At 44.3% G+C, this 68,085-nt stretch overlaps 1 protein-coding gene across 4 annotated transcripts; it reads left to right on the top strand.

Moving 5' to 3' along the window:
- Window positions 1–27,887: 27,887 nt before the first annotated feature.
- PAFAH2 (platelet activating factor acetylhydrolase 2) lies at window positions 27,888–61,728 on the top strand. Of its 4 annotated transcripts, none has more exons than XM_003415404.4 (11): window positions 27,888–28,483; window positions 31,456–31,596; window positions 32,581–32,734; window positions 33,541–33,637; window positions 37,955–38,023; window positions 38,398–38,539; window positions 40,251–40,364; window positions 44,942–45,033; window positions 46,620–46,790; window positions 48,605–48,756; window positions 55,811–59,449. In XM_003415404.4, the coding sequence occupies exons 2-11, from the start codon at window positions 31,507–31,509 to the stop codon at window positions 55,903–55,905; spliced, it is 1,176 nt and encodes a 391-aa protein (XP_003415452.1). In that variant the 5' UTR covers window positions 27,888–28,483; window positions 31,456–31,506; the 3' UTR covers window positions 55,906–59,449. The 4 variants fall into 4 exon arrangements, 2 of the variants coding, with proteins under 2 accessions (XP_003415452.1, XP_023410151.1); XR_010321329.1 differs by lacking the exon at window positions 27,888–28,483 and adding an exon at window positions 61,526–61,728 and having other exon boundaries at window positions 29,060–31,596; window positions 55,811–56,372; XR_010321328.1 differs by lacking the exon at window positions 27,888–28,483 and having other exon boundaries at window positions 29,060–31,596; window positions 55,811–56,372; window positions 57,149–59,451.
- The last annotated feature ends 6,357 nt before the right edge of the window (window positions 61,729–68,085 follow it).

Raw genomic sequence — 68,085 nt, 5'->3', positions numbered from 1 at the left:
TGCTTCCTGTAGGATGGGTTTCTGCTGTCGGAGAAATTCAAGCATCCCTAACCCAGCCCCTGACACACAGGACACTCACTATCCATCTCTCAAACTAAAGACTGGGCTTTCAGCCCTGGCCCCTCCTCTGGTGCCTGTATCCCTGTTGCAGGAGTCTAAGGGTGGGGTCCGGGGCAACAGAACCGAATAAGCCAAGCAAAGTGCATTCCAAACCCCGCTCCTGAAATCATTCTGCCCATCCTCCTGCTGGCCTCATCTGAATCAGACCCTCTCTGAAGGCTCTGGAAACCACGCCCAGCCTCCCCCAAGCTTCTGGACCCTCCCCGCCACCCAGGACAGCCCATATCCTGACACTTCTACCTCAGCTCAGGGTGCCAATGGGTTAATCAATGGAGCCAGTTTGGCAAATGTTTTCCTAGCAGGCACACTGCTGTGAACCCTCGTAATTAGCAGCCTGTTTTCCCAAGCCAAGGCAAGAAGATTTATTTCTCCTTCCCTCCCCAGGGATGCCACTCGGCAGAGTAAACACAGCTTTCTGTTGGCTTTTTGAGCAGATGCTCATCAAAGGGGTGGGAGCTGGGGGCAGGAATCAGGCCTAGGCGGAGGCAGGCCCAGAGGTGGGCTTCGAGGAGGAAATGAAAGGGGGTCAGTCTCATCCCTCTCTGAGTCTTGGCCCCAACTTGGGAGCCTGGCCCCAGGCTGACATTCCTTAATTTGTGATAATTATTGCTATGATTGATAGTGTGTCTGCAAGGAAGGGCTGGGCACCTTACATACATTGCTTCTTTTAATGCTCATAAGTACCAGAGGGCTATGTGCTCTTATCTCTGCTTCCAGATTAGGGAAGGGAGATGCAGAGAGGTGAAATTACTTGTCTAGGGTGTTTTCAATCGCCTCATATGCATATCATGAAGACGGCACAGGACCAGACGATGTTTTATTCTTTTATACATAAGGTCGCCATGAGTCAGAGTCTCTTCAGTGGCAATTAACAACAACAAGAGAAATTATAGGGGATAATATCTTCAGAATTAGAGACAGACGTACGTGTCCAACAACATATGTACCTGGCACATAGTAGGCACTCAACAAATGGACTGATTTCTCTTTTATGAGAGAAAGTAGAAAGCCCAGCAGATGTAGCATCAGACAGACCAGGGTTTGGGTTCCTGCTCTATCACCCACTAGCTGGGTAGCCCTGTTGTCGTCGTTAGATGCCGTTGAGTCAGTTCTAACTCTTAGTGACCCTATATACAACAGAACGAAACACTGCCTGGTCCTGTGCCATCCTTACAATCATTGGTATGCTTGAGCCCATTGTTGCAGCCACTGTGTCAATCTATCTCATTGAGGGTCTTCCTCTTTCCCTCTGAACCTCTACTTTACCAGGCATGATGTCCTTCTCCAGGAACTGGTCCCTCCTGATAACTTGCCCAAAGTATGTTAGATGAAGTTTCGCCATTCTTGCTTCTAAGGAGCAGTCTGGCTATACTTCTTCCAAGACGGATCTGTTCATTCTTTCAGCAGTCCATGGTATATTCAATATTCTTCACCAACACCACAATTCAAAGGAGTGAATTCTTTTTCAGTCTTCTTTATTCATCGTCCCATCTCCAAACAGACCCTGAAACCAGCTGTCTCAGTTTGCTAGTGCTGCTGTAATGGAAATACAAGTGAGTGGATTTCCAGAACAGAAATTTGTTATCTTTCAATTTTGGAGGCTAAAAGTCCAAATCAGGGTCTCAGCTATGTTGATTCCTTCTGTGAGCCTCTCCTAGTTCTCATGTCTGTTGGTGATCTTTGGTTCCTTGGCTTGCAGATGATCTTCACACGTCTCTCTTTCCCTGTGTGTCTCTGAGTCATTTCTTTTTCCTTTCTTTTTGTTTCATTGTGGTGAAAATATACACACCAAAACTTTCACCAACTGAACGATTTCTACATGTAAAATTCAGTGATGTTAATTATGTTCTTCATATTGTACAAGCATTATCACCGTCCTTTTAAAATGGAATCCTGGTGGTGCAGTGGTTAAGAGCTCGGCTGCTAATCAAAAGGTTGGCAGTTTGAATCTACCAGCCTGTCCTTGGAAATCCTATGGCAAAGTTCTACTCTGTCCTACAGGGTCACTATGAGTCAGAATCGACTCAACAGCAAGGGGTTTGGTGGTTTATTTTGTTTTGTTTTTCTTAACATAATAATTTGGCTTCACTGTTCAGTTTTTTCAGGAGTAGACTGCCAGGTCCTTTTTCCTGGCCTGTCTTAGTCTTCAAGATCCACTGAAACCTGTCCACCAAGAGTGACCCTGGTGGCAAAGCTTCCAGTATCATAGCAATGCTCAAGCCACCACAGTATGACCAACTGACAGACATGTGGTGCTGAACTATATGAATAAGAATGCAATATCAGGATTGGAGGGAGACTCATTAACAACCTGCGTTATGCAGATGACACAACCGTGCTTGCTGAAAGTGAAGAGGATCTGAAGCACTTACTCATGAAGATCAAAGACCACAGCCTTCAGTAGAGATTACACCTCAACATAAAGAAAACAAAAATCCTCACAATTGGACCAATAAACAACATCATGACAAATGGAGAAAACACTGAAGTTGTCAAGGATTTCATTTTACTTGGATCCACAATCAACACCTGTCGAAACAGCAGTCAAGAAATCAAAAGACGCATTACATTGGGCATATCTGCTGCAAAAGACCTCTTTACAGTATTAAAAAGCAAACATGTCAACTTGAGGACAAAGGTGAGCCTGACCTAAGTGACGGTATTTTCAATTGCCTCATGCACATATGAAAGCTGAACAATGAATAAGGAAGACCAAAGAATTGATGCCTTTGAATTGTGGTGTTGGCAAAGAATAGTGAATATACCTTGCACTGCCAGAAGAATGAACAAATCTGTCTTGGAAGAAGTACAGCCAGAATACTTCTTAGAAGCAAGGATGGCAAAACTTCATCTCACATACTTTGGACATGTTAATAGGAGGGAGCAGTCCCTGGAGAAGGACATCAAGTTTGGTAAAGTAGAGGGTCAGTGAAAAAGAGGAAGACCCTCAAGGAGATGGATTGACACAGTGGCTGCAATAATGGGCTCAAACATACCAACAATTATGAGGATGGTGCAAAACCAGGCAGTGTTTTGTTCTGTTGTACATAGGGTCACTATGAGTTGGAACCAGGAGAACCTGACAACAACATTAACATAAACTCAATGCCTAAGCAAAAATTTCCCTCTGCTCTGTCTTAGGCTGGGTTCTCTAGAGAAGGAAAACCAGTGAAGTGTATATATATATATATTTATAAAGTGTTTATATATGTATATATACATATAAAGAGAGAGAGAGTTATATCAAGGAAATGGCTTAAGCAGTTGTAGAGGCTGAGATGTCCCAAGTGAGTGGGTCAGGATAGAGGCTTCTCCTGATTCAGATAGCCACATGGACTGGCAAACCCAAGACTGACAGGTCAGAGAGCAGGGCTCTTGCTCACAGCCTGTGAAGATTGATGAATCCCAAGATAATCAGGCAAGACTGCTGGTAATCTGCTAGCTCAAGTCCCAAGAACTGGAGGTCAGAGGAACAGGAGTGAGCTGTAGGATCCAGTGTGAGCCAAAAGCCCCTGAGCTCTGCCAGAATGTCTGTCTAGTTATAGTCGATGCAGGCTACACATCCAAGGAAACTCTTTTTCAACCAATCGGCTACTCACGGCAGATCCCATCACAGGCATGATCACATATTAAATCTTAACAGGGAAGTGATCATAAAATTATACGACTGCTAAAACAACTGAAAATCACACCCCAGCCAAGTTGACACACAATCTTAACTACCACAATCTACCCCTTGTCAACCTGGCACCTGTACACATCTCCTTAAACCATACGTAATCGCAGAATAAAGACAATTTTAAAGTCATACTTGCACCTAACATGATACAACACAAACACAGCCAAAAATGCACTATCCCTGTTTACATCTTATATAAGTGAAGAAAACAAAAAATATTTGATGCACACATATGAAGCAGAAATACTCATAAAAATTACAGTTCTCATTTCTGCAACTGGTCATGTGGTCATAGCTGGTGTTTAGAACTACCTTCTGCCACCGCCCATTTTGTATTCCCTTTGCCCTCAGCAAGCACCTCAGCTGGTTGTGGTTCTTTGTCTGGTAGAGTGACCCAAACCTTCATTCCTGAGGGGTCTGGGCCATTAGTAATCATGTCAGAATTGCGTTGTTGTAGTTTTCCATTGACTTTAATCACAAGGCATGGCAGTACTAAGAGATGCCCTAAGGGATCGCCTGCATTCCAGACATACTCTTCTTTACCTTCATTATGTAATATCAACACGATTTTCTCATGGTAATTAGAATCAGTCCACACCAGCCAGTAAGGTAACTCCCCTCTTTGCCTGTTGATCCTGAGGCATAAGGACCCCAAAGTGGCCAAGTGACATTCTTAGCTTCCAGTTCAATGGAATCAGTGATGTGTCTCCAGGTGGGAGCATTCCTTCCTTTGGAACTAAGACCTCTAGACCTGCAGAGCATAAGGTCATGGGGACAGGAAGCAAAAATCTTGCGAGTGGGTTACTAGGGGTAATAGTGAGTGGTGCCACTCCCATTCCCACCCCTGGATTTCTGGGCCCATGAATCCTGGCTATGGGAGAAACAGCATCAGATACTGGATGCTGGTTTAGGTCCTCCTGGAGAACATTGCCCCAGCACTGCAAAGTATGGCCAGCTAGCTTGTATTGTAATTGTGTCTTTAGAAGGCCATTCCATCATTCTATCAAGTCAGCTGCTTCAGGATTATGGGGAACATGGTAAGACCAGTGAATTCCATGAGCCTGGGCCCATCGTCACACATCATTTGCTGAGAAGTGAGTCCCTTGGTCTGAGGTGATGCTGTGTGGTATTCTGCAAGCCCATGGAGGGTAATTTTGGCAGAAGCATTGTGTGAAGGGAAAGCAAATCCACATCCAGAGTAAGTGTCTATTCCAGTAAGAACAAAATGCTGTCCTTTCCATGATGAAAGTGGTCAAATGTAATCAACTTGCCACCAGGTTGCTGGCTGATCACCTTGAGGAATGGTGCCATATTGGGGATTAAGTGTTGGTCTCTGCTGCCGGCAGATTGGGCACTCAGCAGTCGCTTTAGCCAAGTCAGCCTTGGTGAGTGAAAGTCCATGTTGCTGAGTTCGTGCATAATCTCCATCTCTGCCACCATGGCCACTTTTTTCATTGAGCAATGACAAGAGTAGCTGGAGAAAAAGGATGAACGGTTTCCACAAACGGGTCATCCCACCCAATTAATTGTTAAAATTCTCCTCTGCTGAGGCCACACTTTGGTGAGCATTCACATGAGACACAAACATCTTCACTTCTTTGGTCCATTCAGAGAGGTCTATCCACATACCTCTTTCCCATACCTCCTTGTCTCTAATTTTCCAATCATGTTCCTTCCAAGTCCCTGACCATCCAGCCAAACCATTGGCCACAGTCCATGAATCAGTATACAGTCACACATCTGGCCATTTCTCTTTCCAAGCAACATGAAAAACCAGGTGCACTGCTGAAATTTTGCCCATTGGGAGGATTTCCCTTCACCATTGTCCTTCAGGGAGGTCCCAGAAACGGGCTATAGTGTTGCCACTGCCACTGTGCCTGCATATCACACAGAGCCATCTGTAAACCAGGCACGAATTTTCTCTTCCTCAGTCAACTGATCATAAGGAACTCCCCATAAGGACATAGGTGCAGATTGGGAGATGGAAGGTAAGAGGACAGAAGTGGAGACCATGGGCATTTGGGCCACTTCCTCGTGCAACTTACTTGTGCGTTCATGCCCTGCTCAGGCTTGATCTCATATATACCACTTCTATTTAATGATGGAGTGCTGCTGTGCACGTCCAACTTTATGAATTTATGGGTCAGACAGCACCCAGTTCATGATGGGCAGCTCAGGCTGCATGGTAACTTGGTGTCCCAAGGTTAATTGTTCAGTCTCTGCTAAGGCCCAGTAACAAGCTATCTTAGTCATCTAGTGCTGCTACAACAGAAATACAACAAATGGATGGCTTTAATAAACAGAAGTTTATTCTCTCACAGTCTAGTAGACTAGAAGTCTGAATTCAGGGCGCCAGCTCCAGGGGAAGACTTTCTCTCCCTGTCAGCTCTGGAGGAAGGTCCTTGTCACCAATCTTCTCCTGGTCTAGGAGCTTCTCCGTGTAGGAACCCCAGGTCCAAAGGATGCACTTTCCTCCTGGTGCTGCTTTCTTGGTGGTACGAGGTCCCCCTGTCTCTCTACAACCTTCTCTTTTTTATATCTCAAAAGAAATTGGCTTAAGACCCAATCTAATCTTGTAGATTGAGTGCTTCCTCATTAACATAACTGCCATTAATTCCATCTCATTAACGTCATAGAAATAGAATTTACAACACATAGGAAAATCACCTCAGATGGCAAAATGGTGGACAAGCACACAATAGTGGGAATCATGACCTAGCCAAGTTGACAGACATTTTTGGGTGACGCAATTCTATCTATGACACAAGCAAAAGCTATTTTTCAGAAGGAGAGTAGTTATCTGCAGAGGATAGGAGGGCTTTACTCCAAAAAACTAAGGGTCTACGCTGTGATTCACCAATAAAGGCCTGCTAAACACCGCAAACAGCATCTCTATCTGCCACTGACACTTCAAGCACCATTGGATCAGCCAGATCATATGGCCCAAGGGAGACAGCGGCTTGCACAGCAGCCTAAATCTATTGCAGAGCCTTCTCTTGTTCTGGGCCCCACTCAAAGCTAGGAGCTTTTCAAGTCACTTGATAAATAGGCCAGAGTAGCACAACCAGATGAGGAATATGTTGCCACCAAAATCCAAAGAAGCCCACTAGGCGTTGTGCCTCCTTTTTAGTTGTGGGAGGGGCCAGATGCAATAACTTATCCTTCACTTTAGAAGGAATATCTAAACATTCCGCACACCACTGGACCCCTAGAAATTTCACTGAGGTGGAAGGCGCCTGAATTTTTGTGAGATTAATTTCCTACCCTCTACCACACAAATGTTTTACCAATAAGTCCAGAGTCATCGATACGTCTTCCTTACTACGTCTCATCAGCATAATGTTATCAGTGTAATGGACCAGTGTGACGTCTTGTGGAAGGGAAAGGCGATCAAGGTCCCTGCAGACTAAATTGTGACATAGGGCCGGAGAGTTGGTGTAGCTCTGGGATGGGCAACTGAAGGTGTATTGTTGGCCTTGCCAGCTGAAGCCAAACTGCTTTTGGTGGTCCTTCGAAACACGTATGGGGAAAAAGGTATTAGCCAGATCAATGGCTACATACCAGGTGCCAGGAAATGTATTAATTTGCTCAAGGAATGAAACCACATCAGGAACAGCAGCTGCAATTGGAGTCACCACCTGGTTAAGTTTTTAATAATCCACCATCATTCTTCAAGATTCATCTGTTTTATACGTAGGCCAAATAGGCGAGTTGAATGGGGATGCTGTGGAAATCACCACCCTTGCACCCTTCAAGTCCTTGATGGTCGCAGTAATCGCCACAATACTTCCAAGAATGTGGTATTGCTTTTGGTTTACTATTTTCCTAGATAGGGGCAGTTCTAATGGCTTCCACTTGGCGTTTCCTACCATAATAACCCTTTACTCCATTTGTCAGAGATCCAGTGTGGGGGTTCTTGCAGTTGCTGAGTATATCTATTCCAATTATGCATGCTAGAACTCGGGAAATCGCTACAGGATGGGTTCAGGAACCCACTGGACCTACTGTGAGACGGACATGAGCTAAGACTCCATAAATAACCTGACCTCCATACGCCCCCACTCTGACTGGTAGGCCACAGTGATGTTTTGGGTCTCCTGGAATTAGTGTCAGTTCAGAGTCAGTATCCAGTAATCCCTGAAAAGTCTGATTACTTCCTTTTTCCAAATGAACAGCCACTCTTGTAAAAGGCCATAGATCCCTTTGGGGAAGGCTGGGAGAAAGATTAACAGTATAAGGTTTTGGTAGTGTATTGGAGTCCTTCCTCAAGGTGATCCAGCCTCCCCCTTCATTCAAAGGGTTGTGGGTCTTTAAACTCACTCAAGTCTTTGAATTGCTTGAGGGACCATGACTGTCTATTCTGGTGATTCGAGTTAGACTGCTGGTCACTTGACCTAGAATATATCTGCTTGTACAGATCAAGTAAATATTTAGTAGATTTCAAATCTATTTCACTCCTACGAACACCATGACTAAGTAGTCAATGCCATAAGCCCATATGAGTCAGACTATTCTGATTACTGCTTTCACTCTGCTGTCCATTACGTTAACCATGCCCACCCTGTCTTTATCGATTGAGTGCCACCGCTTGGCCCCTACCACCACAGGGTCCAATCAACCCCACTGTTTTGTTGTTGTTGTTAGGTGCCGTTGAGTCGGTTCCGACTCATACCGACCCTATACACAACAGAACGAAATGCTGCCTGGTCCTGCGCCATCCTTACAATCGTTGTTATGCTTGAGCTCATTGTTGCAGCCACTCTGTCAATCCACCTTGTTGAGGGTCTCCCTCTTTTCCGCTGACCCTGTACTCTGCGAAGCATGATGTCCTTCTCCAGGGACTGATCCCTCCTGACAACATGTCCAAAGTATGTAAGACGCAGTCTCGCCATCCTTGCCTCTAAGGAGCATTCTGGCTGTACTTCTTCCAAGACAGATTTGTTCGTTCTTTTGGCAGTCCATGGTATGTTCAATATTCTTTGCCAACACAATTCAAAGGCATCAACTCTTCTTCGGTCTTCCTTATTCATTGTCCAGCTTTCACATACATATGATGTGATTGAAAATACCATGGCTTGGGTCAGGCGCACCTTGGTCTTTAGGGTGACATCTTTGCTCTTCAACACTTTGAAGAGGTCCTTTGCAGCAGATTTGACCAATGCAATGTGTCTTTTGATTTCTTGACTGCTGCTTCCATGGCTGTTTATGGTGGATCCAAGTAAAATGAAATCCTTGACAACCTTCAATCTTTTCTCTGTTTATCATGATGTTGCTCATTGGTCCAGTTGTGAGGATTTTTGTTTATGTTGAGGTGCAGTCCATACTGAAGTCTGTGGTCTTTGATCTTCATTAGTAAGTGCTTCAAGTCCTCTTCACTTTCAGCAAGCAAGGTTGTGTTATCTGCATAACGCAGGTTGTTAATGAGTCGTCCTCGAATCCTGATGTCCTGTTCTTCTTCACATAGTCTAGCTTCTCGGATTATTTGTGCAGCATACAGATTAAATAGGTATGGTGAAAGAACACAACCCTGATGCACACCTTTCCTGACTTTAAACCAACCAGTATCCCCTTGTTCTGTCCAAACAACTGCCTCTTGATCTATGTAAAGATTCCTCATGAGCGCAATTAAGTGTTCTGGAATTCTCACTCTTCGCAGCGTTATCCATAGTTTATTATGATCCACAGAGTCAAATGCCTTTGCATAGTCAATAAAACACAGGTAAACATCCTTCTGGTATTCTCTGCTTTCAGCCAGGATCCATCTGACATCAGCAATGATATCCCTGGTTCCACGTCCTCTTCTGAAACCGGCCCGAATTTCTGCCAGTTCCCTGTCGATATACTGCTGCAGCTGTTTTTGAATGATCTTCAGCAAAATTTTGCTTGCGTGTGATATTAATGATATTGTTCTAAAATTTCCACATTTGGTTGGATCACCTTTCTTGGGAATAGGCATAAATATGGATCTCTTCCAGTCAGTTAGCCAGGAAGCTGTCTTCTGTATTTCTGGGCATAGGCAAGTGAGCACCTCCAACACTGCATCTGTTTGTTGAAACATCTCAATTGATATTCCATTAATTCCTGGAGCCTTGCTTTTCGCCAATGCCTTCAGAGCAGCTTGGACTTCTTTCTTCAGTACCATCGGTTCCTGATCATATGCCACCTCTTGAAATGGTTGAATATTGACTAATTCTTTTTGGCATAATGACTGTGTATTCCTTCCATCTTCTTTTGATGCTTCCTGCATCATTTAATATTTTCCCCATGGAATCCTTCACTATTGCAACTCGAGGCTTGAATTTTTTCTTCAGTTCTTGCAGCTTGAGAAACGCCGAGCGTGTTCTTCCCTTTTGGTTTTCCATCTCCAGCTCTTTGCACATGTCATTATAGTACTTTGTCTTCTCGAGCCACCCTTTGAAATCTTCTGTTCAGTTCTTTTACTTCATCAATTCTTCCTTTTGCTTTAGCTGCTCGACGATCAGGAGCAAGTTGCAGAGTCTCCTCTGACATCCATCTTGGTCTTTCTTTCCTGTCTTTTCAATGACCTCTTGCTTTCTTCATGGATGATGTCCTTGATGTCATTCCACAACTCATCTGGGCTTCGGTCACTAGTGTTCAATGCGTCAAATCTATTCTTCAGATGGTCTCTAAATTCAGGTGGGATATACTCAAGGTCATATTTTGGCTCTCGTGGACTTGCTCTGATTTTCTTCAGTTTCAGCTTGAACTTGCATATGAGCAATTGATGGTCTGTTCCACAGTCGGCCCCTGGCCTTGTTCTGACTGATGATGTTGAGCTTTTCCATTGTCTCTTTCCACAGATGTAGTCAATTTGATTTCTGTGTGTTCCAGCCGGTGAGATCCACGTGTATAGTCACCATTTATGTTGGTGAAAGAATGTATTTGCAATAAAGAAGTCGTTGATCTTGCAAAATTCTATCATTCGATCTCCAGCATTGTTTCTATTACCAAGGCCATATTTTCCAACTATTGATCCTTCTTCTTTGTTTCCAACTTTTGCATTCCAATCACCAGTAATTATCAATGCATCTTGATTGCATGTTCAATCAATTTCAGACTGTAGCAGCTGATAAAAATCTTCTATTTCTTCATTTTTGGCCCTAGTGGTTGGTGCGTAAATTTGATAATAGTCGTATTAACTGGTCTTCCTTGTAGAAGGTTGCCACTGTCAAATCTAACTTACATAAAATAGCAATCACAGTGGTTTTCAAGGATGCTGGAGCTCCCTTCACAAATTTGTTCCTCACAGTTGTGGTAAAAGGTGTGTCCTCTGGGTACGCCATGCATGGGTCTGTGGGTCTAACCTGATAAATCCACTCTAACATGCCAATTTCCCTAAGCCTTTGGCTATCTTCTTCTACAGTATACCAAGGCAGGTCCGGTTCTTTAACTCGATTTACTGTAGGCCACTGCGTAATCCATGCTCCAGCGACTCAACTAAGGAAGCTATAGATCCCTTCCTAACTCCTCAAGCTTGAAACATTGAATGAAGAATCTATACTTAGTGGGCCCACATCAATAAACTCACACTGATCCATTTTTATGTTCCTTGCACCATTATCCCACACCCTTAATAGCCATTCCCACACATATTCCCCAGGTTTCTGTGTACATATTAGAAAAGTCAAGCAGTTCTTTTGAAGTGTAGCGTACCTCCTTCTGGGTCACACTTTGTATGTACTTCACCTTTTGGGACTCACTGAGACTTAAGTCTAGTTACAGGCCTAGAAGCCAAAATTGGTAGTGGGGAAGTGTTTTGAGAACATTCAGCATTGTCTTGTAAAGCATCTGCCTCACGTGATGCCCCAGACAACAACTCAGACAAGGGCTCTTTAGACACAGCTGGGTTAATCTCAGATGAGAGTGGAAGGGCTAATGGTTTTACTGGGAAGGGTGGTTTAGCAGAGAAACATGGAGTAATCTCTTCAGATGAGAGTGGGGGGCTGGTTCTGTTGGCAGGAGTGATTCAATGGAATTTAAGGGCTCAGTGTCCCCAGCTTCCTGATTATCTGCCATATGTCCCCATCCCATTTCAGGACCCCATTTCTTCCCAACCAACATCCTCACTTTAACTTCAGACACCTCTGGAGGTTGGCAGTTGAGTTGGTGTATAATTCAGCGACTCTTACAGTAAGACTCTGGGTTTGGTTTTCGGCAGTATCAGCTCTGTTACTATGAGAAATAAGGCTTTCTTTTAAAGCACAGGTGGAAGCTTTAAGGTCATTTATGCAGCACTTGAGGTTTGACTTTGAAGCCCTAAGGGCATCTCTTTCTTTCACATTTGTCTAGCAAAAGTAGGACCAACCAACCAGCTTCCTTATACTTCTCATTATGACAAAATTGTAGAAAGATATCACACATGCAATCACCCAGAGCCTTGTCTTTCACCAATACTTGATCTATTGGTGGAGATATTTTGCATATTTGTATTGTCACCTTAGCCATGGATTAGCAGTGCCCTCTTTACTACTGGAAGTAGAGTCATCAACATCTTTAAGACTGACCAGACTTGAGAACCAATTTAGAAAACTGGTCCTTAAAATTTTGTTTCTCTAGAACCACGCTCAGTACTAAATGCCTTAGGCTGGGTTATCTAGAGAAGCAAAGCCAGTAAAGTGTATAAATATATATATATAGAGAGAGAGAGAGAGAGTTTATATCAAAGAAGTAGTTCACACAGTTATAGAGACTGGAACATCCCAAGTATATGGGTCAGGATGGAGGCTTCTCCTGATTCACATAGCTGCAGGGACTGGCAAACCCAAGACTGGCAGGTCAGCAAGCAGGCTGTGAAGTTCAATGAATCCCAAGATCGTCAGGCAAGGCTGCAGGAAAGCTGCTAGCTCAAGTCCCAAGAACCAGAGGTCAGATGAACAGGAGCCAGCTGCAGTATCCAGCACAAGCAAAAAGCCCCTGAGCCCCACCAGAATGTCTGCTTATATTCAATGCAGGTCACATGCTCAAGGAAACTCCCTTTCAGTGACTGGCTACTCATAGCAGATCCCATCATGGAGGTGATCATATATGAACTCTCAATAGGGAAGTGATCAGAATATTATATGACTGTCAAAACACTGAGAATCATAGCCCAGCCAAGTTGACACACAATCTTAACCATCACATACCCTCTCCCATCCCTAGTATCCACTAATAATCCTTGCTTCTATATATTTGTTTATCTGATATAAGTGAGATCATACGGCATTTGTCCTATTTGACTGACTTACTTCACTCAACATAACATTTTCAAGGTTCATGCATCAGGACTTCATTTCTCTTTATGGCTGAGTAATATTCCATTGTATATATATACCACACTTCGTTCACCCATTTATCAGTTGATGGACCTTTAGGTTGTTCCACATTTTGGCTATTGTGAAAAGTGCTGCAATGAACATTGGTGTACCGATTTCTGTTTTCGTTCCTGTTTTCACTACTTTTGAGTATACACCTAAGATTGGGACTGCTGAGTCATATTGTAGTTCTATGTTCAACTTTTTGAGGAACTGCCCAACTTTTTTCACAGTGGCTGTACCATTTTACAATCCCACCAGCAATGGATGAGGGTTCCAATTTCTCCACATCCTCACCAACGCCAGTTATTTGTTTTCTGTTTTTTGATCATTGCCATTCTAATGGGAGTGAGGAGACATCTTCTCATGGCTTTGATTTGCAGCCCCTTCATGACTAATGAGGAGCCCTGGTGGCATAGTGGTTAACAGCTCAGCTGCTAACCAGAAAGTCAGCAGTTCAAATCCACCAGCCACTCCTTGGAAACCCTATGGGGCAGTTTTACTGTCACCTATAGGGTGGCAATGAGTCAGAACCGACTGGACAGCTCCTAACAACAACAACAGCAATGCGTAATGAGGAGCTCGGGCAGTGCAATGGTTAAGTGCTTGGCTGCTAACCTAAAGATCGGCAGTTCAAACCCACCAGTGGCCCCTCGGGAGAAGAGACCTGGCTATCTGCTTTCGTAAAGATTACAGCTTAGGAAAACCTATGGGGCAGATCTACTCTGTCCCATAGGATCGCTATGAGTCGGAATCAACTTGACAGCACATAACAACAATGGTTAATAAAGGAGCCCTAGTGGCACAACAGTTAAGTGCTTGGTTGCTAACCTAAAGGTTGGCAGTTTGAACCCATCCAGCCACTCTGTGGGAGAAAGACCTAGTAATCTGCTCCCGTAAAGATTAAAAAACATTACACACACACACACACACACACAAAAAATCATTGCTGTCGAGTCAATTCCAACTCATAGCGACCCTATAGACCCTATACGACAGAGTAGTACTGCCCCATAGAGTTTCCAGGGTTGTAAATTTTACAGAAGCAGACTGCCACATCTTTCTCCCACAGAGCGGCTGGTGGGTTCAAACTATCAACCTTTTGGTTAGCAGCCAAGCACTTAACCACTGTGCCACCAAGGCTCCCTCTGTAAAGATTAAAAAAAAAAAGGCCTAGAAAACCCTGTGGGGCAGTTCTACTCTATCACATGAGGTTGCTATGAGTTGAAAATCAACTTAGACGGCACCTAACAACAATTTTTTTTTTTTTTTTTAACAACAATAATGGCTAGTAACTGACATCGAGCATCTTTTCATGTGCTTGTTGGCCATTTGAACATCCTCTTTACTAAAATGTCTGTTCAAAACCTTTGCCCATTTTATGATTGGGTTGTCTTTTTGTTGTTGTTGTCTTAGTTATCTAGCGCTGCTATAACAGAAATACCACAAGTGGATGGCTTTGACAAAGAGAAATTTATTTCCTCTTTTCTCCCAAGGAGCTGCTGGTAGGTTCAAACTGCCGACCTTTAGGTTAGCAGCCAAGCACGTAGCCATTGCTCCACCCGAACTCCTCATTAGTCATTACAGTCGTTGTTGTTAGGTGCTGTCAAGTCAGTTCCGACTCACTGCCACACCCTATAAAAAAAAAAAAATTAGGTCAGGCTAAAAGGCCAAATTCAAGCATCAGCTCCAGGGGAAGGCTTTCTCTCTCTGTCGGCTCTTGAAGAAGGTCCTTGTCCTCAATCGTCCCATGGTCAGGAGCTTCTCCGGTACAGGGACCCCAGGTCCAAAGGACCCACTCTACTCCTCATGCCGCCTTCTTGGTGGTATGAGGTCACCAATTCTGCTTGCTTCCCTTTCCTTTTATCTCTTGAGAGATAATAGGTGGTACAGGCCCCACCGGAGGGAAACTCCCTTTACACTGGCTCAGGGATGTGACCTAGGTAAGGGTGGTGTTACAAACCCACCCTAATCTCTTTAACATAAAATTACAGTCACAAAACGGAGGACAACCACACAATACTAGGAATCATGGCCTAACCAAGTTGTCACATATTTTTGGGGGGACACAATTCAATCCATGACAGTTGTAGATGCTTTTTAAAATATATTTTGGATATTAGAACCTTATCAGATACATGGTTCCTGAATATTTCTTCCAATTTGTAGGTTATCTCTTCATTTTACTGATAAAGTCGTTTGATGACCAAATCTGTGTCTTTTTATAACTCAGAAGTGATTAGGTTTAGGACCCACGTACACTGGTAGGACCTCAATGGACTGATTGATTACATTATATTAGACTGCATTATGGAAGGCGGTTATATTACATTGCATTATGTGTAAGATGATAACACTTTGGAAGATAATCTGCTCTACCCAAGGCTGACTGATTTAATCACATGTAAGTACTCCATGACAGCAATTAGACTGTTGTTGTTAGGTGCTGTCAAGTTGGTTCTGACTCATGGCAACCCTACGTACAACAGAAGGAAACTGCCTGGTCCTATGCCATCCTCCCAATCATTGTTATGCTTGAGCTCATTGTTGCAGCCACTGCACCAATCTGTCTCATTGAGGGTCTTCCTCTTTTTCACTGACCCTCTACTTTACCAAGCAGGATGTCCTTCTCCAGGGACTGATCCCTCCTGATAACATGTCCAAAGTATGTGAGACATAATCTCAGCTTCCCTGCTCTAAAGAGCATTCTGGTTGTACATCTTCCAAGACAGATTTGTTCATTCTTTCAGCAGTCTGTGGTACATTCAATATTCTTCACCAACACCACAATCCAAAGGCGTCCATTCTTCTTTAGTCTGCCTTATTCATTGTCCAGCTTTCACATGCATAAAAGGTGACTGAAAACACCACGGCTTGGGGCAGGTACACCTTAGTGTTCAAGATGACTTCTTTGCTTTTCAACACTTTAAGAAGGTCTTTTGAGGCAGACTTGCTCAATGCAATGTGTCTTTTCATTTCTTGACCGTTTCTTCCATGGATGTTGATTGTGGGTCCAAGTAAAATGAAATCCTTGACAACTTCAATCTTTTCTCCATTTATCATGATGTTGCTTACTGGTCCAGCTGTGAGGGTTTTTGTTTTCTTTATGTTGAGGTGTAATTCATACTGAAGGCTGTGGTCTTTGATATTCATCAGCAAGTGCTTCAAGTCCTTTTCACTTTCAGCAAGCAAGGTTGTGTCATCTGCATAATGCAGGTTGTTAATGAGTCTTCCTCCAATCCTGATGCCCTGGTCTCCATAAAGTCCAGCTTCTCGGATTATTTCCTCAGCATACTGATTAAATAGGTTTGGTAAAAGGATACAACTCTAATGCACACCTTTCCTGATTTTAAACCATATAGTATCCCTTTGTTCTATTTGAATGACTGCCTCTTGATCTATGTACGAGTTCTTTATGAGCACAACTAAGTGTTCTGGAATTTCCATTCTTCTCAATGTTATCCATAATTTGTTATGATCCACACAGCCGAATGCCTTTGCATAGTCAATAAAACACACGTAAACAACTTTCTGGTACTCTCTGCTTTCAGCCAGGAGCCATCTGACATCAGCAATGATATCCCTCGTTCCATGTCCCCTTCTGAATCTGGCTTGAATTTCTGGCAGTTTCCTGTCGATATACTACTGCAGCCACTTTTGAATGATTTTCAGCAAAATTTTACTTGTGTGTGATATTAACGATATTGTTTGATAATTTCTGCATTCATTTGGATCACCTTTCTTGGGAATAGGCATAAATATTGCTCTCTTCTAGTCGATTGGCCAGGTAATTGTCTTCCAAATTTATTGGCATAGACAAATGAGCACTTCCAGTGCTGCATCCATTTGTTGAAACGTCTCAGTTGGTATTCAGTCAATTCATGGGGCCTTGTTTTTCACCAATGCCTTCAGTGTAGCTTGGACTTTTCCTTCAGTATCTTTGGTTCTTGATCATATGCTACCTCCTGAAATGGCTGAATGTCAACCAACGCTTTTTGATATAGTGACTCTGTGTATTCCTTCCATCTTCTTTTGATGCTTCCTGCATCATTTAATATTTTCCCAATAAAAACTTTCAATATTGCAACTTCAGGTTTGAATTTTTCTTTCAGTCCTTTCAGATTGAGAAACACCAAGCGTGTTCTTCCCTTTTGATTTTCTACCTCCAGGTCTTTGTATGTGTCATTATAATACTTGATTTTGTCTTTTCGAGCTGCCCTTTGAAATCTTCTGTTCAGCTCTTTTACTTCAACATTTGTTCCTTTCACTTTAGTTTCATTACATTCAAGAGTAAGTTTCAGAGTCTCTTCTGACATCCATTTTGGTCTTTCTTTATTTCCTTTCTTTTTAATGACCTCTTGCTTTCTTTAGTCCACAACTCAACTGGTCTGCGGTCATTAATGTTCAATGCATCAAATCTATTCTTGAAATGGTCTTTAAATTCAGGTGGGATATAGTCAAGGTTGTACTCTGGCTCTCTTGGACTTGTTCTAATTTTCTTCAGTTTCAACTTGAACTTGCATATGAACAATTGATGGTATGTTCGGCAGTCAGCTCCTGGCCTTGTTCTGACTGATGATATTGAACTTTTCTGTCAACCCTTTCCACAGATGCAGTTGATTTGATTCCTATGTATTCCATCTGGCGGAGTCCACATGTGTAGTTGCTGTTTATGTTGTTGAAAAAAGGCGGTTGCAATGAAGAAGTCATTGATCTTGCAGAATTCTATCATGTGATCTCCAGCATTGCTTCTATTACCAAGGCCATATCTTCCAACTATCAATCCTTCTTCTTTGCTTCCAACTTTCACGTTTCAATCACCAGTAATTATCAATGCATTCTGATTGCATGTTCGATCAATTTCAGACTGCAGAAGTTGGTAAAAACCTTCAATTTCTTCATCTTTGGCCTTAGTGGTTGGTGCGTAAATTTGAATAACAGGTTAACTGGTCTTCCTTGTAGGCATAAAGATATTATCCTATCACTGACAGCATTGTACTTTAGGATAGACCTTGAAATGTTCTTTTTGATGGTGAATTCAATGCCATTCCTCTTGAAGTTGTCTTTCCTGGCATAGTAGACCATATGATTGTCTGATTCAAAATGGCCAATATGAGTCCATTTCAGCTCACTAATGCCTGGGATATCACTGTTAGTGTGTTCCATTTCATTTTTGATGATTTCCATTTTTCCTAGATTCATACTTCATACATTCCATGTTCCAGTTATTAATGGATGTTTGCAGCTGTTTCTTCTCACTTTGAGCCATGCCACATCAGCAAATGAAGGTCCTGAAAGCTTGACTCCATCCACGTCATTAAAGTCAACTGTACTTCGAGGAGGCAGCTCTTCCGCAGTTGTATTTTGAGTGCCTTCCAACCTGAGGGGCTCATCTTCTGGCACTGTATCAGACAATGTTCTGCTGCTATTCATAAGGTTTTCACTGGCTAATTCTTTTCAGAAGTAGACCACCAGGTCCTTTTTCCTAGTCTGTTTTAGTCTGGAAGCTCAGCTGAAACCCACCTGCTATGGGTGGCCCTGCTGATACTTGAATACCAGTGGCATAGCTTCCAGCATCACAGTAACACACAAGCCCCCACAATTTGATAAACTGACAAACGAGTGTTTGGCTAAACAACTGGGAACCATAGCCGAGCCAAGTTGACACACAAAATTAACCATTACACCGGCTTTGCTCCCACCTTCCCTGTTCTCACCCTAGTCATCATGTCGTGCCTGTATCATTGTAATAGCCTCTTCCCTGGTTTCTGTGTCCCTCTCGTCTCACTAAAATTCTACTCATAGCAGCCAGAGGATCTTGTTAAAATATAAGCCAACCCCCTCCTTGGTTTGAATCCTTCAGTGGATTTCCATCGCACTCAGAATAAAATCCAGACTTCTTTCCATGGCCTCCAAGGCCCTCTGTGATCTGGCCCCTGCCTGCCCTCTGCAAGGGACCTTGTCTCCTCTATTCGCTGCACTCTAGCTTCTCTACCTTCTTTCTACTCTTCAGACACAGCCATGCCATTTCCAACTTAGGACCTTTTCTCTTGATGTTCCCTCTGCCTAGAACATTCTCCCAGAGTCAGCACGGCGACTTCTTATCAACATCTAGGTCTCAGTTTACATGTCTCTTCTCAGAGAGGCCTGCTCTGAGCACCCATCATCAAGGAATAATAATAGCTAACACTTCTTGGATGTTTTCCATAGCCGGGCACTATTGTATGTAGTTTCCATGCATTCACTATTTGAACCTTCACAACAACCCTATAAAGTACGTATTATTATCATTTTGATTTTGCAGTTGAGGAGACTGAGGGTCAGAAAGTTTAAGTGCCATGAACAAAGTCTCACAGCTAACAGGCAAGAAAGCCAGAACTCAAATCCAGTAGCTTGTTTCCAAAGTTCCCTCTGAACTACTGCACTGTGTTTCCTGGCACAGATTATCTATTATTTTTGTTTTTATCAGAGGCTGAACTTCACCCACCAATTCTGTGTAATTGAATTTGAATTCCTTCAGGCAAGTTACACACTGTCCAGTTTGCTGCAATTGCTCCTGCTCCCTATTGTCTTACACCAGCCCACTTAACCAATTTACCTGACTTGCTTGGATGCTGAAGCCATTTGTGTTTGCAATGCCTGTGCTGAGTGCCTCTTACTCATTCTGCTCACTGTGCCAGCCGTTGTGCTAGGCCCACAGAGGTGAATAAGATGGCATCCTTGCCCTTGAGGAGCCCACACTTATGGAAGGGTCTGGCCTGCACAGATGTCACTTCACTGTATTGTTATATGTGCTGTCATGGGGATGTTCATGAGTGTTAGGGGAGTATTGGAGAGTGTGGAGGGGAATCAGCAAGGGAAGAGTTCCCAGAGAAACCAACATTTTTGCTGGGTTTGAAAGACTGGACAGGAAACAGAGGTGAAAGGCTTTCTGGACAGAGGGAATAGCACAAGCAAGCAGATGGTAGTGGTCATGTGCATGACATGTCTGGGGGCCAGGTGGTCACCGGATGAGAAGGAAGAGTGAATCGGAGTGATTGAGGGAAGCTGATCCAGAACTTGAAGGACTTCTGGTAGGGACTGTGACCTTTGTCGTGGAGGCTACAAGAAGTCCTAAAAGGATTTGAAGCAGGGACTGACACAATATTGCTGGTAAGGCTTACACCTGCCTTCTCCTCTCCCCAAACCTGCTGTTATGGATTGAATTGTGTCCCCCAAAAACACATGTATCAATTTGGCTAGGCCATGATTCCCAGTATTGTGTGATTGTCTACCATTTTTTCATCTGATGTAATTTCCCTATGTGTTATAAATCCTATCTCTATGACGTTGATGAGATGGGATTAGTGGCAGTTATGTTAATGAGGCAGGGCTCAATCTAATAGACTGGATTGTGTCTTGAGCCAATCTCTTTTGAGATATAAAAGAGAGAACTAAGCAGAGAGACGGGGGACCTCATACCACCAAGAAAGCAGCGCTGGGAGCAGAGTGCACCCTTTGTACCTCAGATTCCTGTGTGGAAAACTCCTAGATCAAGGGAAGATTGCTAACAAGGACCTTCTTCCAGAGCTGACAGAGTGAGAAAGCTTTCTCCTGGAGCTGGTACCCTGAATTCAGATTTCTAGCCTATTAGACCGTGAAAGAAGAAATTTCTCTTTGTTAAAGCCATCCACTTGTGGTATTTCTGTTTTAGTAGCACTAGATGACTAAGATGCCTGCTGAGGATGTGGTACCCACCAGGCCAGCTTATGCTGTACAGACTGGTAAGTCTTTACCAGGTATTTGGTGGGCCTGATGATAACAAGGCTGGGAGTCAGGAAAAGAAGATTAGAGGCAGGAATTCGGGCGTATCTTGGCCTCTGGGCATCCCTGACTTGGCCCCACTCCAAATATCATTTTTGATGAGAGATTCTTGGAAGCAGGAAGCTGCTGAAGCAAAGTAAACTCCCAGAGGTTTGGAAGAAACCAGAAAGGAGAAACTCTGGCAGCACCCCGCTTCCAGGTAGGGGTAGGAGGGAGACCCAGCCTCTTCTTTTGCAGGAAGTCTCTTCTGTCTGGTCTCCTTCCTCTGGGCTCCATTGTCCCTGTTCCTGGGGCTCTGGCAACTGCCTTAGGGGACATTCCCTCAGCTTTTACTTAGAGTTGGGCCTGATGGAGGAAGAATGTGACAGCAGCCCCAGAGACCCTTAACTCCTGTCCTTTCCATTCAGCTAAGCATCAAGGCACAGAAGCAGAGCAAGTAGAGCTGTTTCAATCCTGCTTTTGCCAGCCACTAATTATAACCCTGGGTAAATCATCTGGCTTCTATAAGCCTTCGTTTCCTCACCTGCAAAATGGGGATGGTGCTACTGACCTCTCAGAATTATTGTTGCAATTGAATGAGATCAGGTATGCCAAGAATTGGACACTGATGGTTCGAATTTATCAGGTGGAAGGTGGCAAGGATGGAGTTAAAGTGGACACTGGATGGACCACAATAGATTCAACTTGTGTTTTGGCAGAGGACAGCCCTTGCAAAGGTACAGACGGGTGACAGAGCATCGTACAACTGGAGAGTGTTACATCCTCAAGGTAGTTTGCTGTGCCTGGGGCAAGGGGTGGCTGAGTGTGAGGAGATGGGGGAGAAGATAGGAAAGATCAGCCAAGGTCAGGATGTGAAGGACCTTGAACCAGGCTAAAGAGCTTGGACTTCATCCTCAGGCTCTTTGTCATGTGGTGTAGCGGTTGCAATGTTGAGATTGTGATCCATGCAGATCTGGATTCGAATTCCAGTTGTGCCACTTGATTGAGTGACCATGGGAAAGTCACTCAAGATCTGCCTTAGTTCGCATCCACCCAAAAGCAGACTCTGAGGCAAGGACTTATATCCCCTCATCCCAGTGCCATCAAGTCGATTCCGATTCATAGCAACCTTTGGGTGGTGATTTCAGGAAGCAGAAGCAAGGGCATGGAAAAGTGAGACAGGAAGGAGAAAAGGTACATTAATGTGTGGGTTGCTGCTGTGAGCAACTAGGCTCAGTTCTACTGGGGACTCTCCAAGAGACAGTGTGAAATGCATCCAAAATCATCCTACCTGAGTATAATGAGGCTGGGCATTTATGCATCAATTTCCCTGATGGTTGAAGGCTGTCTCTGGGATGCATTGACAACCCTCCCACTCACACCTCCCTGGTTCATAGGTGCCTGAGAAAGCCATCAGGCAAGGAAGCAGAGAGAAGCAGGTCTTGGGGTGGAGGGGCAGCTAGGTGCGCTGGAAGCTGTCTGCCGTCAACGACAGAACTCAGAGGAGGGCCAGGGGATATGAGGTGGGTATCAACAGCATCTGCTATTACCTCTTTGAGCCTCTGTTTTCTCATCTGAAAAATGGAAAGAATATGTCATACATTAAAAAGAGTTAAATGAGCTAAAGTATTTTAAAGTGCCATAAAAGTGGTACATATTAGATAATCAATAAATGGTATAGGGTCGCTATGAATCGAAACTGGCTCAACGGCAATGGTTTGTTTTTTCTTTTTTTTTTGCATGGTTGGTCTCAGAATCATAGGGCGGTGCAAACAACTAAGAAACTTGGCTGCTAACCAAAAGGTTGGCACTTAGAGTTCATCCAGAGGCACCTTGAACGAAAGGCCTTGTAATTTACTTCCAAGAAATCAGCCATCGAAAACCCTATGGACCACAGTTCTACTCTGACACACATGGGATCGTCATGAGTCAGAGTTGACTTGATGGCAACTTGCTTTTTCTGGTTTTCTGGTTGGTCTCAGCTCGAATGTTAAATGAATAATTTCCTTTATAAGAATCAGCACAAAGCAGGTTTCTACAAGGCAGAGGTTAAAGATGTCCCGAATGTCCCGCTTTTCCAAACTGCTGTAGCACTCCATCATCTCTAACATCAACTACCCCCTCCCCTCAGTACTCTTTTGGGTTCAGTAATTCACTGCAATGTCTCATAGAACTCAGGAAACATACTTAAAATTAAGTGGTTTATTAGGGAAGTGTCATGGATTGAAGTATGTCCCCGCAAAAATGAGTGTATCAACTTGGTTAGGTCATGTGCGGTTGTCCTCCATTTTGTGATTGTAATTTTATTTTGAGAGGACTAGGGTGGGATTGTAACACCACCCTTACTCAGGTCACCTCCCTGATCCAAGGTCAACAGAGTTTCCCTGGGGTGTGACCTCCACCACCTTTTATCTCTCAAGAGATAAAAGGAAGCAAGCAGAGAGTTGGGGGACCTCATACCACCAAGAAACCAGCACCAGGAGCAGAGCATGTCCTTTGGACCCAGGGTCCCTGCACCTGAGAAGCTCCTCAACCATGGGAAGATTGAGGACAAGGACCTTCCTCCAGAGCTGACAGAGAGAAAGCTTTCCCCTGGAGCCAACATCTGAATTTGGGCTTGTAACCTACTAGACTGTGAGCAAATAAATTTCTCTTTGTTAAAGCCATCCACTCGTATTTCTGTTATGACAGCACTAGATGACATGACTAAGACCCTGATTTGGACTTTTAGCCTCCAGAACTGTGGGAAAACAAATTTCTGTCCTTTAAAGCCACCAAATTGTTATGACAGCAAAAAAACTAGGTAACTAAGACACATAGTATGTAATTACCTTGTTAATTACAAGGTAATTAGGAAGTAACAGAGGACAACTCAGGATCGGGATTAACTTGGACGTAACAAGAATAACTAAGAACGCAGTTCTTCAGTCAGGGCAGCTTCTTCTTGTCCTCTGCTGCCAGGCCCTGCTGGGGACCTTCTCAGGCAATGTTACAACTCTTAGCTCTGTGAGTTGGCAAGCCCCACCGCAGCCATGTGGTGCCGTTATCACTCTTGCTACTGTTGTGCTGCTGTCTCTCACTGTCTTCTGTGTTACAGCTCCTGCCTTTCTCTCCATGTCTCCCTTTAAGCCTAGCAGGATGGCAAAACTGACCAATCCCCTCATTAGCATTCCTTATACCTTATTTGCATGGTCCCACCCCCCCACAAGGGTACCATGCACTTTATTTACATTATTAGCAAGCTATCCAATCCCCTTGATGGGCCACATGCACCTTATTTGCATAATCCCACTCAGTCATTTGGTAGGAGTTACAAAGACAATGGCTAGAGGGGCCATATTAAGTAATTCACTATACCAGAAATGCCAACTTCTCAGAGAATCCTTCCCTGACCGTCCTATTGAGAGTATCTCATCCCTTTATTTCTCCATCGAAGCATTCAAATGCTCCATCAGAGCATTTAACATAGTGTTATAGATTGAATTGTTTCCCCCCCCACCCCAAATATGTATCGAAGCCTTGGCCCCTGTACCTGTGGATGCCATCCTGTTTGGAAATAAGGGTTTCCTTTTTCAATGTTAATGAGGTCATGCCAGTGCAAGGTAGGTCCCAAACCTAATCACTTCTGACTTATAAAAAGAGCAGAATAGACACAGAGACACACACAGGGAAGACAGACACCATGTGAAAACCCATCTACAAGCAAAAGAATGCCAAGACTATGGTCAGACACCAGAAACTAGGAGAGAGGCCACAGAAGGAATTGCCATGACATGACCAAGACCCTGATTTGGACTTTTAGCTTCCAGAACTGTGGGAAAACAAATTTCTGTCCTTTAAAGCCACCAAATTGTTATGGCAGCAAAAAACTAGGTAACTAAGACACACAGTATGTAATTACCTTGTTATATGTTTATCCTCTGTCTATCCTCACCAGAATAAAAGCACCAGGTGGGCAGGGAATTAACCTGTGGTGGGTGGCTTGTGTGTTGCTATCAGGGATGGATTACTCAATAAGCAAGGTACACATAGGCTTAATTGTGCTTGCTTACTAATCTGTAGTGCACAATTCCATCTGTTTTTCACTACATCAAAGATGTGATGAAACTCATGTGAAATTGTGCACTACAGATTAGTAAGTAAACACAAGCCCATGTGTATCTTGCTTACTTAAGTCAGTTTGTATCGTGCTTACTGGTTAATCCACCCCTGATTGCTATGACACTGGAAGCTATACCACTGGTATTTCAAACACCAGCAGGGTCACCCATGGTGGACAGGTTTCAGCTGAGCTTCCAGACTAAGACAGGCTAAGAAGAAAGGCCCAGTGATCTACTTCCAAAAATCAGCCAATGAAAATGTTACAGATATGTCATCAGGAAACACCAATCATGAGAAAAGAACATCATGTTTGGTAAAGTAGAGGGTCAGTGAAAACAAAGGAAACCCTTAAGGATATGGATTGATGCAATGACCACAATAATGGACTCAAACATACCAGTGGTCATGGCAGAGTACCAAGAAATGTTTCTTTATTATATACAAGGTTGCCATGAGTTGGAACCAACTCAGCAACACCTAGCAACACTCATTACTTTATCTCCAGTGTTGAATACAGTGCCTGGAACATGTCAGATGCTCAGTAAATGATTTTTGAATGGAAGAGTTATTATGGTAACAATAATAGAGGACAGTTTCTGTTATTGACCTTTATTAAGCATATATTTTACCTGTGTAACAGGACACTGTTCCAGTTTAAAATCAGGAAAGGTGTATGATGGTTAAGGTTGTATGTCATCTTGGCTGGGCCATGATTCTTAGTGGTTTAGCAGTGATGATGTAGTTAGACAGCTGTGCAATGATGTAATCACCTCCGTATGAGATTTGTTTTGAACAGCCAATCAGCTGAAAGGGAGTTTTCTTGGGGGTGTGGCCTGCATCCAATATAGGTGGACTTTCTGGCAAAGCTCTCTGGCTTTTTCTCGCTGTGGCTCCTGCACCTGGCTCCTGTTCATCTGATCTCTGATTCTTGGGACTTGATCTAGCATCTTACCTGCCATCTTACCTGCCAATCTTGGGCTTTGTCAGCTTCTGCAGCCTATGAGCCAGAGACCTGCTGTCTGACCTGCCAGTCTTGGGTTTGCCAGCCTCTGCAGCTATATAAGTCAGGAGAATCCTTCAGCCTGACCCATTGACTTGGAACTTTCCAGCTTCTACATCACGTGAGCCATTTCCTTGATATAAATCTCTCTATACATATGTTCATACTTTTTGCTGGTTTTGCTTGTCTAGAGAACCCAGCCTAAGACAGTGTGTGTCAGGAGTGTATCCTTTCACCATACTCATTCAATCTGTATGATGAGCAAATAAGCAGAGAAACTAGACTATATGAAGAAAAATAAGGCATCAGGATTGGAGGAAGACTTATTAACGACCTTATTAACAATCTGTGATGTGCAGGTGACACAACCTTGCTTGCCAAAAGGAAAGAGAACTTGAAGGACTGCCTCTTGATCTATGTACAGGTTCCTTATGAGCACAAATAAGTGTTCTGGAATTCCCATTCTTCTCAATGTTATCCATAATTTGTTATGATTCACACAGTTGAACACCTTTGCATAGTCAATAAAACACAGGTAAACATCTTTCTGGTATTCTCTGCTTTCAGCCAGGATCCATCTGACATCAGCAAAGATATCCCTTGTCTACCTCTGAAAAGAATTAACCAGTGAAAACATTGTGAATAGCAGCAGAACATTGTCTGATATAGTGCCAGAAGATGAGCCCTTCAGGTCAGCAGGCACTCAAAAGACGACTGGGGAAGAGCTGCCTCCTCAAAGTAGAGTTGACTGTAATGACGTGGATGGAGTCAAGCTTTTGGGACGTTCATTTGCTGATGTGGTATGACTCAAAATCAGAAGAAACAGCTGCAAACATCCATTAATAATCGGAATGTGGAATGTATGAAGTATTAATCTAGGAAAATTGGAAATCATCAAAAATGAAGTGGAATGCATAAACATTGATATCCTAGGCATTAATGAGCTGAAGTGGACTGGTATTGACCATTTTAAATCAGACAATCATATGGTCTACTATGCCAGGAATGATAACTTGAAAAGGAATGGCATTGCATTCATCTCAAAAAGAACATTTCAAGATCTATCCTGAAGTACAGTGCTGTCAGTGATAGGATAATATCCACATGCCTACAAGAAAGACCAGTTAACCCAACTATTATTCAGATTTATGCACCAACCACTAAGGACAAAGATGAAGATACTGAAGAGAATATTTAGTTGGGGGAACAGCATGAGTAAGAGTGTGGAGGTAACAGTGAGAGCCTGATGCCTCCGGAGAATAGTGAGGAGGTAAATGCGGCTGGGGCAAGGCAGAGGAGAGGGGGTTCATTTCAGGGAGTAGTTTGAGCAACACCTCTGGGAAAGTGAGGGGACAGGTTGGGGAGGACCTTGAAAGCCAGGCTGAGAAGTTAGAACCTCATTCAGCAGGCAGTAGGGAGTTGTTCAAAGTTTTTTCGAGCTGCCCGAGTGATCCAATTTCTTATGGAAGTTTACAGGACCCTTGATCATGGGACCCTGCCTACCTCCTCCCCAGGTGTGTCTCTTTCCATTTCATCCTTTACACTCTGTGCTCCAGCCAGCACTGAACCTTCCACACTTTGTTGGAATATTCTTTGCACTCCCCCTACTCCTAGTTAAGACCTACTCCTTCAGGTCTCAATTTTATCATTTTTTCCTCTAAAAAGTCTTCTTGCTTCCTCCCCCATAAGACTTGGCAGGTGCCGGTTTCCAAGGCTCCCACAATCCCCTTGTGTTTCCCCATTAGAGCACTATCACGCTGTGCTATAATTGTTCATTTGTCTGAATCCCCTGCTAGATTGTGAATTGTTATTAGGGGCCGTATCTGGTTCACCATCGTGTCCCTAAAAGCAAGCATAAGGCCACTAAGGTGAAGGAGCTGGATAGGGGTGTGTATGTGTCCGTGTGTGTGACGGTTGATCAGTTCTTCCCCGTTGTTGTTGTTGTTGTGTGTGTGACAGCTATCTGTCAGTTCTTCCCCCTTCTCGGCCAGTGGGTTTCTTGAGAAGGAAAGTGGGAAATCACAGGTGTCAAAAGGTACAGGTTGGTAGGGTATGTGCGCTTAATTTGCATTGTCAGAAGCCGGTAGCTCTTGTAAGCACGCCTGGGGATTATTTGAAGAACAATCGGGCGGACGCTTACTAATCGAAATGTAGAAAATAACCCTCCGCTCGAGAGTTGTAATCGTGGCGGCAGCTCCTCGGACCACTAGGGGGAGGCATCGCACCGCATCCTGAACCTGGGCAGTTTCGCCCAACGATGTGGAGTCGCGTGGGACTTTGGGAATTGTAGTCAGAGGCTGGTAACGTGCCGTCTTGCGCGGTGCACCTCGGGAGGTATAGTTCCGGACCGAAAGGTGGGTAATGTTTCTGAGCGCTAACGTTGAGTTAGGAAAACTACAACTACCAAGGTACAACGGACTCTGGGCGGTTTTTCGTTTCCGTCGCGTTAGACGTCTGTAGCCGATTCTGAGAGGTCAGCTCGACTGGGTAAGTTTCATTGCAGAAGGCTTCTGTTTTGAGCCTCGTTTTCTGCAAAATTTTTCGTATTCCAGCCCGGTTTGAGGCCTCCTTGTCTCCCAATCCGAGGAACTCCACAGTAGTCTTTTGTCCTTTCAGTTTCCTATTCACACGCGTCCGATATTCACCTACAACGTTTAAGCCTACCCTTAACTACAGCGTTTACTCCCGGCGCCCTTGGAATTCACCTTGAGTTCCTTTCCCAAGACGCAGCCCTCACAACCCCACCATGGGCCTCAGCCCCTCGCGGAGCCCCCACAGCTCCACCGCCTCCACAGCCCTACCTGGACCCCCTCACCCGTGTCTTAAGCCCCCATTCCCCACCCTGAGCTCCTGGCCCCACCTCTCTGAAACCCGGACTTCTTTATGTCCCACACCTTCGATGCGTTTCATTTTGGCCCTACCTTACCTGTTTTTCGTGCTGGTGGAAGAAGGCTCCCTGGTTCATGTTTCCATTCGGCGGAGGAACCCTAGGCTCGTCGTCAGCAGACCGGCTTCTCTCTAGATCCGGCTTCTAGTTCAGGTCTGCCATTCATTCAGTGTGTGATTCGACGAATCACACAACCTCTGTGGGACTCACTGCCCTCCCTCGTGTACAATGGAGATGACAGTTGCCCTATGTGTCTCTCTTTGGCCGTGGCTGTGTTGTGGAGCCATTGGGTTAATATTTGTGAAAGTGCTTTGTAACTGTAAAGCCTCCACAACCGAGAGATTATTTTTATTACGATTGCAATGCTCTGGAACCCCTTTGTCTTGCCTCCTTTTCTAGCTTTGCCATCTTGTTGTTCAGCCCGTTCCCTGAGGGCTTGGTGTCTAATTTCTCTAAAGGCAAGGTGATATTTCCTCACTTACTTCAGAGTCCAAGGGTCGGACCAATGAGCTTTAAGTGTCCAGAGAGCTTCCTTTGAAAGGAAGCAGGGGAGAAGTGCTTATCTTGGACACCGTCCTGAAATAGCTGGTGATGAAAAGTTTACACAGCTGGCAGAGGGGCAGTCCCTGCTCAGTCCAAATAGAGCCTCACCGGGAGATGGACAGCTGCATTTTGAGGCCCACCTATTCCCTGTGGTGTCTTCTGGCCCTGTTTGTTAGACTCTGGCTTTGGTAGGGGTGTCTCAGGCCCAAAAAACCTGAGAGGAGAGAATCCATTTGGCCAAAGGGTTTAATCTGTGCAAGACAAAAGAGACCTTGACTGGTTATAATGTAAGGGAGACATGGCTTCGTTAAATTACTAATGTTTTGTGAAGACTTAAAATGTACTGGAGCCCTTTTGGTGCAGTGGTTAAGCCGTTGGCTGCCAACCAGAATGTCATCTGATGGAACCCACCAGCTGCTCCATGGGAGAAAGATGTGGCAGTCTGCTTCTGTAAAGATTACAGCCTTGGAAACCCTATGGGGTAGTTCTGCCCTGTCCTGTAGGATCGCTATGCGTCAGAATCAACTCTACGGCAGCGGATTTGTTTTGTTTTTGGTTTGTGAAAAGCACCTAGCATAGTTCCTGACACAGAGTAAGTGTTCAGCAAATGGTGCTCATGTTGGTGTTGGGGATGCTGAAACTGAGGAACAGGGAGTGATGACATTAGCCCCGATTGAAGAAGCAGCTACGTTATCAGAAAGGTATGAATCAGATGCATGTATACCTGTCACGTCGAAGACTACTGTTAGATCTGCTGCAGACATCATACTCTTCCCTATCTGCCTTTCTTTGCTCTTATATTCTTTACTGTCTAGAAATGCTTTCCTTCGTCTCCTCTCCCTCTCTAAATCTTCCTCACCTTTCAAGGCCCAGCAAAAGTGCCACCTTTTCCAAGTAGCCTTCCTTGACTACTCTCATTGTCTTTCATCTTGAAATTCCAGTTGAACTCACAGTTCATGGTTTAGGTCAGTGACTTGTGTAACTGAGTCTCCCCAGGAGCAGAATCAGTAATGGGTAAAAGCTCAGGTTGGGGAGTTAGACCTGGGTTTGCCACTTATTATCAGTGTAACTTGGGAAAGTTATTCAGTGTCCCAATGCCTTAGTTTCCTCATTTGTAAAATAGGGTCTTACTACTAGTACCTACTCAGAGAGTCCGTTGAGAGATTTAAATGAGGTATTGTGTGTAAAGAGCTTAGTACAGTGGTGGCACAGAGTAAGAGCTATTACCCATTGCCCTCAAGTTGATTCCAGCCTGTTGTGACCCTAGAGGACAGGGTAGAACTGCCCCATAGGGTTTCAAGGAGCCCCTGGTAGATTTGAACTGCCGACCTTTTGGTTAGCAGCTGAGCTCTTAACCGCTGCACCGCCAGGGCTCCAATAAGTAATAGATATTAGTGGTTATTATTGTGATATTAGCATCATAAGAGCAAATTCTGTGTTACGGTCTCTGTAGCAGTTACTCCTGTGCTGGGCACGTAATAGGTGCGGAATAAACACTTGTTGAAGGATTTTGAGGACTACAGAAGCTCTCGTGTCCACAACCACCCCCCAAAAGAAAGAAAAAAGTAGCCCCTACAGCCAGAATGCTCCTTGGAAGCAAGGATGATGAGACTACGTCTCACATACTTTGGACATGTTATCAGGAGGGATCAGTCCCTGGAGAAGGAGATCATGCTTGGTAAAGTAGAAGGTCAGCGAAAAAAAGTAAGACCCTCAATGAGATGGATTGACACGGTGGTGACAACAGTGGGCTCAAGCATAGCAACAATTGTAAGGATGGCACCGGCCGGGGCAGTGTTTCCTTCTGTTGTGCATAGGATAGCTATGAGTCAGTACCCACTTGATGGCACCTAACAACAACAAACCTTGGCAAAGTCAGTGTAGCACAGTAGGTAATGTACAAGGTGATTTTATAAAAGAGGGACTGGTGAGGAGGTTAAGGCGACAGAGGGGGTGGCAGATGGCTCATGTAAGCAACAGGAAGCTAAGAGGAAACCAGCAAGATGCTGTTCTGTGTTCCACCCTCCAGCCATCAAGTTGAGCACTGCTCAAGTTGTCATTTGATTCAGCTGGTGATGAAATGGGAGTCAACCAGTCCATGGGCTTTCCACCTGTAACAGGACCCCACCTTGTAGGCTGCGGGGATGTGATGGAGGGTCAGAGTCTCCAGGTAAGCGTCTCTCTCTCTGTCCCTGCTTATCCCCTGCTGCTTCCACCTCACCATGACTCATGCTAGCAAGTTTGACTGTGCAGTCCCAGATAACTGAGTCAGAGCTGGTCTGGATTTGCTTATAAAGCCCAAGTAATTCTGTCTCTCAGACCCCAGGTCTATCTTTCCTGATCTTTTTCTTCCTCTTTCTAATTATAAACATCCCGTACACAGAGATAGCGGGTTCTTTTTCTAGCTAGGTGGAAAGGGGGCTCTGTTGTCAAAGGCAGCTCTCAGATCCTGTTGAGGGCAGATCCTGGAGAGGTTTCTGATTTCACCGTAGTCTGAGTATATGAGAGGAAGACCAATGGCCTGCATGCCGTTGGCCTTTACTCTCCAAGCTGAGTAGGAAGACAGCCCCCTTTTCTCCTCTCGTGCCTCCATCTGTTTTCTCCTCCATTTTTGGCTTCTGGGTTCTCCCTCGTCAGTTCCCAGGTCTTTCTGTGATGGCCCTTGGACTTGCCCTCTCCCTTGTGAGAGGCACACACTTCATGGTAACCCCTCACCTACTCCCATGTAAAATGAGTGTGCTGCTGCCTCTTTAGGGCCAGCCTGGAGGAGTGGCCTGAGTCACCCACCGATCCCACCCCATGCAACTCGAGGTCTAATGTCTGGCTCCCGAGGCTCCTCCAGGCCTGAGCTCAGGGCCAGCTTTGAACCTTGGGAGGGCCCAAGCACTGAAAATCCTTTGGTGTCCCCCAGATGTAATTCAAAATACAGTTGGATATTTGAAATAACGTAATACTTACATGTATATTGAATACAAACTTGCTTTTTTCTGGGTTTTCTGAATGCAAAATTCAGATATATTAATTGAACCTTAAGTTTCCCCATTTTGGTGCCCTGCTTTACTAGTACCCCAGGCATCTGCTGAGTGTGTCTGTTGGGAAATCTAGTAGTGCCTGGGCTTCTTGCTCTCAGCAGCTCCTCTTTTCTTTCCTGCAGGGGAGCTTCTTTCGACTCTTCTACCCCTGCCAAGAGGCAGTGGAGACCACGGAGCAGCCCCTGTGGATTCCCCGCTATGAGTACTGCACTGGCCTGGCTGATTACCTGCAGTTTAATAAGCGCTGGGGGGGGTTGCTGTTTAACCTGGCTATGGGTAAGGCCTGGCTTACCCCTGGATGCTTTTCCAATTGCTTGGTTGTGTTCCTGGGAGATCACCAGGCAGGCACAGCACCTTATAGTTTGCATTGTTTTTGGTAGTGGGGTATTCATTTGCTCAGTGTAGTGTGGAGAGCTGGGAGAGAATTACATACATAAGAGCTTGGATTTCGTAGTTAGGTTTTCCTGGGTTCAAATCCAGACTTAATAGTTTACTAGCTGTGGGCCTTCTGCAAGTTACTTAACCTGTCTGAGCCTTGGTTTTTCTCATCTGTTAAATGCCTGTTTTCTAGGGTTGTTGTGTGGATGTATGTAAAGCACTCTAGTGCAGTGCTTGGGACATAGAACGTGTCCTGTAAATGGTGGCTGTTACTCATTTATTCAGCATGTATTTACACCCACTCGGTGCCAGCTGTTGTGTAGATCGAAGAAACATTCTTAGCTATCAAGGAGCATGCAGCCTCCTGCAGTTCTCCCCTCTCCTGGGTAGGGTCACACTGAATGATCCAGCTCCCCCAAAGGCCTCACCTGTCGGAGCTCTGCCAGCAGCCGTGGCATGTCAGGGATTTACCCCATAGTTGTTCAGTATTGCCCCTTTGGATTTATCTTTCCATATTCTGTTGTGCTCCCACTCCCTAGAGAAGAAAAAGGGGAAAGAATATGATAACCACCCTGGGACCCAGGGGGGAACAGTTGTTCTCCGGAGGTGAGGAACGCATGCCCTCACCAGTGCCTGTGCCTAGGCTGCCCTTGAGATTACAGCTTTGGGGCAGCCAGAGGTACTATACCCCATGTCTCTGCTAGGATCTTGTCGTCTGCCTGTCAGCTGGAATGGCCCCTTTAAAACAAAGGACTCTGGATATCCCTTGATCATCTTCTCCCATGGCCTGGGAGGCTTCAGGTAAGAGCTTCTCTCCCCCAGACTTTGTCATAGTCCTTGCTTATTGACAACTGCTAATTCGGAACTTATTCTCAAAGGGCAGAGAAATAGACATTTCAATGTGCTAGTTGTCTTATCTACTGACTGCCTCATTCCATAGCATTGGGTTCACCTTCTCTAGAAGGCCTTTCCTATGCCCCTTTCATCTCTTCTCTCAGCTTCATATTCTTCACTTCTCATATTCCAGCATATATGTAAATATACACTTTTAGCTTTCTTCTTATGTAGCAGCCCAAAAGTACTAGAAGGAGCTTGAGCCTCATAGACAGATAGTCATTTATACAACATATATCGAGTGACTACTGTGTACATGGCGCTGGTGTAGCAGTAATAAGATAGGCTTGTTCCCTGCACCCATGATCTGACCTACAGGTCTCAGCTGTACCACTTGTATTCTGTGTAAGCTTGGTGAAGTTTTAGAATTCTCGGAGCCTAGATTTCATCATCTGTCCAACGTGGAAGCCACTCTCACCGGGTTGCTTATGAGGATTCGATTAGATTGGCACCTAGTAGGTATACATGCTGGTCTGTTCTCTCCATTTCCTTCCATGGAAGAACATGGTGATGTTGAACTGTAAGATATACTTTACCAGACTTCAAGAAACTGAGTTTTATAATTCAGTATTTATTCAGAATTCTTTCTGTGAATTCTTATTTCTGCACCTGTGTGTTATAGTACTTAATATCTGTAGTACATGTGTTCCAATTTAAGCTTGTGAATGTTCTCTGTATATCTTCATCCATCAACATATATAGAGTCTAGTTATGTCCCAGAGTGTTCTACATCTCAAAGGCATCTATTCTTGCCTCCTTACCCCCTAAACTATTGTCTACACTACAGCTGTAGAGCTCTCTTTCAAAACCAGATCTTGTCATTCCCACACCTAGAACAATGCCTCACATATAAAAAAAAAAACTATTACTGTCGAGTCGATTCCAACTCATAGGTAGAACTGCCTCATAGGGTTTCCAAGGAGTGCCTGGTGGATTCAAACTGCTGACCTTTTGGTTAGCAGCCATAGCTCTTAACCACTACACCACCAGGGTTTCTGCTTGCATGTAGTAAGTACTTAATAAATATTTGATGGATGAAGGAATGTCACTCCCCTACTTAAAACATTTTAATAGCTCGTGGAACTTAATCCAGCTCTTTACATGGTCTTACCTGGAAGCAGGTCCAAGACAAATGTTGCCAGCCTTGTTTCTTGCTGCTTGCCCACCTCCAGCTCTCTAGACAAACTGACCTTCTTTCACTTACTTAAAGGCACTATGTGATTTCCTGCTTCAGGGTTTTTATGTGTGCTGTGCTTCATAGCTATTCCCTTTGCCTGCAATATTTGCTGTTCTGCTCCTCTCTTTCTCTTCCTCCTCTCCCTCTTTTGCCTGGCTAATTTCTAATTACCTTCAAGGTGTTTGTATGTCACTGCCTCAGGGACACCCATCCTGAGTCCCTGTATAAATTTTCCAGTAATGTGATCTCATAATACATAATTGCCATTCATTTCCATAATTGTAATGATTTAATTCTTTGTGCAGTCCTTTAATACCTGCCTTTCCTACTAGATTTTAAACTCCATGAAGGCAAAGCCCATGTCTCTCTTATATCTTTCCCAGTACCTAGGATAGCACCTGGCAAGTAATAATTCTCATCAAATATTTCCTGAATGAATGAAAGAATGCATAGAAAGACTGTTTTGCTGGGTTCTCACTCACTCACTTAGCAAACAACTATTGAGCACCTGCTCTGTGCCAGCTTCTTGGCATGAGAAGAAGGTGGGACATACAGAGGTAGATAAATCATGGTCCCTGCCCTCAGGGAACTTGTACCCACTGGGCGAGCCAGGATAGGGCCTCACGTAACTATAGCACATAGCAGGAAGTAGACAGTAGGCATGGAGATGAGGCTAGAAAGGCAAGTAGATAGTTTTCAGTGCCATTTGTTATTAATAAATTGAATGCCTGTTAGGTGCCAGAGCTTGTGCCAGCATTGGGCATTCGAGTTCTGCTCTCGGGAAGATTATAGTCTGATAGGGAAGGGAAACTAAGAAGCATCCCCTCCTAAGCCCCACAGGTATTTTATATAGAGAGCAGGGAAGCACACAACTTTTAAGAGTGATCTTTTTGGCCTAAGAACCTGAGTTGAGACTTCACACCTCTGTAGGCTTAGGTGAGCCAGTTATAAATACTCTTCATTAACCAGAGTGAAGTCAGAGAAAAAGGATAGGGAGGAAAAGGGATGTCGTTCCTTTCATTATTAAAAAAAAAAAAAAAACACGTTGCTATGGAGCTATGGAGTTGATTCTGACTCATAGTGGTTCTATAGAACAGAGTAGAACTGCCCCATAGGGTTTCCAAGGAGCGGCTGGTGGGTTGGAACTGTCAACCTTTTGGTTAGCAAGTGAGATCTTAACCACTGTGCCATCAGGGCTCCTCCTCTCATTATAAAAAAAAACAAAAAACAAACCCATTGCCTTCGAGTGGAATTCCCTCCACAAGAGTTTCCCTTCTCATTTCAGTGGTTAATTCGGGCTCTGCAACTCTTCCCATAGGTCAAGGACCTATAACTTCCCATCCCAGGGAGGAGTGTGTGCGTTTAGATACAACAAACCTTTATCACCACTCCCTGGTTTGGTTCTTCCATAGTCCTGGGAGGTAGGCGGTCAGGGATGCGTATTTTACAGATTAGCAAATAGGCTCAGAAAGACAGACTTGCTTAAGGTTATACGGTTTACACTGGGAAGAAATCAGAAATCTCTGTGGCTCTTAAATCCAGTATTTCTTTCACTACCTCCCCTGTTGGGAGAAGGTAAAAAAGACACTTAAGAAACTGACCATCCTGAATGAACTGGGATTAGGACAAATTCTATTTAACAGAAAACCCCCAAATAATAGTGACTTAAACAAGATAAAAAGTTTATTTCTCTCTCAGGCACTCCAGAGTTGATATGGTAGCACCGTGAAGTCATCAGAGAGCCAGACTTCTATAATCTTGCTCTGCTTTGTGCAGCTTCCATTTCTAAGATTATCTCATAACCCAGGGTAGCTGCTTTAGCCCTAGCCATTACATCTTCGTTACAGGCAACAGGAAGGGAACAGTCTCCTTTTTAAGGAGACTTCCTGGAAGTTCTGTACAGCACAACTGCTTACAACTCATTAGCTAGAGCTGCCCTGTCCAGTGTGGTAGCCTCCAGCCGTATGTGGCTATTGAGCACTTGAACTGTGGCTGGTTCAGATTGAGATGTGCTGTAAATATATACTATAGTCTGGATTTCAAAGAGTTCATAAGGAAAATATTTCATTAATTTTAAAATTTTGATTATATATTGAAAAGATAGTATTTTAGATATTTGGGTTAGATAAATATTAAGATTAATTCCACCTGTTTATTTTTACTTTTTATTTATTTATTTTGCTGTTGATGTTAAGAATATACACAGTAAAACATACACCAATTCAACAGTTTCTACCTGTACAATTCAGTGACAGTGATGATATCCTTCGAATTGTGCGGTCATTCTCATCTTCCTTTTCTGAGTTGTTCCCCCGCTCTTTTTACTTTTTTAAATGTGTCTACTAGAGAATTTGAAATTATATATGAAGGTAGCATTATATTTTTATTGGACCATGCTGGGCTAGAACTTAATCACCTAAACTAGCTGCAAGGGATGCTGGGAAATGTAGTATTTTGATATAGTGACAGTGTCTTCAGCTGAAAATTGGATCCTGTTACTAAGGAGGAAGGGAGAAATAGGTGTTTGGTGTAGGCAATTAGCAGCAGTTTCCATATATGTATGTATATGTGTGTGTGTGCGTGTGTGTGTATGTATATACATTTTTTTTTTTTCTCCAAAGTTGGGAGACAAACAGAAAGTCCACACAGTAAATCACAATTGAATTGCATATTAAAGAATTAGCCAAGGTCCCTGTCCTCAAAGAGTTTACCAGCTTATTTGGGAGATATACAGATATGTAATCAATAAAAATGCCATTGTTGAAGTAGCCAAACTGCATTTCAAGAGAAGAGATGAGTCAGTGTTTCCATAGAGTTGGAAAGCACAACGGATTGCTCTACGAGTGCTTCCTAGGGTATGAGACTTGGAGCCTTGGTGAGAGAAGGGTGTGCTGGCTGGAGAGAGCACCTCAACAAGAGCTGCCCCACATGAAACTCCCTCCATTCAAACTTTTGAGATGGCCACTAGAGTGGAGCATGATAGGAATGGGGGCTACGGCTGGGCCATTGTTTTGAGCACTTTTCTCTGTTCCTTCCTGAATCTGTAGGACATTGTATTCGGCTTTCTGCATGGAACTGGCCTCCCGTGGCTTTGTGGTTGCTGTGGCAGAGCACAGGTGAGTGATGACAGTCATAGTGACCTATTTTGAATTCGGTCCCTGCAGTGGGCTAGGATATAGGCTAGTCACCTATTGATAATTATTTCTGAACCTCACAACCATGCAAGGCAGATATTATCCCCATTTCAAAGGTGAAGAAACCAAGGTTCAAAGATGTTAAATGCCCAAAGTGATGCAGTTCGCTTGGGGTTCAAGGCCAGGTCTGCCTCTAAAGTCTGTATTTTTTCTACTGTACTATACATGCCCCTAGATCTCCTCTACTAGCCAAAGGATGATCCAGAGAGCCTTGGCCCAAAGAGAGAAGTTATTAAAGGAGAAAAGAAAGCTCAGGAGTGTCTTCTGGCTTCTCTCTGATGGCATGTGTGTTTCAGGGACCAGTCAGCTGCGACCACCTATTTCTGTAAGAAGGCTCCAGAGGAGAACCAGACCATCAGTGAGTCACTGGAGGAAGAATGGATCCCATACCGTCAAGTTGGGGAAGGGGAGAAGGAATTCCATGTTCGGAATCCTCAGGTAGGCTTGTGCCAGTCAGGTAAAAAAAACGTTAATAAACCTGTCCTTCCTGTACTACATTTACTAAATGAGACTTTTAGCTCACTCTCTCTCTTGAAATCTCAATCATTGTGAGTCTGAACTTGCCACATCAGTGAGGCGAAATGGTGTATTAATCGGGACTCTCTCATTTGCAAGTGATAGAAACCCAATTTAAGTTTGCTTGAGCAAAAAAGGAAATTGATTGGCTCATATAAGCAGGCTGTAGGAAAGGCAAAACCGTTGACACCAGACACGAATGCCATCAGGGCTTTCTCTTCATTTCTCAGCTCCGTTTCTTCTGCTGGTTGGCCTCATCTGCAAACTGGCTTACTTTATGAGGTTAGAACTACAGCTCTTGACAGCTCTGAGCTTGCATATGTTCAGCCTTACCATCTGAGAGAAAAGAGCTTATTTTGGGAGTGTTCTTCCAGTCCCTACCTCTGACCCAAGCAGCAGTTGCAGAAATCCTGGGAGCATTTCCAGGGCTAGAGAAAAGTACAGGTAGTCTCTGACATACAGTGGGGTTCCGTTCTCACGACTCCATTGTAAGTTTGTTCTGACATAAGTCGAATACCTCTTTTTTTTTTTATAGTTTTCATTCTTTGTGCCTTTTATTATCAGTATCTTTATAAATCTGAACTTTTATTTGTCTTTGGAGGTTGGAAACATTACGTATAAACTTAGAGCTTCAACATTGGCACTTCTTGCTTCTCCAGTTTTATGGACGTTATGTTAACAAAAAAAGAAGGATGGTCATAATTGTAGTTCATGCATAACTCGTATGTGTCGCAAGTTGGGGACTACTTGTACCAAAATTGAAAGTCCCCACCAGAAATACAGGAGAAGGAGGAGAGCTGCTAAGCAGACAAAAACAATAAGTGTGCCCTCTAAATCCAGTTTTGTTGTTGTTTTTAGCTGCTATCCTCTTGGCCCTGACTCACGGCAATCCCACGTGCAACGGAACGAAGTACTGCCCAATCCTGCACCATCCCCAGGATGGGTTGTGGGTCAGACCATTGTGACCCGCAGAGTTTTCACTGGCTGATTTTTGGAAGTAGACCACCAGGCCTTTCTTCCTAGCCCATCTTATTCTAGAAGCTGTGCTGAAACCTGTTGCATCATAGCAACACGCAAACCTCCCCTGACAGACAGGTGGTGGCTGCAAGCTAGATTTACAATAATGCGCTTTATTTCTTTTCGTTTTCAAAACACTTCCTTATACATTATCTCATTTGATCCCCCTGACAGCCTTAACAGTAGGAAGGTAGAGTCTGAAAAACATCTGGCTGACTCCGTTATACTGTTAGGTGGTGCTTCTGGGGGCTGTAGGCATCCTTGGGTGGTGGAAAGGGTTGAGTGCTCAACTGCTAGGCGAAAGGTTGGTGGTTTGAATCCACTCAGCGGTGCCTCAGGAGACAGGCCTGGTGATTTGCTTTTGAAAGGTCACAACTTTGAGAGCCCTGTGGAGCAGTCTGCCCTGCACACATGGGGTTGCTATGAGTGGGGGTCGACTCAACGGCAGCTAACAGCAAAACAACACGGGGCTGGGAAGGAGCTGAGGCTTTCTCGGATGATGGGGCCCGTAGTCCTTGCTGAGATGTGGGTGGGCAAACATCCTTGGCCCTGTGTAAGATTCTCCCTGGCTGGTCGTGTAGTGTTCCAGCTCCCATTGGGACTGTCTCTGTTGCAGGTGCATCAGAGGGTGAGTGAATGTATACGGGTATTGAGGATCCTGCAAGACGTCACTGCTGGGCGAACTGTCCTCAACATCTTGCCTGGTGGATTGGATCTGGTACCCTTCGAGGTATGGCAGAATTTGGTTTTAGCTGGAATGAATGTATTTATCGGGACTTTCTTGGTTATAACCACTAACAGAGAGTTATTGGCTCACGTAATTGGGAAGACCAAAGGCAGACTGGCTTTAGGCCAGTGTAGCTGGATCCAGGGACTGTTGTATGAATAAGGATGGTATATGTAAAAAAAATAACTGTTTTATGATAAGAGCGCCTTACACAAACTTATGAAATGTTATTTATTACCTTTTTATGTAGAAAGAAACCAAGGACCAAAGAGGCTGTTTCCACCCAGGGTTACTCAGCTAAGTAAGTGGTAGAGTCAAACTTTAAACAGGGACTTTTTGATCCCAAAGCCTGTGCTGTGTGCCCCTTCAGGAAATATCTTTTTAAGGCTCTGGTCAAGTCTTCCAGGGAGAGCATCTGCTTGGATGGCTAGTAGATAAGGCAGAACCTGAAATCTAGGGTACTGTACCAACTATTAGCTGTGTATCTTCAATCCCTGCCAAACTGGGCCCAGGTCACTCAAGTCCAGGCCTGCACGCCTGTGAGCCTGAGACAGACATTAGGAAATGGCAGGACAGTTGAATAGTTGCAAGGCAGCCTTGCAGGGACATACAGAATTAAAAAGATAAGTTTTACCTATCAGATTGGGTGAGATCCAAAAATTGATTACTTGCTATGTTGACAAAGCTGTGGGGAAGTCGGTAGTCTTTGCCTACATTGCTGGTGAGAGTACAAATTGCCCCATTAAAGGCAATTTGGCAATAGCTGTCAACAGTACAAATGCACATAGTCTTTGACCCAGCAGTTTGCAGTCCTGGGAATTTATCCTGCAGATACCTGCACACATGCAATATGATGTATGTACGAGATTATTCATTCCAGTGTTGTTTGTGATAGCAAAAGATTGCTAGTAACCTGTAAAAATGTCATGGCGGAGGCATCTGACCTCCTAACTTCACAAGGGGGATGAAGAATCAAGATTAATAGCCTAAGGCTGATTCGTATGAGGCGGAGGTCAGACATGCCTCCACCCTCCAACCATTTTACCAGTTCTTATACCAACTGTCCCTTCCACAGCACTCTCTACTTCTCTGCTGGGTTTGATAATTTGTTGCAGTGGCCACACAAAACTCACAGACCATACTAACAGTTACTGGGTTTATTAGGGAAGTAACAGGTTACAATTCAGGCTCAGGAACACTCAGGGTATTGTTCTTCCATCAGGGCAGCCTCTTCTCAGCCATTCCCGCAGGCACGTCTCTCTCTGGCCTCTTGGCTTCTACGCTGCTCAGGCAAGTGTTAAAAAGTTCTCTTGGCTCTGCCAACAAGCATCCAGAGGCACCCTAATCCACCAGTTAGCCTTGGCCAGAAGACACTCAGCTCTAGCTCCACAGGTTGGCAAACCTAGCTCCACTAAGTGCCCAGAGGTACCCTACTCCGTCAGCAAGCTTCCTGCCTGAAGGTGCTCAGCTTTCTTGCTCTGTGGGCCAGAAATCCCATAATGCCATCTCTTGCTGGTCTCCTGCCGGTCCTCTGGTTCTGCTGCTGCTGTTTCTCTGCCACTGCCTCTTGCCATCTGTCGTTTTACAGCTCTCTCTCTCTGTCTCCTGGATCTAGGAGTTTCTCAGCACAGGGATCCCGGGTCCAAAGGACAAGCTCTACTCATGGCTCTTCTTTCTTGGTGATGTTGAGATCCACCTCTGGGATGGCTCGTTTTATGCCTAGTGGAATGGCAAAACTGACCAATCCCCTTGTTAGGGTTCCATACACCTTACTTGCATGGTCCCACTCTCACAAGGGTGCCATGCATCTTATTTAGGTTATCAGCAAACTATCCAGTCTGCTTATTGGGCCATAAGTACCTCATTTGTATAGTCCTACTCAGTCATTTGGTAGGAGTTAGAAAGACTGTGACTAGAAGGGCCATATTAAGTAATTCACTGCACCGAATAACCTAAATGTCCACACCAGTAAGGGGACTGGTTTAATAGATTAAGGTACAATGGATATATTAATTGGGGTCATGGTAATTGCTATAGCATATAAACCCCCAATCTCAGTGGCTTAACACAGTAGAAATTTATTTCTTTCCCACATAAAGTCGAGAATAGGTGGCCCTCTGCAAGAAGCGTATCAGGGACCCAAGCTCCTTTCATCTTACGGCTCTCCCCTCTTCAACCTGTGAAACCCAAGTTCACCGTGTACAGTAAGCCAGCAGAACAGGAATGAGCATGAAGGTTTGTACAAGGGAGTTTTTTATGGTCCGGGTCTGGAAGTGGAGATATCATTTTGCTCATATTCTATTTGTTAAAGCTCAGTCACAAAGACACATGTAACGGCAAGGGAAGCTGGAAGATACGATCTAGTTGCATGTTCTGGAGGAAGAGGAACAAGTCTGGTGATCAGCTAGCTGGCTATACCATGATGAAATCAAATGTAGCTGCAGAAGATGATAAGGAAGCTCTGTACGTACTAACATTGTTAGGCAAAAGAATAAGACACAGTACCCCTTCTGTGAAAAGGGGGTAAAGTGTATACACATTCATGTTTACTTGTGTATTCATGAGGAACCACTGCATGGACACACAAGAGTGGTTACCCATTTGGGGGTAGGAGGTAGACAACTATGTGGATAGGAAATGGGGTGGTAGGAGGCTTCTCTGTATACCTTTGATTTTAGAATTATATGAATAAATTAGCCTATGTTTAAAAAGCTAAAAAAATACTCTGCTACCACCAGTGACTGCCCTGACAGGGAACACAACTGAGTCCCGGAGGGACTGGGAGAAAAGCGTGGAGCAGAGCTCAAGTTCACGTAAAAAGACCAGACTTAATGGTCTGACAGGGACTAGAGGAGCCCCGAAACTATGACCCCCGGATAGTCTGTTAACCCAGAACTGAAATCATTCCCAAAGCCCACTCTTCAAAGATTAGACAGCACTATAAAAGAAAAAATCATACACATGAGGAATATGCTTCTTAGTTCAGTCAGATACATGAGACCAAATGGGCGGCTCCTATCTGGAGGCAGGATGAGAAGGCAAGAAGGGACAGGAACTGGGCTAATGGACACAGGGAACCTGGGGTGGAAAGGCAGAGTGTGCTGTCACATTGTGGGGATTGCAATTAATGTCACAAAACAATATGTGTATAAATTTTTATATGAGAAATTAACTTGAGCTATAAACTTTCACCTAAAGCACAATAAAGGAATAAGAAAATTAAAAAAAATGAAAACACTGATCCATCCAGGTTGATGATCAGAAGATGCTGAGCAAAGAGGGATAACTTGGGTACAAAGTTTTGGGAGAGAAATTGGGACGAGCAGAGGAAAGCAAGGGGTCAGAGCAAAGGCTGGGCAGCAAAGCCTGGAGAGATTTCCTGAGCCCCTTAGAGGCAGCTGCAGTGGCTTTTTATATAACCATGCCCTGAAGGCTTCTGGGGACAACCAGAAATAGATACTTACAGACCATGTTAGAGCCAGCAGACCTTCTCTCCCCTCAACCCACTCACCCAGGCTTTAGATGAAAATTAGGACAGGTACCCAGAGGAAGTAGACCCTGAGTTGGTTTCTGTACAGTCAGTCCTTGCTCCAGAGCAAAGTGGACTAGGCAGCAGGAGCTCCCCACATCCATCCTTGACTCGGCCCCTGTGTCCTTCCCTCCTCCTTTACGAACCGGTTCATAAGGTAGGGATCCTGGAGGATGGGGAGAATTCTCATTCTTAGTACACGCTCAGATTGAAGAGGTGGTTTAGATTTTACATCATCTTTCTCCATTTATTTTTTAACAGATATTTGGATGTCTATCTTAGTCCAGGTATTGTTAAGTGGTAAAGGTCATAAAAATAAAGATGAAGAACATGATTGTCAGACTTCTGCCTTCTGTATTAGTTTCTCAGGCTACTGTAACAAATTACCACAAACCTGGTGGCTTAGAACAACAGAAATTCATTCTCTCACTGTTCTGGAGGCGAAATCAAGGTGTCAGCAGGGCCATGATTTCTCTGGAGGCTCTAGGGGAGAATCCTTCCTTGCCACTTCAGCTTGTGGTGGCTCCTGGTGTTCCTTGGCTTAGGGCAGCATAGCTTCCATTTCCGGCTCTGTCCTCACGTGACCTCCCTCTGCCTCTGTCCAAATATCCCTCTCCTTTCTTTTCTCTTACCAGTCATTGACTTAAGCGTCTACCCTGAACCCAGAATGATTTCCTCTTGCAATCCCTTGACTAATTATATTTACAAAGACCCTATTTCCAAATAAGTTCACATTCTGAGGTCCTGGATGGATATGAATTTGGGGTGGGGGGCGCTGTTCAACCCACTGCAGATGGTAAGATTACAGAAATAAAGACGAAAAACATGGTACTCAGGATCCCTGCCTACAGAAGGCTGTTCAGTCTACGGATTGCCTGGCTGGCTGCTTTCCAGTAGGCAAGAGGTTCTCGATGGTGTGGTTTTGGAGGACTCACCCACTGTATTGTGCCTTCTGCCTCATTGCCTCACTGGTTATTCCTCTTGCCCCTGAGGAATTCGTATAGAAGGAGCCTTGCATTTCTGACTTGGCTAAGTTCTTCACTTTCCTCAGGGCAGCATTGACATGAGCCGTGTGGCTGTGATGGGACATTCATTTGGAGGGGCCACAGCTATTCTGGCTTTGGCCAAGGAAACCCAGTTTCGGTGAGTTTTCCAGTGATGCTGCTGTTAGCTCCATACAGTATTCATTTGTTCAGCAAGTATTTTTACACAAGTTTTGGGGGCTGGGGATTCAGTGGTGAACAAGAAAACAAGGTTTCTGATTTCATGGAATTATGTTATTGTGGAAGGAGATAGACTAGTAAATAAATTGACCAAAAATAAAATCCCCAGCCTCCAAGTGCAATGAGGAGAATAAAACAGGCTGATGTGCTAGAGTGTCCGGAGGCTTCTCTGAGATGTGACGCAGGCCAAGACCCAAATGGCAAAGAAGTCAGCCATAAAAAGGCCCAGGGGGAGGCCTTCCAGCCAGAGGGAACAGCTAAGGCAAAGGCTGAGGTGGAAACAAGCTTGCTGTGTTAGTGCGAGGGGAGCACAGTGCGTCGGGGAAGAGCTCACCATGTGACCAGAGATAAGCAGTTAGATTTTATTCTAAGTATGATGGGAAACCATTGAAAGATTTTAAGCAGAGAAAAATCAATCTTACATACATTTTCTAAAAATCTTACATTTTAAAAGATTCCTCTGGCTACTACTTGAAGACTGGATTGTAGCAGGACAAGAATGAAACACGGAGGCAAATTAGACGGAAGCTATTTCAGAATCCAGATGAGAGATGACAGATCTGTATTAGGATGGAGGGAGTGGGGTGGGGAGAGTGAGTGGAGTCAGGGTGTATTCGAGAGTCTGCAGGACTCAGTGATATGTGATGTAAAGAAAGGAATCAACGTTTTTCGTTTGTGTGTCTACCATTTGGTGGATGATAGGGTTCCTCACTGAGACAGAGAAGACTGGAGGAGCATTCTGGGAGGAGGTGGACAAGTCTTTGGGTCTTAGTTTTGCCTTTGGTGACAGAGATTGCTGCCTCACAAGCTGGCCAGGTCTCTTGAGTTGTAGCACCAGCTTTCCCTAACCTCCTGTGCCGTGTACACTACGGGCTCTCGTGGCACTTTGTATGATGAGGGCACTTAGCTGCATTGTTATACTGCGTTGTCTGTTCCGTGTCCTCTGCTAGAGAGAGGGCTCATGGAGAGCAAGAATTATGTTACTTATTTCCATATCCGCAGCCCAGGGCTAAGCACATAGTAGGTACTCAATGAATGTTGAGTGAATGAATGATTGAATGAACAAAGTGTCATTCTGTAAATCAAGTCAGTCACCTGCAAGTAGATCCAGAAGATGGAGAAGATCTGATCCTTGTGGTCAGAGAGTTTAAAATTTAAAAGGATCCTTGGCTACAGGTGGAGTCCTGGTGGTGTGGTGGTTAAGAGCTATGGCTGCTAACCAAAAGGTCAGTGGTTAGAATCCACCAGCTGCGCCTTGGAAACCTTTCGGGGCAGTTCTGCTCTGTCCTATAAGGTCATTTTAGGTCGGAATTGACGAGAACAGGTTTGGTTGCTTTTTTTGGTGACAGGTAAAAGTGATCCCTGTCTTAGAGCCTGACAGAAGGATGTGGTCCCTGGCACCCCCTTCCCGGCTTTCTGAGCCTTCAGTTCACTGAAGGAAAGAACTCTACTCTTCCTCCTCCACGCTCACTGTTCTTGCTTGGGTTTTGTTTGGTTCTTTTCCAGGTGTGCTGTGGCTCTGGATGCTTGGATGTTTCCACTGGAACGTGACTTTTACTCCAAGGCCCGAGGCCCTGTATTCTTCATCAATACTGAAAAATTCCAGACAGTGGAGAGTATCAATTTGATGAAGAAGATATGCACCCAGCATGAACAATCTAAGATCATAACTGTCCTGTGAGTAAACCCCAGCCACCGAGGCCATGCTCACAGTGTTCTGTTTTCCACTCACCTGTGGCTCCCTTAATTTCTTCTGGATTACCCAGAAGTTTCTACCCATTAGTAGAGTACCTGAATACTTCTGAATTTCAAAACTGTAATTCTTTTACAATTTTATATCTGTTCTCCTGCTCTATTTAGCTCCACCTACGGTGATTTCTTCATTAATTTACGTGATTTCATGACAGGATTTGCCTGCTGCTTTCTGAGAAGAGGGTATCCTGGGGTTACGTGTTGGAGAAGAAAGGGTGGGCTCCAGAGATCTTTAGCCTTAGCTGGGAATTTTATTGGACCATTCGAAGAGTGTGGATATGGTAGACCTTTGACATTCAGATTTTTAAAGGCCTTATAATATCTAAATTCATAGATAGCACTCTAGCATATGTTTTCTCCCATAAAACATCTATATTCTCAATAAGAGAGACCACGTTCTCTGCACTTCCATCACCACTACTATCAGTTGGCTTTATTTTGGGAGCCATTTCTCACAGAGAAAGAATTTGTTCTAAGTCACTTTAAGAAATTTATATAGGAAGTGGCTTTGAACTTCAGGTGGAGGGCTAAAATCTCATGGACTAGCTCTCTGACTTGAGTATCCAGCAGCTAGTTTAGGAAATGATACATTGCCAATAGTTAAATCCCCCATGTGTCCTTCCCCACTCCTCTCACCTGCACTTGAGCCTCGAAACACACATGCTTTAGGGATCCCAGTTTCTGTTTCAGCAAAACAAGTGACTGCGTGCCGTGGTCCTTTGGAATCACTCAGGTAACCTTGAATGCTGGGGGTCTGCTCAATAGTTAACGACATCTTCTCTTGCTCACCTGGGCCAGGCTTTCTTCTTTGGGGTCAGCCCCTAACCTATCTTTCATTTTGATTTCATGGCACTCAGAGGACTACTTAAAAGTTGCCCGAGTCAGTCAGATTCAGGGTGATTTGACCTCTGGAGGGAAGGGAGGCGAGAGCAGCTGAGAAGGGATATGCGAAGGGGATTTAACTATTGGTAATGTATTATTTCTTAAGTTAGGTGCTGGATACCAAGTATCCATTATATTATTTTGAACGCTTTTTTGTGTGCCTTAAATAATGCATTTTGTTTAAAGTCAGTTTTTCTGTATGACATCAAACAAATAGTTTAACATTTAGATTTCGCCTCCCCATTGAGTTGACTAATAAGTTTAGTTAGGAGTAATTTAGCCAAATGAACCTAGTCAGGATTTCGCCTGAAAATTCAATGTATTGATGTCAAAGGACTTAAGTTTTAATTCAGAAACCCCCTTTAACGTGTGCTTGCATTCACTTTTCTGATTTTTTAAATGAAGGCAAGTAATTTTTTTTTCTCTGTTTATGATGTGGCTCTGAAGTAGGAGCTTATGTTTTGTGAATGCTTAGAAGTCACCAGGTAGAAGCCATGGTCTCATAGGCTCTAACAGTGTAGGAATGGCAGGTGCTGGACCTCCCCTCTTTGCTGCTATCCCTGTCCAGCTGACTCACCCTCCTCCCTGCACTGTCAAGCAGTGTGGTCCAGGGGATAAGCCAGCTTTGAAGGCCAGGCACACCTGGGTTAAAAATCCTGGCTCCATCCCTTCCTAGCTGTTTGACTTTGGGCAGATCGTTTCACTTCTCTGAGCATCAGATTCCTCTCTGTCAAAAGGTAAATACCTCCCTTATATAGTTGTGAAAATTAGGTGAGATAATACATGTAAAGCTTAACAAATACGTGTGCACCCCAGCCCCTGAACCCTACCAATTACTTGTTTTCCTTTTGTTCTAGTGGGTCTGTTCATCGGAGTCAAACTGACTTTGCCTTTGTGACTGGCAATTTGATTGGTAAATTCTTCTCTCAGACTCGTGGGAGCTTGGACCCCTATGAAGGTCAGGAGATCGTGGTGCGGGCCATGCTGGCCTTCCTGCAGAAGCACCTCGGTAAGGAGAGAACTGGGGTCATGGGGCAACTGTGGGGTCTCTTAGATTTTCCTGTGGCACAGGGGTCTATGCTGACATGTCAGGGATCAGGGAGACTTCATGGCAAAAGGAAAACCTGAGTGAAGGAGAGTTGCACAGAATTAAAGAAAAAGTACCTGGAAGTTTGGAGATCCTGGCTCTACCTCTTACCGGCTACATGACCTTGGGCTAGTCATTTAACCTCCCTGAGCCTCCGTTCCATTGCTTTTATGGAACATTCCCTTCTCTCCACTACACCTATCCAACTCCAAGCTTATCATCTCTTCCGTGTCTGCATTGTGGGGGCAGTTATGATGATAAATGGGCTAAGTTTGTGGAACTGCTTTAAAAAACAAACCATGGAAGGATTATGACTAATGTGATAACTCAGGCCAACTGAACCGTAAGGCCCTTAGAGGTCATCTGGTCCACTTGCCCACCCTGAAGAGGTATCCTCTCAGATCTTCTCTGCCCCATGTTCAAGCAGCATGGCTTTTCACATGGAAGAGTACGGGCACTCAAGTCAGCTCTCTCTACCACTGGAAACTTTGATTTTTTTCTTTTTTTTGGTTTGTTTGTTTTTGTTTTTTTAATACTGTATTTTCAGTGAAAGTATACACAGCAAAACAGGTTCCCATTCAACAATTTCTACACATATTGTTCAGTGATATTGGTTACAGTTTTCACATTGTATCAACATTCTCATGATTTCCAGCTCTAGATGTTCTAGTCCCATTGACCTAGTCTCACAGCCCCCCAAACTTCTCATCTATACTTTGCTTTAGGTATTTGTTGGCCATTTGGTCTCATATAGACAATTTTTTAAAAGAGCTCTGTACTCAAGGGTGATATTCATTACATTATTAGCATTTTTTAAATTTTATCTTATTGTTGAGAATATACACAGCAAAACATACACCAATTCAACTGTTTCTGCATGTACAATTCAGTGACATTAATTATATCCTTTGAGTTGTGCAACCATTGTCATCCCCCTTTTCTGAGTTGTTCCTCCCCATTAACATAAACTCAGTGCAACCTAAAGTTCCTCCCTAATGTTTCGAGTTGTTTTCACTGATCCCATGTAGATAGTTCTTAAAAGAGCATAATGCTCAAGGCAGACATTTTTTACTAGTTACTCTTGTTTGGTTTTAAGAAGACTTCAAGGGATATTATTGGTTTAATATTTAAGTTTATCTCAGGGGATATTCATTACTTTATGAGCTAACCTACTGTTTAGCTAACACATGACTTGAGGGGATAGTTTTAGTTCAGGGTTTAAAGAATATCTCAGAGTAGTAGTCTCCAGGATTCCTCCTGTCTCAATGAGTCTATTAAGTCTGGATATTTTTGAAGATTTGAAGTTCTGTACTTTTTCTCACTTTTTATCAGGATCCATGTATTGTGGTCCTGATCATAATGTTCGATAGTGGTAGCTAGCACCATCTCGTTCTTCTGGTCTCAGGGTGGAGGTGGCCATGGTTCATGTAGACAGTCCTGTAGACTGGCTTCTTCTCTGAGTCTTGAGTTTCCTTCCTGCTCTTTTCCTCCAGAGAAGTAGAGACCAATAGTTGTATCTTACATGGCTGCTTGACTTCAATAGTTTTAGGAGTTGATATTCTAGTTTTTTTGGTTACAAGGACTTAGACAGTCACTAATGTACCTTAAGAAAAAAGGAGAGTTTGTTTATGAGAGTGTACTTGGACTAAGTGGGAAGTGAAGGGTTATAGGAGCCAAGGTAGCTTGCAGTACTGACCTCTTTCTTGGTCGCTGTAATGGGCTTAGTCTCTTTGTGTCTTCCTCTTATGACATCTGTTTCTCTCTGTTCCAATCTGCGATTTTCTTTCTTTCAGCTCTGTATTTTTTTTCTCACTGATACTGTCTGCTCATTCATAGTTCCTGGTTCCTCATAATTTTATTTGGCTTGAACCACTCATGGCTTGTTATCTCCACCTTGTGGCAAAAATTCTTCTTCAACTCCCACTGCTCGCTACCATATTCTCCTGGCTTTCTTAGACCGGATACCCAAGAGAGTCTGATTGTACCCGCCCATCTTTACCTGCCAAGATACTTCGTAGGTCACTGTCCAGCCTAGGCCTGGAGCTCTCTTGATGAGATGTCCCTTTCTGATCCAGTTAAAGTGGTGTGAGATGCCATTATCTATAAATGAGACTGATCCCTCAGCAGGTGCTGTGTGTAGGGCAGTTTTCTTCAGAAGGGAGTCAAGGCTTGTCTGGATTGCTCAACATTGACTGATTTCTAACTTTAGGCCAAGATCTGATACTTTGTAACTCCTCCTACTTGTCCTGGTTATCCTGTCAAGAGCCGTCCATGGAAGCCTCACACTGCTTGCACATGGCAGCTCTTCAGATGTTTGAAGTCACCTGTGCTGTTCTCCCTCAGTTTTTTGTTCACTAAACTAAATGACCATGGTGCCTCTACCTGTTCCCCATGCAGTGCTGTTGCCATTTATTATCCCCTTCCTTTGGATGCACTGTTTGTCACGTGCTTTTTAAAGTGTGGTATCCTGACCTGAAGGTGACATGCTAAATGTGGTCTGACCACTGCCTGGTATAGTAGGACTGTCGCTTCTGTACTCTGGACACCTGACTTCTAGTCAGATGGCCTGAGTGTGTTAACATTTCCAACAATTATATGACAAATTTGTTTAGATTGAGTTCATTTTTAAAACCTATCTGGCCAAATATGATTGTGCTGACTTTTTTAGCCCAAATTTGCATTTTTACTTTTATGCCTGTTCATTTCACCTTGCTCATTGTGAGTCATTATTCCAGCCTGGGTTTAAAGACTTCAGAGTTAACAGAGACCTTTGAGCATCCTTCTTATCACTGAGCAGGAGAGGAATAGATTTATGCCTCAAGACTGGTGGGGCCAGACCATGCTCCTCAGCCCACTTTCCCCATTTCCTCTTAGGCATCAGGTCAGAGCTAAAGATTAAAAATGAGGGGGAGCCCACTGTAGCATGACTGGGCAACCTGGAGTAGCAGTGCCTGTAAGTTAAGATGCTCGTTGCTGGAGACCAGCAGAAGAGGAGATGGAAGGGAGGAGGGCTCAGTCTGTAGGAAGATTGTTAGGATTTACTTTATGCCAGTTCCCCTGCTATGTGCTTCCCCTGCTATGTCACGTGTAATCTCAAAGCCAGCGCTATCTGATGGTATTTTTATTATTAACTCCATTTTACAGATGAGGGTTATGAAGTTTAATTTATGTAATTTGTCCAAGGTTATTTGGTTATTAAGTGGCAAAGTCAATATGCAACCCAAGCTCTGTGACTACACAGTCCATGTGCTTAGTCACTGCACTGTACTGTCAGTGACTATGATGACAAGTTCCATGACCAAGGTGTGCACTCCGTTGTTGGAAGACACGGAGGACAGGCACCTAACTGCGATGAGAGGATAAGGACAGCCAAGGAAGGAGGCTTCCTAGACAAAGCAAAGCTTGCTTTTAATCTTATTGGCTGAGGAGAGTTCACCAGGTAGGGAAGGGGCAAGGATCTTCCAGACAGAAGACACAAAGGCTTGAGTGAGCCTGGCGCATTTGGGAAACTGTGTTTGGTATATCTGGAGCTCAGGATAGTGAATTGTTGGGAAGTAAAGCTAGAGAAGTGGGCAGAAGCCAGATTTAGAAGCCTGTGTATTTGCTGGAGTAAATTTGAATTTTATTCAAAGGCTGTGAGGAGACCTTGGTGGGTTCTAAGCAAGGAAATTTCGTGATTAGCTTTGTGTTGGCATCTGGCTGCTTTGTGGAGGACGTGCGAGGTGGGGCAAGTGGAGAGGCAGAGAGCCCAGGTAGGAGGTTCCTGCCATAATCCAGGTGAGAAGTGAGGAGGCAGAGCCTGAAAAAAAGCAGAGGCTCTCATCTTGGGCTGATTAGCTTTACAAAGAGAAAAGCTTTTTGGTGGCCACAGTACATTGTCACATGGGAAACTAAAATAGGTTGTAGGTAGCTCGGTACAGCTTCTCTCCACCTCCTGAAAAATACCTCTCAGAGCATGTGTTCCACCGACACAGGTTAAGAAATGTTTATCTTCTGTTGAGGAAGATTGGTGCTTCCTTCACGTGAACTCCATGCAGCTCCTGTCTCCACCTATTCATTCTCTCTTCCACTCTCCTGGAAGACTATTTCACACCTTCTTCTCTCTCCTGAAACCTCCCATACCTCCTCCCCTAGCCTGTCTCTCGGCTGATTAACTTTGTCTCCTACTTCACTGAGAAAGTGGAAGCAATCGGTACCTCCTTAAACTTCCGACGCTGCAGCTGCCCACCTGCCTGCATACGCTCCCCTCCCCAGTTGCTAGTGTTTCCTACTTTGTTTCCCAAGTCCAGTGCCTCCGCCTGCACGCTGGATCGCATCCACTTTTGTCTGCCCAAGACAATTGCACCAGCAATTTTTTCCTCATTTATATCATCAGTTTTTCCCTCTTTACAAGTCCCTTTCCAAAAGCATACAAACATACTGACATTTCCCTTTATCTTAAAAAAAAACTCTCTTCTCCCCACTCTCCGCTCCAGTTACCACCCCATTTCCCTGTTCCCCCCAGCAGCAAAACTCTTCAAAAGAATGTCTAGCTTCACTTTCTCTAATTCCTCTCTTCTCATCCTCTCTGAAACCCACTCCAGTCAGACTGTGGCATCCCAGTACTCCATCAAAGCTGCTTGTGTCAAGGTAACTAATGACCTTTGCAGTATTAATCCAACAGTCAGTTCTCACTCCTTATTCTACAGGTGGTCGCAGCAGTTTTAGACATAGTTGGTGACACCTTTCTCTGTGAAACACTGTTTTCACGTGGCTTCCAAGTAAAAACGGTACATTTTCTCCTTTCTCAGTGTCTGCTCTTTCTCAGTCCACTTAGCTGCTTCCAGGGCTCAGTCCTTGGATGACGTCTCTGTCTGTATTCTCATCTAGTCTCGTGGCTTTAAATGCCATCTCTCTGCTGACAACTCCCCAATTTATGTCTCCACTTTGATCTCCCCTATGAACATTGGGTTTATATAACCTACTACCAGCTACTTAACATCTTCACCTGATTATCTAATAGACATCGCAAACCAAAACCTGTGTTACCTGCAGTCTTTCCTTTCTCAGCTAACAGTAAATTTACCCTTCTAGTTACTCAGGCTAAGGTCCTCACCTCGTCTCTTCCCTCACCCTCCTATCCAGTCCATTAGAAAATCCTGTTTGCTCTACCTTCAAAATTCATGTGGAATCTAGTCACTCCCCATTACTGCCACAGCTACCTCCTGCCCCACCATCGTCATCTCTCACCTCAACTACCCCTATAGTTTCCTAACTGGCCTCTCCACTGCCATCCTTGGCCCTCTACACAGTCTTTTCTTAATAGAGCGGCCAGAGCAATTCTTTTAGAAGGTAAGTCAGAACTTGTTCCTCTTCCATTCAGAATCCTCCTGTGGCTCCCCATTTTCTCTGAGAGTCAAAGTCGGTGTTCTTTGTCCTGCTGGGCCTATGTGATACACCCTCCAGTACCTCGTGACCTCCTTGCCTTCTGCCCTTCCCCTGGCCTGCTTTGTCTCACAGCACTAGCCCTGACACTGCAGGCATACTGTTCCTTCAGGGCCTGTTCTCTGGGGTTCCCTGTGCCTGGAGTACACCTCCCAGGTAGTCTCATGGCACACTCCCACCTCCATCAAGTCTTTGCTCAAATCTCACCTTCTTAGTGAGGCCCACCCTAATCACCCTTTTAAAAATATTGCACCCTCCCTTGCCTTTGCCCCTCAGCCACCACCCCTGCTTTCCTTATCTGATTCTTCTGTTTTGTTTTCATAACACTTTCTGCCTTTCCATTACTATATAATTTATTATGTTTGTTGTTCATCCTGACTGCTAGATTGTGAGCTCTGAGGGTAGGAGCTCTGTCTGTTTTGTTCAGAAATGTATTTTTGCACCTAGAATAGAGTGTGGCACGTAGTAGGTGTCCTCAGTGTTTATCAGGCTAATGAATATGCAGCCGTTATTTGTTGGCAGGGCACAGGGCATCCAAAGACTAATGAGAAGGATCCCTGCCTTCTTCCCAGGTTTTGTTTGTTTTGAACAAGGACACATTTGCCAGCTCAGCTTGTGCTTTATTCCCTCAGCCTAAGGCCTTGGGACGTTTCTGACTGTCCTTGCTGCATAGTTAGCCCCATCTGCCCATGACGCCAGGCCTCTCTCTTTAATCGTGTTAGGTCTTAAGCTGCTTCAAGATGTTGCCACCCTATCTCCTATCTGAAGGGGAGATGAGAGGGTAGAGAGGGTCAGAAGCTGGCTGAATGGACACGAAAAGAAATAGAGGAGGGAAGGATTGTGCTGTATCATTGCGGGGGAGCAATTAGGAGTATATAGCAAGGTGTTTATAAATTTTTGTATGAGAGTACAACTGGATTTGTAAACTTTCACTTAAAGCACAATAAAAATTAAAAAAAAAAAAAAATGTTGTCACCCTGTTTGTTCCGCCCTTAATTGAGGTAACGCTGGCTTTGCATCTACTGTGCTGGGGTAAGAGGGACCTCTCCTTGCTTCACAGCATCCCTGAGCCTGGAAGTAGGCTTTCCGTTTTTGGAATCTTTCTGATCTGGGTTTGAATTCTCTGTCTACCACTTACCAACTATAATGGCCTTGGGTAAGTCAGGTAGCTTCTCTGAGCCTCAGTTTTCTGAACTATAAAATTGAGTTACTAACAGTACCTGGTTCATAGGGATGTTGTGAAAATTAAACAAAACAGTGCATGTAGAACATTTAGCACACAGTGCCTGACATGAATGATCCCTCAGTGAGTGCTACCCTCTAGCATTACTGAATTGTTATGGATTAAGCAAGTTCACAGGTAAAGCACATTTATAAAGGCACTGAATAAATAGTGCTACTGTTACTGCTACCACCATCGTGACCACCGTAATCAGGCCCTTTAGTATCCCAGTGCCGCTTCTCTTAGGATGACCCACTAAATCTATGGTGGCTACTCTTTGATCTAACCTTAGAACAATTTGCCTAACCTGCCTGTTTTTTTCCCATTCAGACCTGAAGGAGGACTATAATCAATGGAACGACCTCATTGAAGGCATTGGACCATCACTCACCCCCGGGGCCCCACACCATCTGTCCAGCCTGTAGGCACAAGTGGCAATTTTCAAAAGGTCACTTGAGCTGAGTTTCCATTTGAGGGCTGCCCAGGAGTACCCCTAATCTTCCATCAGGAAATGGTTAACATGACCCTTCACAGAGAGAGGATATAATCACACTGCTGACTGGGTAACTGGGGACTTTGATCTCGGACTTGTTGATTTTCAGCTCATGCCAGGACTTGAATCACTTGCTGATTGGCAGACTGACTTTCTGGGGCCTGAGCCCTGATGGTGTGGGGAACAAGCAGTAGGGCAGGGCTCAAATTGAGCACTGTGAGGCCAGAATGTACAGACTTAGCCAGGGGGCCTACTCCCTCACCTTGGGCCAGTGTGACTTCTGCAGTGGTAGAGAAGACGCCAAAGCTTGGAGTTGAAATCTTCTCCTTCAGGAACTGTCGCGCAACCTGGCACTATCTCTTCCTACCTCTCAACCTTCTCCTTACCCAAGGCCACGTGGTGAGTTCTGAACACTTTAGGTAAATTCTTAGGATATGAACCATCTTCAAATACTGTTTATTTTCGAGCTTTCCCATTGCATGAAACTGGGTACTTAGTACTCAGTTATACTTGTGAGTCCAAGAGGGGCAGACGGCATTGTTCTCATAACACAGGGAGGTAAGCTGAGGTACACAGGGGTACCTCAGAAGCTCTGGATGTCTTTGGGGTTTTGCTAAAAATATAGACAAGGAATTAACACAAGTTGGTTGAAATGGGGAAGATAGAGTAAGTGTTAAGCAGCCATTTGCATAGGCCCTTGCCACAAGAGCAGGGTAGTTTGGTCAGCTAGAACTCAGGAGGCCACACCTAGCAGGGTCTAGGAACAACTTGTTCTTGGCCTCTTACCTCAGATATTGTGAACTTCCAACTTGCTCAGAATCAGGGTCCTTTGGTTGTCTTGTTTTCTAGCGCTGACGCCCCAGCCCCAAGTTTACGTCAGGATATAGGGTGCATTTCCATTCTGTTCCATTTTTGGTGTTTTATAATATGAATGATATTAATACTCGTGTTTATCTAATGATATGTTGGACTCTTCTTTTTATTTAATCTGCACTAGAGCAAGTTGGGGAGCCATCTGGAAATGGCTTTACCTCCTGTCTTTATTTGTTCACTTACCACTTGGGTCCGTGCAGAAAAAAAAATTTTTTTAACGGAAAGGAAGCTTTCCTAGGGATCTAGTTCAAAGCTATTTGGGAACATCAACCTGAAACACCCCTCTCCACTTCTTACCTCAGTCCAAGTGGGGAGCCTCAGAGGAAGCAAGAGCAAAGGGCAAATGTGTTTCTATACAGTAAGCCCAAGGTGAGTGCTACCAAAGCATGCTGGAACCAGGCCTCCCCCCTCTCACCAGCTCTTCTAAGAGACGAAAACAGCAGATCCATTGAGGCTGTGACCTTTGGAAGGATGTATGGGTTCCAGTGCGATGTAGCAGAAGGAAGGCATCATTAAAGCCCTGGGCTCTGGAGTTATATGGCCTTGTCCTGAGTTCTGGCTCCACACTACTCACTGGGTAAATCTGAGGAAATCGTATGCTGTTTCTAATCTCTAAAGTAGGACCTGCATTATGAATAGTTACAAGAGCTAAATGAGAACTTTTTTTTTTTTTTATAACCCATGGGTTAATTAAAAGTGTCTTTCTTACTTGACGAACACAGGATTTGTCTGTTTAGAGTTACCGTTTTCTAGTTTAATTCCTTTGTGGTCTGAGAAGATGACGCATATAGTTTCCACCCACCAAGGTTTGTGGAAACTTGCTTGTTGGCCCAGTGCGAGGTCAGTTTTATAAATGACCCACGTATGCTTAAAAAGACTGTATGTTTTGAAGTTGTTGGCTTGCTGTTTTACTCCACAACATACCATGAGAGCACACACAGTATAGAACGGGGCATTCCACCTCCCAAATGGGAACCAGAGCTCCTCAGCACCTGCAGAGCCAGCTGCAGGCCAACCCTGAGTAGGTGCCACACCTTGTGCATGGAGCCGGCTATACAAGTGCTGAGGGGCTAGCTCCGGCAGTAATAGCACGAGACCCAGCTTCCACCACAGACTCATAAATAATTCGGATACATGTTGTAAAGCCCTGAGCAGAGGACCTGGAACCTCCCTAGAGAATGACGTTCACAAACTGGATTCATCACCTCTGCTCAGCTCATATTCTGGTAAGGACTTATCCGGCAACATTGGAGTAGGTGGATTTTCCATGTAACTGAAAATTATCCCCTAAGCCCCAAAACATAATATTGACTATATTGAATGGTAATCTACCAAAAAGAAAAAAAATAACACACATACTTCCTGATAAAAGTGAACAACTTCCTGATCAAAGTGAACTTAACTTTGTAGGATGTTTCCATCAAGATAGCTAGACAACAAAACTCATTTCTTGCCCATGCTGTTTGTCCACTGTGGGTTGGCTGGAGGCTCTATTCTGCATCGTTATCCTCCTCATTCATCCTCCCACTTCTGGGATTTGTTGGGTTCGGGCTGGTTGGGTTCTTACTGTGCCCCCAACACAGACCCTAGCTCCTTTCCAGTGTGCGTCCTGACACAGCTGCCCCTCTTGCCCCTTCCCCACAAAGACTCTGGGCTTTTGAAATGTCAAATGATAGGCCCCAACTCCTTGTCTTGGCTTTGTGGGAACCTTAATCTGGCCCTCTTTTTCGTCTCCTGGAGCACCACTTACCCCTCTGGCTGCGAAGGGGCAGGAGAGGCCACATCTATACCCAGGACCTAGCCTCATGAGGAAACTCTCCCCCATCACAACCTGATGCAGAGGCTGAGTGTCCCTGGCCATAGCTATGTGCTCAAATGCCAATGCCAATAATAAAATAATAAGAGCTGACATTTACTGGGCCTTTAGTGTTGTCAGGGACTGTGCTAAGTGCTTTACATGCATTATCTCATTTACTTCTCACAGTAACCCTGTGGGGTCAGGTGGTATTAGTCTCATTTATGTGAGGAAATAGGCTTAGAGAAGTGCCTTGATCAAGCTCTCACAGCAAGAATGTGGCAAAGCTGGGACCTGGGCATCAAAATCTGAGCTTAGAATTCCTGGGCTGTACTGCCAACTTTTTTTTTTTTTTTTTTACTGCCTAGCATACACACTTGGTTTTGCACTTTCCCCTGTGTCTTCAAATGGGCAGAATATAGAAAATATAATTTTATAATAGATCGAATCCAGGATATCAGATTTTCCAGCAATTTCTACATGACCTGTATTGAAATTCAGTGCTGTCTCCAGCGCTATTAAGAAATGAGTTGGGGAAGAGAACTGAGCTTCACTGGGCACTGTGGGCTAGGTGATCTGTTGATTTGACAGGTTGGGGAAATGCGGGGATTAAGAACATGGTCTTTAAAATCAGACAGCCCCCGCACTTTTAGCACTGTGACATTATGTTAATTTATTAACTTCTCTCAGCTTCAGTTTTCTCATCCATAAAATGGAATTCTAATAGCATTTACCCCATTAGGGTGATTGTGATAATTAAATGAAATAACCCAGGTAAAGGGCTTAGCAGTGTCTGGACATAAAAAAAAAAAAAAAAACAGGACATAAGAGCTTAATAAAGATTTAAAAAAAAAAGATTAGCTACTATTTTTTTTTTTTTACTACTAGCATTGTTTCATTTGGTCCTCCTTTTACATATCTATAAGGTTAGGTATAATTTGTCCTTGCACTTAATGGCCCCAGATGATCTTGGCCTAAGTTCTGACTCTAGCTTCAAATAGTTTTACACAGTTACCGCCCTCACATGAAGCCTGCTAGCTGCCACCCAACTACCGCCATTGTGTTCTCATGTTCAGTTTCCTGTTCTCTTTGCCCTCACTTTCCCACTACTCATGTCAGAAATCGAAATACACCATACATAGTTCTCAATTTTCAAACTCTCTGTACCACCAGGAATAATTCACACTTGTATGTTTTGGTTTGGGTTTTAATTTCACCCCTAATCATCCGCACACACATGGCTGTACACCATGTAAACCAAAGGTCCTAAGAGGTTGAATGGGAGAAGGGATGAGAAGGACCATGTAGGGGTTGTCTAAAGGGGAGGGGGCTGGGGTAGGGAGTTTGTAGTAGAGGCTAATTGCATTAATTTTTGTCTGCTGCCTTTGAGGTCAGGTAGGGGAGGTTAAAGGGGCCTTGTGACCTCAGAAGTAACTGCTCAGGAGGGAGAGAATGGCCCATGAATTACCTTCTGCCCAGCTCTCTCCTTCACTGCCACATCCAGTTTCTTACCAAGTCCTCTTGTTTCTTCTCTCCTGGTAGTTCTCGAACCCAGCCTGTCCTTTCCATTTCACGTGAGTCTTATCTCCCTATCAGCACACTCCTGGATTAATTTTCACAGTCTACTGGACTCTAAATCTCTCTTGCCTTTTTTTCCCTGCTGCCAGATCTTACTGAAAACCACATTTGTATCGAAATACCAGCCTGTCAAGGTGGTCTAATGTAAACAGGGCCAAACTGGTGATCCGGAGCCCTGGGTTCTTTTCATGACTGTTAACTCTCTCTCACTCTGTGACCTTGTGTGCAGGCTTCTCCCCTCTAGACCTCAGTTTCCCTGTCTGTAAACCGGGGGTCTGGAAGGGTAGTTTTTTAATTGACTGATCTCTATCACCCCACCCGTTCTAGCATTTTGTGTCTCTGTCATTGAATTGCCAAGAATCTGCATGGCTCCCCTTTCCCGGAGAGCTGCACCTCGCCTCCTCATTCTGTCTGGGCTCGCCCTTCCTCTCCTGCCCCCTACTTCTCACCATGCACTCTTCATTTCCCACAGCCCTCTAATACACCTCCCTCATCTCCATTTATGCTTTTTCTCCCTGTATTTTTCTTGCTCACGGAGCTTCCTCACCTCCTTTCTGTAAACCCAAATACTGCTGATCCTTTAGGCCCATTCCTAGCCCCAGCTCTTCTGTGAAAAGCCTTCTTGGTTAAATTGCACTAACATTTGATCTCCTGGCCTCCTGCTCCCCAAGAGAAATATAGCCTGTGCCTTATTTAGTATTGCATTTATTACATTATGCCAGGAGCAGGACCCATCTGTTGGATGAGAAAAATCGGCCTCCTGTTGATTGACATGGGGAGCAGGGATGGCGGCCCCACCCCATCAGCAGGCTTCCTGTTCCCCAGCCAGCCTTGGGAACAGCTGGTGTTCACCCAGCCCTCCGAGGTCTCCAGCTGCCCCTGCTTCCTTTTCTTTTGGTTTTCTCAGATCCCAGCTGTGGGGCCCAGGGCAGAGCCAGCAACAGTGCAGCCTAGGGCAGCAGGAGCCAACTTCTAAGATACATGGCCGTGTCGCATTTGGGAATTAGAAGGAGGGCAGAACTGAGGACAGATCACACTAATGTTGAAAATGAGGGAAAGCAGTTTGCCACCTCACTTTTCCCATCTTGCTTTCATCTAAAAAAAGAATCTGCTCAGAAATACAGTCCTCCTCAGCCTGCTAAGCCAGATGGTCCCTAGAAGCTCGGCATGCCAACTGTGTATATAATTATTCATCTTCATGAAATCACACCCAGCTTTGCGTCCAGACACTGATAACTTTTTTGCCGTTTGACCTGGAGCCAGTAAACCATTCTGAGCCTTTGTTTCTTCTTTTTTTGTAAAATAGGTCACTGATGTCTTCCTTGCCCACCTCAAGATGTTTTCTGGGGGGAGGGGCTCAATGTAGGATGTAAGAGTTTGTAGTCTACAAAGCACCGGACAAATGTGCATTATTATTAATAAAAGTGCCATATCCTCTTTCTGTACCAGACACAGTGCTACGTGTCTTACATATAATGTATCATTTAATCCTGACAACATTCTGGAGGGTTGTGAGTTTTATGCCCATCCTAGGAAAGTGGGGTTCAGAAAGATTTACTGAACCAGGCAGAGTCACCCCGCGGGTAAGTGCTGGAGCCAGGATTTGAGCCTAAACTGTCGGGCTCCAACAGCAGTGCCCATAACTCCTGTTCGTTACTGTCTCACAAAAAGAAAGAGGTTCTCAACCCTATGTAGGCTAAAATACCCACAATTTGAGCTCCTGTTAAATGCACTAATCAGTTGGGTCATACAAAGGGCTGTTTTTGTGGAAGATCCAAATAAGTCGTGGCAGTAAACACCTTCAATTGCTTTTCTAGCAGTGCAGATGGGCGCCATCCATCCATCCATCCATACACCTCATATAAAGTTAACAGTTCAGAAATAAGCCGACTAGTACTATATAGACGGTGAAAATAAGCCGACTGTCTTAGTACTCTATAAACCATGGAGCCAAGCAGCTGACAGGAAAGTTTTTTTAAATCTCTAACCCACATATGGTATATCAGGGATTCTCAGCTCTAGGTGCACATCAGAATCACTTGGGAACCGTATAAAAATATGTTTGCCCTGGTCTTGCCTCCAGAAATGCTCACTCAGAAGGTCCAGAGTGGGGCCTAGGTGTGTGTGTTTAAGTTCCAGAGATGTTCCTGATATATACCCCAGTATGAGAATCCTTAACTATGGTTCAAACCTGTTTTCTCCTCATTTATGGAATAAGAGTAACAAGCTGAAAACATAGAATTGTTAAATTTTAGAATTGGAAGAGCCCTTAAGTCATTTGGTCCGTGAAGAAACCAGAGCTCAGAGAAGTTCAGCAGATAATTGGCAGGCTTGAATTAAAATCCAGATCTCCTGACTTCCAGTATCATGCTTTAGATACATCCATGAGTGCCAGGGTTTCATTGGATTATTAAGAAAATTCCCAAACTCCATTCCCCATGACATCCATGATTTCCAACAACCATACTTGGAGTTTTTGTGTAAGGCAGAAACCTGGGCTAGAAGGACTGTGACTCAGATGGCAGTTCTCATCTTTGTTCAGTCATTCTACAAGCACTTATTGATGCTTGTACTGTGGTTGGTTCTGTCCTCCTGGAACTCAATCTGGAGGGCGAGAAAGACAGGTCTATAGCAGATCCCATACGATGAGTGCTATAATAGGGCATATATTTGGCTCAAAAGTGGCACAAGGTGATCAACTTCAGCATGGGAGAGGCCTAAGAAGGCTGCACAGTGTATTATATACTTGACCTTGGGGTTTGTATTATCTATCGCAAATTATCCCAGAATTTAGCACCTTAGAACAACAGACATTTATTACCTCACAGTTTCTATGGGTCAGGAATTCTGGAGCAGCTTAGCTGCATGGTTCTGGCTAAAGGTCTCATGAAATTGCAATCAAGATGTTAGCTGGGACTACTGTCATCTGAAGACTTGACTAGGGCTGGAGGATCCTCTTCCAACATGGCTTACTCACATGGCCTTTGGCAAAAGGCCTCAGTTCCTTGTCATGTGGACCTTTCCATAGGACTGCTGCTCAAAACATGGCAGCTGGCTTTTCCAGGCACACTCCACGTACCAGCATGGCAGCAGTGATCCCAGAGAGTAAGACAGAAGCCACAGTGTCTTTTGTGACCCATCCTTGGTAGTCATACTCTATAATTTCCACAACATCGTCAAATCACACAGGTCAGCCCTATTCAGTACGGGCATGATCACTGAGGGCGATCTTGGAGGCTGGCTACCCCAGTATTGAAGCTGAATGGAGTTTGCGAGATAACATGAGAAAGGGCATCCCAGGCAGAGGGAATAAAATAAACGCACAGGAATGTGAAATAGAAAGGCAGAGCATGTTCAGGACCCAAAACTAAACCCACTGCCACGGCGTCAATTCTGACTCATAGCAACCCCACGGGGTTTCCGAGGCTGTAAATCTCTATGGAAGCAGACTAGCCACATCCTTCTTCTTCGAAGCCGCTGGTGGTTTCAAACCGCTGACCTTTTCGTTAGCAGTTGACCGCTTTAACCACTGTGCCACTAGGGCTCCTTTGATTTGGAGAAGGTAAGTGAAAATTAAAGAGTATAAGAAAGCATATTGAAGAAATCGGAGAGCGCCTCCGATGCCAGGTGAAGGAGTTAAGCCTTTATCACATAGTTTTCAAATGTCGCTGTATATTGGAATCACCTAAGGAGATTTTAAAAACTCCCCATGCGAAACCTACACCCACAACAATTAAATAAGAATCTCTGGGCATGGGACCCGGACATCAGTATTTTTAAAAAGTTTCCCAGGTGACTCAGTGTGCAGCCAAGGTTGAAAACCACTGCTGTAGGCAACATGAAATAATTGAGCAGCTTGAAGCCGGAGCCATGTGATCAGGCTTCCAGTCCTCAGTGGGGGAGAAGAGCAGCTCTACCTTTCTTCTCTGCTCGTCTAGAAATGTATTAGAGCCAGAAAGGCCCTGTCGTCTATGCTCACTCCCTCACTCAGGTATTAGACATGTTTTATCATCTCTGCAGTCAAAATTGAAGCAGAAATAGCTAAACTGTTACTGAGTCAGCCCCTGACTCAGGCACAATGGAACAAAACACTGCACCATCCCGCACCATTGCACATCACCTTGCTGTGATCCACAGAGTTTTCACTGACTGATTTTCAGAAGTAGATCACCAGGCCTTTCTTCCTAGTGCATCATAGTCTGGAAGCTCCACTGACACCTGATCAGCATCATAGCAACATGCAGGTCCTCACTGACAGTGGTGGCTACACTGAAGTACACTGACTGGGAACCAAGCCACATGGAAGGTGAGAATTCTACCACTGAGACACCACTGCCTCCATCCACAGCGGCAACCCAGACGTTTTCTGCATCCTAAATCGCCAAACTGTTTACAAACTGCCAAACTTAGTGTTGATACCAATATTCTTATATTCTCATAACCCCTCTTGAGTTTTTTTCCACTAGGACTGTTTCCTGTGTGCCTTTCTCTATGTCCGCATGGTCCTCATATTCAGCAGTCTGAGACAACAGAGTGTAAAGGTTGGGGGTTTGGGCTTCAGAGGCAGAAGGACCTCTGAATTTAAGTGCTGACGTCATCACTGATTAATTAGTGAGTGACTTAACTTCTCAGGGTCTCAGTTAACCCATCTGAAAATTGGCAATAATTCCTACCTCAAAAGATTCTTGAGGCTAGTGAATGAGACAGTGTGTATAAAGACCTCTATCCAGACTAGAAGGACTCCAGAGGTCATGATCCCTGGACCCTCTGTTAGCCCGAGACTGTAACCATTCCCAAAGCCAACTCTTCAGACAGGGATTGGACTAGACTATAAGATAGAAAATGATACTGGTGAGGAGTGAGTTTCTTGGCTCAAGTGAACACGTGAGACTATGTGGGCAGCTCCTGTCTGGAGATGAGAAGGCAGAGGGGGACAGAAGCTGGCTGAATGGAGACGAGGAATACAGGGTGGAGAGGAGGAGTGTGCTGTCTCATTAGGGCGAGAGTAACTAGGAGTACATAGCAAGGTGTGTTTAAATTTTTGTATGAGAGACTGACTTGATTTGTAAACTTTCACAATAAAAATAATAAAAAATAAAGACCTCTAGCCAGTGCCTAAAAAATAACAAATGCTCAGTAGACATTAGTTGTTATTCAGCATTCCAAATGGCATTCTAATACTCTGTTGTATCAACTCACCCCAGTCTCCTTAGCAGTTCTCCACATTGCCAGCTATTGGAGCCATTTCTAGTTTTTAGCAATAATATATTTCTTTGCATAAATTGATGGGATGATTTTTTTTTTCCTTCCGATTTATTTCCCTACTATAACTTTTTAGACGTGAAAACTGAAGGTTGGAGAGAGGAAGTACCTTGTCCGTGGTTGTTCCACCTGTGAGCGTCAGAGCCAGGCCAGGGGCCCAGGTCCCAGATACCCTAAGTCTTGGCCTAGTATTCTCTCCATGCTGCCACCGGCTCACCACTCCCTGGAGACTTGAAGACTGGCCCTTCTTGCTTTCTTTTCTCCAGACTGAGTGATTCAGATCTCCCATTGTGTCCCTGACAGCTCTTCTCCCACCCTTTCATCATCTCAGAGATCCGTCATCAGCCCAGTATAATTGGAGCAGAATCCCTCCTGGGCCCCTGGGGAGTGGGAGCAGATGATGACAAATGCTTTGGAGACCTGGACTCATCGCTCGGCGCCTCTGGATCTCTGTTGACTGATGTTGTTCAGTCAGACGGGAATGGGGATCCTGTTTGACTCAAATATACCCTTCTCTCCTACCTGGAACCCTGTTAGATTTCATTGAATCCACCCTCCTAGAACAGTCAAACTAAAGAGACCATAGAGATCATTCTCTAATTCAGCCCCCATTATTTTTAAAGAATGAGGAAACTGCGGCTCAGGGATACAGGTTGATCAGTAGCAGATCTGGGACCAGGACCCAAGCCTCCTGAGTCCTAGTGTGGCGCTGGGGAGAGGGCATGGAGCCAGGCAGGCTTGGGTGTGAATCCCAGCTGTGGGAACTTAGGCCAGTGAGTTAAAAGAGGCTCAATAGCTTCTTCTGTAAATGGAAATACCCAGCTCAGGGGTGCTGCAGGATTAAGTGAGATAACTAATGTAGAATAGGTAGTTACTGAATAATAGTGACTAAGAACCTGGGCTTTGGAGTCAAACTATTCAAATCCTAGACACCAACTTACTAGCTATGTGATCTTGGACAAATTATTTAACAAGATCTAATACTTTATTGGGGAGTCCCTGGGTGGTACAAACAGCTAACACAGTTGGCCACTAACTGAAAGGTTGGTGGTTCAAGCCCACCCAGAAGCACCTTGAAAAAAAGACCTGGCAATATGCTTCAGAAAAATCAACCATTGAAAACTCTATGGAGCACAGTTCTACTCTGACACACATGAGGTAGCCATGAGTTAGAGTGACTTGACGGCAACTGGTCTCTTTCAACATGTGTTGAATTTTCCAGGCATTAAGCTAAGTGCCTTAGAGATATTATGTCATTTAATTTTCCTAACAATTCTATGATGTAGGTATCAGGTATTAGTATCCTGATTTTATGAATGAAGATACGAAGACATGGGTCAATTTAGTAATTTTACTTCAGGGTCTTATTCTTTTCTGATTATTCTCTGCCTTGTATTCTGTTTCTGCCAGACACACCCACCTACTCTCCCCCAATGCTTGAGAATTCCCTCCTGCTTTTGAGCTTTGGAATAGGCCATAGCTTCTTAAAGACCCCCTCACCTCTTTTCTCTTCACCAAGTTCTGTTCCTCTGCTCTGTTCCAGCTTTGCTGCCGACTCTTTTCCTCTAAGAAAACTACCCTGCAAGCCTTGTGTAATCTGCAGCATCCTATCTCTCCTGTCTGCTGTAAACACCTGGATCTATTCCTCAGGTTTCTTAGTTTTACTTTTCTTTTTATGTAACTCTCTTATTCAGGTCCTTTGTGTGCACACTGGTTCTCTCTTAATACAAAGGACTTCCTAAAGGATACATCTCCCTGGCCAATTCCATTCAATCAACACCACATACCTGCTTGATGTCTGCTGCTGGACCAGGTGTTGGGTACTGTCATCACCTTTAAGCCAGGCTGACAGATCATGTTTGGCTCCCCCACTCCATAAAAAGCCAGCGTCAGATTCCACTCCAAGAATATGTAAGCCTAAAAATGCAAGTGATGGCAGGGATGTGGAGCATTGGAAACCCTCATATTCTCCTGGGAGCCAGCAATAAGTTGGTACAACCACTTTGGAAAGTGACTTGACAATATCTAATAGTTGAAGGAGCCCTGGTGGTATAGTGGTTAAGTGCCCACCTACTAACTGAAACGTCAGCAGTTCAAACCCATCAGCTGCTCTGCAGGACAAAGACGTGGCAGTCTGCTTCCATAAAGATTATAGCCTTGAAAACCCTGTGGGGCAGTTTACTCTGTGCTATAGGGTCACTGTGAGTCGGAATCGACTCCACGGCAACAGGTTGGGCTTTTGGTTTTGCTTGTTAATATAAAAGATGTTGTTGCTGGGTATCATAGAGTCAATTCTGACTCATAGAGACCCCCATGTGAAAGAGAGAACCACAGGGTTTTCTAGGCTGTAATCTTTACAGAAGCAGATCTCTAGATCTTTCTCCTGCAGAGCTGCTGGGTAGGTTCAAGCTACCAAACTCTGGGTTAGCAGCTGAGTGAGCAATCATTTGTACCACCGGGGCTCCTTGATATAAAAGGTACATGCCATTTTTTTTTTCCCAATCCTTGTACTTCTATTTATTGTTTCCAACTTTTCATTATGAAAAATTTCAAACATAGAGAAAAGCTAAAATAGTATAAAGAATACCTATAAATCCACCACCT

Source organism: Loxodonta africana, chromosome 3 (genome assembly GCF_030014295.1).
Source record: "Loxodonta africana isolate mLoxAfr1 chromosome 3, mLoxAfr1.hap2, whole genome shotgun sequence".
NCBI lineage: Eukaryota > Metazoa > Chordata > Mammalia > Proboscidea > Elephantidae > Loxodonta > Loxodonta africana.
The sequence above is the reverse complement of the archived record's forward strand: the minus strand, read 5'-3'. Positions and strand labels throughout refer to the sequence as shown.

What these genes read in the sequence shown, in the direction of transcription:
- PAFAH2 (XM_003415404.4), top strand. Translation starts at nt 31,507, where the DNA reads ATGGGAGTCAACCAGTCCATGGGCTTTCCACCTGTAACAGGACCCCAC. An exon ending in TGGATCTGGTACCCTTCGAG is followed by an intron (nt 40,365 to 44,941) that starts GTATGGCAGAAT and finishes CACTTTCCTCAG; the next exon opens with GGCAGCATTGACATGAGCCG. An exon ending in TCTAAGATCATAACTGTCCT is followed by an intron (nt 46,791 to 48,604) that starts GTGAGTAAACCC and finishes CTTTTGTTCTAG; the next exon opens with TGGGTCTGTTCATCGGAGTC.